This window comes from Lactuca serriola, chromosome 5 (genome assembly GCF_051521515.1).
Source record: "Lactuca serriola cultivar US96UC23 chromosome 5, Lser_US96UC23_V15, whole genome shotgun sequence".
NCBI lineage: Eukaryota > Viridiplantae > Streptophyta > Magnoliopsida > Asterales > Asteraceae > Lactuca > Lactuca serriola.
In genome coordinates, this window is record NC_136412.1 from 351,344,868 (window position 1) to 351,416,956 (window position 72,089).

General features: G+C 36.4%; 3 long non-coding RNA genes and 1 other non-coding gene across 5 annotated transcripts; 1 reads left to right on the plus strand and 3 right to left on the minus strand.

Moving 5' to 3' along the window:
- Positions 1-16,313: 16,313 nt before the first annotated feature.
- On the minus strand, positions 16,314-24,129 carry LOC145055567 (uncharacterized). Of its 2 annotated transcripts, none has more exons than XR_013685229.1 (4): positions 24,082-24,129; positions 19,301-19,374; positions 16,938-19,153; positions 16,314-16,719 (listed from the first exon to the last, which is right to left on the minus strand). It is a non-coding gene; the product is annotated as an uncharacterized LOC145055567 (long non-coding RNA). The 2 variants fall into 2 exon arrangements; XR_013685230.1 differs by having other exon boundaries at positions 19,316-19,374; positions 24,082-24,096.
- Positions 24,130-24,298: 169 nt separating this feature from the next.
- On the minus strand, positions 24,299-24,625 carry LOC145052133 (uncharacterized). Its single transcript, XR_013683985.1, has 3 exons — positions 24,600-24,625; positions 24,478-24,521; positions 24,299-24,384 (listed from the first exon to the last, which is right to left on the minus strand). It is a non-coding gene; the product is annotated as an uncharacterized LOC145052133 (long non-coding RNA).
- Positions 24,626-24,845: 220 nt separating this feature from the next.
- LOC145055568 (uncharacterized) lies at positions 24,846-35,201 on the minus strand. Its single transcript, XR_013685231.1, has 11 exons — positions 34,638-35,201; positions 32,500-34,505; positions 32,036-32,109; positions 31,813-31,882; positions 31,656-31,713; positions 31,147-31,287; positions 28,921-28,972; positions 28,760-28,830; positions 25,525-25,582; positions 25,404-25,459; positions 24,846-25,331 (listed from the first exon to the last, which is right to left on the minus strand). It is a non-coding gene; the product is annotated as an uncharacterized LOC145055568 (long non-coding RNA).
- A 35,332-nt stretch (positions 35,202-70,533) lies between these two features.
- Positions 70,534-70,640, plus strand: LOC145055934 (small nucleolar RNA R71). The gene has a single exon (XR_013685478.1). It is a non-coding gene; the product is annotated as a small nucleolar RNA R71 (small nucleolar RNA).
- The last annotated feature ends 1,449 nt before the right edge of the window (positions 70,641-72,089 follow it).

Consider the following 72,089-nt stretch of genomic DNA (forward strand, 5'->3'; position numbering starts at 1 on the left):
CATTTTCGATTTAACAATTCATAAAACAAATCATAGAAAACATCATCGAGTTATCTCATTTCATAAAAACCATAGATCATGTGTCTCAAAAGCATGTCATAAGATAATAATAATGTCAGAGTACAAATCCCAAGAATCTCGTATGCGGAAAATCGGGTGTGTAATGTGCTGCTACCGTACCGACTCATTTCCCTTCGAAGAAGAAGGACCTGAAACAAAACTGAAAACTGTAAAGCTTAGTGAGTTCCCTCATCATACCACATACCATACAATAAACATATTGTCTAACATATTCGTGTACTGGACTACCCCTTCGGTCTCTTTCAACCGGTAACTGCCTAGCATATCAGGGTGCTGGCCTACCCCTTCGGTCCTATCGACCGGTACCTCGCCTAGCATATCAGGGTGATGGCCTACCCCTTCGGTCCTTTCGACTGGTACCTTGCCTAGCATATCAGGGTGCCGGCCTACCCCTTCGGTCCTTTCAACTGGTATCGGGGACTATTTCACCCCTACTTCTACCACATAACATCCTAGTACATAAACACATAAGTCATATACTGACTAGCCTATTAGAGTGTTGGCATACCCCTTCAGCCCTTTCGACCGGTACTGGGGCCTATCCTAACCATCCAACCACTATCACATAACATCATAGCATACTAGCACATAAAGCATAACAGATAGTGACATACCAGATAATTATCACAAAGACAATCATCTCTACTATAGCTCTTATTAGTGGGTCGGCATTGGTGCCTTCGACCCACTTCTAGTGGAAGGCAACTCACCTCAATGTCGTGAAGCAGCTGAACTGTCCTCGGCTTAAGAATCAACTCCTCTCAAATTCCTACACATAATGATCTCCTTTAATTACCCTTTTAATACTCATAACCCCTCCATGGGTCAACTCTTGTCAAAGTCCAAGCCAAAGTCAACCTTCTAGTCAAAGTCAACATCCTGGTTGACTCAACTCGTCGAGTTCCATGATCCATAAACCCTGGAAATCTCGATCCAACTCCTCGAGTTCTTTCATGAAATCGTCGAGTTCCTCCTCATAACATAGCCGAGACATTTCACTTACAACTCGCCGAGATCCTCCTTAAACTTGTCGAGTTCCTCAATCTTCATAACCCAAAACCATGGCCAACTCGCTGAGTCGTCTCCTAGACTCAACGAGTTTGCTAAGTAACAGAAAAGGTTGGGGGACCATGACCCAACTCGCTGAGTTGCATGAACAACTCATCGAGTTCCCCATAGTCTAAATCCAATCAGTCACTTCCAGTTGAGTTCAATGCTTTCAAATCATAGATCTGGTCCCCTAGGACTAAGTTACCACATAAAGTTGTTAACTTTACGTCCATGCATGGTGTCATGAGCTAGAAACACCAAAACTAAGCTATATAAGAGATCTAGGGCATGGGGGAAGGGCCAAGTCTTGATAAAGCTGGCAACTTTAAGCCTCATAAGCTCATGAGTGCCTAGACCTAAAGTCAAAACCTCATGATACACTCAAATCCCGAAAATGACTTCAATATGGACCAAAAGTAACAAAATACAACCCTAAATGAAGATCTAAGAAATAGAAAGCCAAGGTATAAACTTTATATCTCAAGTGAGTAAGAAATTCAGCTCAACCTCCGGATCTACTAGCTTCCTCTTGAATCCTTGAGCTTCTCCTTCCTTCTCAAGCTTCAAAATCACAAAGAACACACAACAATGGACCAAGAACACTCAAAAGTGGATTAGGGTTTCGCGGCTAGGGTTTGGGGTGATGGAGGCTGCAAATGAGACCAACCTTTGGAGGTTAAGGTGCTTAAATATGGTGAAAAACCCTGAAATTAGAGTTTCGCTTTGGCAGCCCTACTCGTCGAGTTGAGGCTCTCAACTCGTCGAGTAGACTTCAAGTCCCGCGTCCAAATTTCATTCCTACTCGACGAGTTTGGGGTGTCCAACTCGTCGATTCCCTTTGCAAAAATGAATAATTTGGTTTAAAATGTATTCCAGGATACGGGCGTTACAAATCTCCCCCACTTATTTTATACTTCGTCCTCGAAGTCTGCTGCATCTGGGAATAGCTCGGGGTAGTGCTCCCTCATCTCGTCCTCCGGCTCCCAAGTCTATTCTGAGCCCTTTATAGTGTTGTCATTCCACCTTCACCAACTCAACCCTTTTGTTTCTCAGATCCTTCGTCTTCCTATCGAGGATTGCTACCGGTCGCTCGATGTAGTTCGGGCTATCATCCACCTGAATATCCTCTAGAGGCACTACTGTAGAGTCATCTACCAAGCACTTCTGCATCTAGGAGACATTAAAGGTGTTGTGGATCTAACTAAGCTCAGATGGCAGATCCAGCCTATACACCACCTTTCCCACCCGGGCTATAACCCTGAAAGGACCAATTTACCTGGGGACTAACTTGCCCCGCTTCCTGAACCGAATGACACCTTTCCAAGGTGACACCTTCAGGAGAACCATATCTCCTACCTGAAACTTCATGTCTGAACGGTGCTTGTCGGCGTAACTTGTCTGCCAACTCTGAGCAGTCTGAAGCCTGCTCCGGACCTGCTGGATCCTCTCCATCGTCTTGAATACCACTTCGGTACTCCTCATAACCCTCTGCCCAACCTCACCCCCAACATATCGGGATTCTGCACTTCCTCCCATATAACATCTCGAAGGGAGGACGGTCGATGCTGCATGGTAGCTATTATTATAGGAAAACTCTGCCAAGGGAAGGTAGGCATCCCAACTAGCATCGAAGTCTAGTACACATGCCCGCAACATGTCCTCCAAGGTCTGGATGGTCCGCTCACTCTGACCATCCGTCTGCGGTGAAAAGTTGTGCTAAAATGTAGACGAGTACCCAATTCGTCATGAAATTTCTTCCAGAATTTGGAAGTAAATCGCACGTCTTGTTCAGAAATCACGGAAACTGGCACTCTGTGTCGAGCTACTACCTCTCTGATGTAGATGTCGGCCAGCTTCTCGGCCGAAATGCTCTCCTGGATTGGGATGAAATGGGCACTCTTCGTTAAGCAATCCACGATGACCCAAATCGAATCCACTCCCCATTAGGTCCTGGGAAGCTTTGTGATGAAATCCGTAGTGATATCCTCCCATTTCCACACAGGGATATCCAACGGTTGCATCTTGCCATGAGGTATCTGGTGCTCGGCCTTGACCTTCCTACAGGTCAAGCACCTCTCAATGTACCAGTCTACATCCTCCTCATGCAGGGCCACCGATAATCAAGACAAAGATCTATATACATCTTCTTCACCCTGTGATGAATGGAAAACCTAGACTTATGCGCCTCCTCTATCAGGATTTGGCGCACACCACCTGCGTACGAAACCCACACTTTGTGGTGTAGTGTCAACAACTCGCAGCCATCATAGTAGAAGGAGGAGATATGGCTCACTATACGCTCACTCTTTCGGTGTTCCTCCTTCATAGCTCCTGTTGGGCCTCCCGGACCTTCTCCAGAAGCGGAGTCACCACCGTCACCTTAAGCAAATGTCTCTGATTGGGGCTGCCTTGCGGCTAAGTGCATCGGCCACAACATTCTCCTTCCCCTGGTGGTAGAGGATCTCACAATCATAATCCTTTACCACATCTAGCCAGTGACACTGCCTCATGTTCAGATTTGGCTGATCCATGAGGTACCTCAAGCTCTTGTGGTCCGTGTAAATGGTACATCAGACCCCGTAGAAGGTAGTGTTGCCAAATTTAGAGGACGAAAATAACTGCCCCCAACTCCAAGTCGTGTGTTGGGTAGTTCGCCTCGTGAGGCTTCAACTGCCTTGAGGCGTAGGCGATGACGTGCCCCCTCTGCATCAATATCGCGCCCAAACCCGAGATGGGATCATCACAATACACTATAAAATCCTCCACGCCCTGTGGCAGGGCTAAGACCGGCGCCTCGCACAACCTCTGCCTCAAGGTCTCGAACACTGCCTGCTGCTCAGGCTCCCAACGAAATACAACGACATTCTTCGTCAGTCGTGTCAAGGGTACTGCTATTTTGGAGAAGTCCTGTATGAATCTCCGGTAATAGCCTGCTAACCCGAGGAAACTCCGAATCTTAGATGGAGACTTCGGGACCTCCCATCTCATAACGGCCTCCACTTTGGCCGGGTCAACCAAAATACTGTTCTGGTTGACAAGGTGCCCCAGAAACTGCACCTCGCGCAACCAGAACTCGCACTTGGAGAACTTGGTGTACAAGCTCTCCCTCCTCAAGGTATCCAACACCTCCCGCAAGTGCTCCTCGTGTTGTTCCTGTGTCTTGGAGTAAACCAAGATGTCATCAATAAAGACTATCATAGACCGATCCAACATCGGTCTGCATACACGGTTCATGAGGTCCATGAACACGGCAGGGGCATTGGTGAGCCCAAAGGGCATCACCGCGAACTCGTAATGGCCATAGCGAGTCCGAAAAGTAGTCTTTTGCACATCCTCATCTCTGACTCGCATCTGGTGGTAGCCTGAATGCAAATCTATATTGGAAAACTAAGATGACCTTGTAGCTGGTCGAAGAGATCATCAATACTTGGGAGTAGGTAACGGTTCTTCACTGTTACCTTTTTCAGCTCCCGATAATCTGTACACATCCGATGCGACCCGTCCTTCTTCTTTACAAACAGGATCGGGGCTCCCCAAGGCGAACTGCTCGGCCAAATGAATCCCTTGCCTAACAGCTCATGTAGTTGTGTAAACAACTTCTGCATCTCCGGATGAGCCAAACGATATGGTGCCTTGGCTATCGGAGCCACACCAGGGACTAGGTCGGTCCTGAACTCCACCTATCTCTCTAGAGGTATCCCAAGCAACTCCTCTGGGAATACGTCCGAGTAGTCTCGCACCAATGGCACATTTCTCACGGTCAATATAACCCGCGCAACCTTGCTAAAGGTAGCACCTAGCCCTTGCTGCCGAACACAAAGTCGGTCTATGTTACGGCCTCTTGCCTTGAATAATCAGATCTCCTCCACTTAGGGTCCTGACACATACCAACTTCTGCGCACAGTCGGTCACCTCCCCATTAGGGCTAAGCCAATCCATGTCGATGATAACTTTGTTCCCACACAATGGGATAGGAACCAAATCCACGAGGTAACGCTTGTCATATAACCTCAAAACGCAATCTCTGAAAACCTCTGATGCCCAAACAGATTGGTCATCATCAATCTCGACCTCTAAGGGACAATCCAACAACCCCGAAGACTCAGAAAAACTCTTGCTAAGTGCAAGTGATACAAATGATCGAGTAGCCCCCGAGTCTAATAACCCTTGTGTTGGGTTATGAGCATTCTAACACTCCTATGGTGTACATGCAACCCTATAAACCTTGGATCTATGTTTTCTCTATTATACATGCAAATATTAAATATTCCAAGGTTTCATCCTAACTAGCATATTATGAAGCACCTATACTACAAAGTTCTAGTTAGATGACATACCTTTTGATGTAGCTTGATGTCTTCAAGCTTTAAGAGCTTAGCCCTAATAGTGTGGAAGCCTCAAGTGGAATCACAAATCACCAAAACACCTTGGAAGACGTTAGAGAATATGGATACTTGACTCACACTTATGAAATCGGTTATTGCCCTCTTTAGTGTATCCACACTAGCCACTAGCCTCATTTCATGAACCATAAGACCCTTTATATAGTGTGGAGGATTAGGGTTAAACCCTAATACCCATGACCTTTCATTTCCTAAGATCCATGGGTTAAAGCTCTATGGACTATCCATGAAGACTTAGCCCAACCTAAATGAATTTGGCCCACTACACACACACACACACATATATATATATATATATATATATATATATATATATATATATCTAAGAGTCCATATTGTAAGTGTTCAAGTTCATCTCAAAAGGTTTTTAATGATTCTGTACTTTAAGTATAACTTATGTTTAACTTCATTATCGTTATTATGAACCTATAATGTAACATCTCAAAAATACGAGCCAAAAATTTCATTTTTAAAACATGTACTTAGCAAAACATTAGGAATAAAACGTTCAATGATCATATCATTTCACAAAAGATATTGCATGTCTGGAAACATTTTTATAAAACATAAAAGTGTCAGAGTACAAATCCCCAGGTGATATCATAATGCGGAATGCAAAGCATGTGTGTGATGTACCGCTACCGCGCTAGCTCCTTCCCCTTCGAAGAAGAGGTACCTGAAACCAAAACTAAAAATTGTAAGCACGAAGCTTAGTGAGTTCCCCCACTGTACCACATAACAAACACATACTGTCGGGCATATCTGGGTGCCCGACCTACCCCTTCGGTTCTCTCGACCGAATACTGACTAGCATATTTGGGTGCTAGTCTCCCCTTCAGTCCTTACGACCAGACACTGCCGGGCATATCTGGGTGCCCGACCTACCCCTTCGGTCCATACGACCGGATACTGCCGGGCATATCTGGGTGCTCGACCTACCCCTTCGGTCCTTACGACCGGATACTAGGGACTATTTCACCCCCTATTGCTACCACATAACACATATCACATAACATCATATCATACTAGCACATAAACATAACACAGGTAGTAGCAACCCTAGATGAATATCACAGAGACCATCATCTATCATACAACTCCTACTGGTGGGCCGACATTGTGGTCGTAGACCCACCGCTACTGGAAGGTAACTCACCTCAAAGTAACTACTGATCTGCGCGGGAACTGACTGTCTGCTGTTGCTGTTGCCCCAGAAATCCTCCGGCTATAATCCCCATAAAACACTCAGTCAAATACTGCTAACCGACCTCAGGGTAAAATAACCTTTTACCCCTAATCAACCAAGAGTCCAAGTCAAAGTCAACTGCCAATTGACCTGACTCGCCGAGTTGGCTTGCCAACTCGCCGAGTCCCTATCCCTTAGTCTGACCATAAATCCGTCTCTACTCGTCGAGTTAGGAGTTAACTCGATGAGTTTTCCTTCTATACCCAAGGCCAATAGTCCTTCATCCTACTCGCCGAGTTGTATGAACAACTCGCCGAGTTCATCTTCGTCCGAAGAACACTCTATGTTGTGACTTGACGAGTTGTATGAACAACTCGCCGAGTTGTTCTTGAGGCAAGAAGATTGCCTTGAACTCGCTGAGTCATGGAATTGACTCGTCGAGTTACTTCACGAGTGAGTCTAGCTTCCGACCCACTGAGTCCTATCCCACGACTCACCACTCCACCCCGCAAACACGAAAAGGGGAAAACTCGGGGGCTCGCGACTCGACTCGCCGAGTCAAATGAACGACTCGCCGAGTCGGCCACATGCAAATACTATACACATGATTCTGCTTGAATCCAGCTCATGCTATTCATAGATCTGGGTTTCTAGGGCATGAATAACACGTAAAGTTTCCAACTTTATGTGTAAATAATCACCAATGAAGGTTTTAGGGCTCAAAATGCACCAAAAGAGTATATCTAGGGCTTTCATGCAATATGGCTCCATAAAGGCAGTAGATCTAAGCTCCTGGAGCTCAATCACACCTAGATCTAGAGGCTAACAACTTATTACAAACCATAAGGCACAATCAAGCTTGGGGAAAAACTCAAGAAGGACTTCCATGGAGCTAAAAGGGACTATAAGCATGAAAACAGAGGGAAATCGAGTTATACCTTAAGGAAATCACTGAGATAACACAAAGATGTCTGGCCTCCTCCTCTTCTTCTTGATCTACTCTCCTTCCCTCTCCAAATCTTCAAGAAAACACACCAAAAAGCTTCAAACTCACAAGGAACAAGGCTTGAACGAAGTATAGAGCTCTGAGGGTGAAGGGGGCGAGCTTGGGGGCGGATAAGAGGGTTTAAATAGGGTGCAAGCCCTTGAATTTTAGGGTTTCAACAGACAGCGGGGACTCGCCGAGTCCAGAATATGGACTCGCCGAGTCGCCAACTTAAACGTGTTCCGGATCCCGTCTCTACTCGGCGAGTCGGACCTACAACTCGCCGAGTCCAAGGCGAAAAATGAAAAACACTAAGATAAATTTTACGTACCAGGAACCAGGTGCTACATATAAACAAAATTTATCAATGATTCAAAGTTGTTATATTGATTGATCTACTTACGGGAGAGGTGTCTAAGAATAGTCACGTTGGCTTGGTTGTTGGATTTTAGAAAAACTATATGCCGAAATGGTCATGCCTCCCAACTGTCTTGCCTGGTTGATCCTTACTTTATAGATCTTGAAGTAGACTTTGAGTTAATGATGAATCTAGACTAATAATTAGTCGCAATAAATAGTAGACCAAAACTTAGCGATAATAATACTAGGTTAAGTCAAAGGAAAAGACAATTGCTAGAAGCGAAGCGTTGTCCAAATTTCGAATTGTTAAGTGAGTACATAATTACTTTCATCTTACACATAAATATGAAGTATTTAATATTAATACATGCTATATGTGATTATATCTGTGTTCCTAATATCTATGCTAGATAAACGATTTATACATGTTTTACGTGATTTAAACTATATATGTATTTTTTACCTATAAGTATATGGGGGTAAAGATGGGTAGATGAATGATGAGAGATGAAAGATGATATAGATGATGAGATGTGTAAGATGATGAAAATCCTTGACTTTAAAGTTGATCCAATCATCTAGCAGAGTATAGATGATGACCACAGACTATTGTAGACAGTCTAGTGGAATGCTAGCAGGCTTGCAACCTGTAGGTGTTTGTGAACGACGTGTTCGCCATATGTACTCTAAAAACCTTGGCAGCTATGGACTTAGTGCCTTACAAATGAACATTGGCAGTTGTGCCTAATAGATAATATCGACAGCTATGGACTTAGTGTCGGTTGGATAAACCCTGGCAGAGATGGACTTCGTGCCGATTCCTTAGGAATAAATAAATGAAGAATAAATGATTCTTAGGGTAGATCCTTAATAATAAAGAAGATAATGGGGATGGGAAATTGGGTTAATTGTTTGATGATTAAACATAATAATGATATTGTTGTGGGTTCAAAACCCTATGTACTCACCAGGTTTCCCAACCTAACTCACTCAGTTTATTGTATCACAAGTAGCAATATGAAAGATACATTTTGTTGGGAGATTCAAGGAGTTTTAAGTCATTAGTTTAATTACTGTAAGGTTTGTAATATTCCGTTATGCTTATGTTTCTGTATTGACGATGACATCCCAAATGTTTTAATATAAATAAAATACATTTATCCGGAAATGCTTTGATAATAACATTATCATGTTTTTAGGAAGAAATTCAACAATATTATTCTTCAAAAGGATACTCTGATTTTTAAACAAGCATAAACAAATCAGTCTTTTCTGGCCGTGAAAATGGGGATGTCACAAAATCCTTCAAACTAAGGCTCTAATATCAGCTTGTAATATCCCAAAAATACTAAATAAAAATTTTAGTTTTAAACACCCAGATCACATAAACATTTGTTCAAAAACCAATCATAGTAAAATGTATCTCTCAAACATCTAAGTAAAATCATAATAATTAATGCGGAAAAAGCCTTCAGGGGATGCAGTGTGATCAAGTCGGACCTTTCCCATTAGAATTGGAAGTACCTAAAAACATTTAAAACATAGACTGTAAATACAAAACTTAGTGAGTTCCCCAAAATATCACATACCATACATATATGTGCGCTCAGTCCTAAGGGTGTGTTTCAACCCATATGAATGCTATGATCCAAACATAGTCTTACAGTCACTTCCAGAATACAGTCCAACCGTAGCCTTTCTGCCATGATCCAACCATGGTCTTCCATGAAAGTCACAAAGACAAACAAGTGTTGTGATCCAACCATAGTCTTTCATACAAGTGTTGTGATCCAACCACAATTTTTCATGCAAGAGTCATAGGGACAATCTAACAACCTACATAGTATAGTGAGAAGACCTAATCTCTCACGAAGTCAGATAAACCATAACGCTACGCCACAAAATAGGTGTTACAACCCACTTATCGAATCACACAATGTCACACCTTAATTTACACTCTAGAACTAACGATTTGACTAAAACTCAACCGGGTCAAAAACTCAACGGTCAAAGACAACATCAGTTAACTTCCACGTCGTGATTAATCCATGGTCATGTCGTGGAGAGCGAACTCAGGCTCGATTAAAATCTCGGTCACGAACCAAATTGGTCACAGTCAAAGCTACCATCACGTCGTGATGGTCATGCCATCACATCATGATAGAGTCTGCCTAAAACAGCTAGGAACCCCCAATCGCCATGTCGTAGCGAGCAGGATGCCATGTCGTAGGAACTGGGCTTTCTCAGCTAAATGTATTCAGCTCTCAATCTATTAATCCATCCACCCATTCCTTCCAGAAGGCTTCCTAACATCTAATACAATCTAAAGGTTGATGTTTTTCAGCCATGAATGCTCAATGCAACTCTAGAGCTTAAGCTAGGTCAAAAATGAAGAATCAACACAAATAATCTCATGAATGGAGCTCAATACACTAACAAAAATTATATATACCTTATGTTCATTAAAGGACCTCAAGGACCCATAAATTTGCCAACTTTATGGAATCCCACCATTCTAACTAGCTTATACTTGAAGAAAAGGGACAAAAACCTAGATTTAGCAACATAGGACAATAAAGGTTGGAACTTGAACACTTACAAAGGTCTAGAATATGAGATAGAAGATGATCATGAGACTTCTCATCATTTCATATAGGTAGGAGGATATTTAATTCCTCTTATAACAATTTCATTGAAATAAAATTTGATTTTCGCTGCTATAAGTGGGTAAAATTTTCAAAGTTTAATGTACTAGCTAATTAAAAAAAGTAGTGGTATAATTGGCTAGGTTTTTTTCAAAGTACAACACCTTATTAAGAAAAAAAAGTAGAATGTTGCAAGTAGAAAAACAAAGAATATAGGCATATAGCAGTAAGAAGGTTACCTAGCAAGTAGCAACAGAGGAAAACACAGTAGTTTGAGTTTCAACCACATCTTGTGCCTCAATAAACACCTTTTTACATAGTAGCATAAGTTGAAGCCAGTAAGCTCACTCAAAACAAATATGTTTCATACTTTTTTCCACCTTAAAGATCCAACTGTTGTTGACTCTATATAACCAAACAATTTCATCAGGAACTACTCACAACATCTCCAACAAAAGCCTCTCATAGTTTCTTTCAATTCCAGGGTCACTTTCAATATCAAACTACAATCTACATGCTAATTGAAACAAAATTATATTCATTTTTAGAGAAGATTAATTTTGCATATGAATGTAACAGTTAAAAAATAGAAATGGGGAGAATAAGAATGGACATTTTTCTCCATTATAGAAACGGTAGAGAAAACAAGAAGACATTAAGTTAAATACACTGTTGCCTTTTGGTTTTGCTTCAACAACAAATTAAACAACCTAAAAAGCTCTATTATCACAAAAAGATTGTTATCAACATAGTTGAAATTCTTGATTACAATAATAGATTAAAAAGAAAGAAATAAGTTCCAAGAAAGTAAACCCGGTGAATAAATAAGAACCAGAAGAATCTAAGAATACCTCTGTTGTAAATAAAAGAAGATGATAAAAAGAAGAAACTTATGATTTTCAAATAAGAAAATTATTTGTATAAAGCACCTTTGCCTTTCAAAGATAAAAAAACCAAAATTAACTGTTTGTGCCCCTACCTAAAATGCTATCATTTGAAAAAAAAAACAGTAGCAAATGTTCACAAAAGTCAGAAACAAATAAGACACCTTATATTATAATCCCTTTATTTTGAAAACCACAACAAAATACATTAAACAAAATAAAAAGAAATAAAACAACTTCTAGCTCAAAATTTAAATTACATAACAAGAAACTAAAGTTAGAATAGTTTAAGCAAGATCATATTAATGCATAACTCGTGTACAAAACATAAGACAAAGGACATCAATCTGTAGGTCTTTTTTTTAAACATTATTATTAAAGATTATATAACTAAAAGAAAAAAAAATAATATATACTAAGTACCATGGAATCTTAAAATAAATTTATAATCAAGACAGTTATAAAAATTTTCATTATTTTAAAGAGTAAAAAGAAACTTTTTTTAGGATGAAAGATGTAAAAAGGACAGATCTTTTTGTACAACAATACCATCAGAAAACTTGGCTAAGAGCATCTATAATGGGAGTTATATGCATTGGAAGGTGATGAGGTGGAGTTGTAAGTTTTTTTTGTAAGGTTGTATGCATTGGAGAATTGAAAGATGAAGTTGTATAAGAGTGGAATGATGACATGGCAATCTTTACAACTCTTATAAACTTGTATGCATTGGAGATGCTTATCTGTATAGCAAAAAGAATCATGTTATAGAATTGGGATTTGATCCATTTGATAAAGATAATATGATCCCATGATGGACATGTTTAATGATTAAAATAAACATCACAAAGAGGCCTGTGTTATACACATCATGAATCATGCCAACTAAGAAATAACCATCGCATCATGATCAAAATGAAAACAAAGAACAGAACATTTGTTCACATAAGACATGAAATAACCAAGGCATAAAAAGGAAGAGAAGATTAAAAAAATGTAACTTAAACTATCACATAAAGACCATTATAGAAAGGAAGATACTTCAATAAAGAGCATGATCAATCAAATATAAAAAACAATTACAAATAAATCGACTATGAAGAATATGATGAAAAACAAAAAACTGAGAACCAAGAAACTCAAAGACACAAATTTTCAAGTAAGAAAGAATTATATAAGGAACCTCTGCCATTCAAAAATCAAAACCCTTTTGAAAAATTCAATCAAAGAAGAATCGAGAACAAGACAATATATATATATATATATATATATATATATATATATATATATATATAACATAGATATGGTTGAAGAGACATTTCTTGGGCTAGCTTCCTAATGAACAAATCCAAAAAGTTATTAAACAAATGAAAATATATTAATATGGGATAGACAAGCCATTTAAAGAGATTAATTTTGCGAAAAAAGGGTAAAAGCTATAAAATAGAAAGGATGCACATGAATATAAATAAAGGGGGTAAATAAGAATGGAGAAACCAGAGAAACTGCAATTTACCAGCATGCATTGGTTGACAAGAACTAAATTTCAGTATGCATATATGTATTTCCTCCACTATAGCAACTGTATAGATAAAAATTAGATGTTATTAATGAAAAAGTTACTAATGGTAACATAGATATTTGCAAGTTAAAATTAATTAATAACTAGGTTTTGTAAGAAAAACACTATTGGATATTTCAAATCGTAATGACTAATCAAGGATTTGTAAGAAAAAATATATTAATTTATAAAGATAGAAATTTTGTCTATAAAGTTATACTTTCAGATTTGATAACTGTTTTAATAACACATTTTCCCAAAAATAACATCGGTAGTCTACTGCCATTACATAAGTAATTTGTCAGATCAATGTTACACTTTAAGACCATTTTAAAACTTATGTGAGTGATAATGTTTTGTCATTAAAAAGGTTAAACACACAAAATGCCAATGTACTTTTCTTTTATACTGCGATCATCAAAAATGTTAAAACGCAAGAAATTTATTATGGGGATTAGTACATTATAAAACAAAGAAACAATTAAGTATTTTAAAAAATATATATGGCAGCTTTAAGTATCAAAACAATTAACAAAATCATAAAAAAAACTAAATCATAATGCATGAAGCATGTAAGTATGAAATCAAACAGACAAGTACCTATTAATTAATTAACTACAACCACCTCCCTGGTTTTAATTGATATCAACAAGAATACATCCCTAAAATTGCAAGTTTCATTTTTCATTTCTTGTCCATAATTTATCACAAATTAATGCAAATCTAGTAATAATAATAATATTTTTATCTACACAAGTAATGACAATAACTTATTGAAGAATGAATCCGAATTCATTTCGTTAACTTTATACACCCTCATAAAACGATAACCGCATTTGTTGAACCTAAAAAGCATAATAAAGTAAATTATAAAAAAAATCATGTTTCCATCCAAGATAAATTACATCAGTAACCAAACTCTATAAGCAAGCAATGATTTAAAGATGACTATGTTTTTTTACACATACACCTCACTGTTTATGCATCATTGGTAGCAGCAACAATACATTCAAACCTCATAAGCTTGATGGTCAAGATGAAATGTGAAAAAATTGCTCATGAAATTCAATACACATTGGCCGTTCTTGTAATTTACTAAAAGACCGGTTATTAAGCTTTTTAATTCTAACACATCTTAAATTTTATTTAATCCTGTACGTCTGATCAGCCAGTTGGAATCATGGATGTTTAGTTCCTTCACATCTTCTATGGCTTGCATAGTTAGTCTTCGATATGGACATACTTTTATTAATGTTATTTGTCTTGGTCAGATCTTGGTTGACTGCTCTCATTGTTATACTTTTAGTTTTAGACTATCTTTTTAATTTGCAAATAATATTTTTAATATACTATTAATTATTTACCTTTTTTTTAGATATTCCTTTAATATATGTATGACGTGGCTGTTTGACTATATAATTACTTTTTATATGTAATTTTCCTATGTGTTACATGAGGAATATTTTTGTAACATTGAAAAGGCTTCCCAATTCTAGTTGTGTACTTTAAAACTACAATGTTGTAATTTGGAAGCCGTGATCTACGTGTATGTAAAAAAAATATTCCCAATTGTAGCAATGTACTTTCAAAGTACAATGCTATAATCGGGAACCCATTATTTGCCAACGTAAAAAGGGATTAAAAAGAATAATATGGACACAAAAGAGTTGTTTTATGTTTAAAAGAAAAAAAAAATATTTTCAAAACGTGTGTGGTTGTAAAACAATAATTGAGATGATTGTAGAACCTATCTTCTAATAAATATGCCTAACTCCTACCATGATCTTACCTTAATTTCACAGGTCCAAAAACAATAGTTAAGATGATTCAGCAGCTTGTGCCTTAGCTTCTAATATCCAATGCAAACATACACATTAACAATTCACCAAATTGCATCAATAAATATAACCAATCATCAAATAAATTTATTTAACTAAGCTCTCGATGTCTTGAATTCGCAACTTCAAGTGGATATATATTTCAAGTATACATTTTTGCGTTCTCAATGTGGGCAATTAATGAGTTTCCTGGTTAAATACGTAATATCCAACATTTAGTTTCCTAAATGAACAATAATATCCAACATTTACCTCATGTGGCACCTCAACAAAAAACAAATATACATTTTGATATTCTTGAGTGGACCATATAAATGAGTAAATGTTTTAGAAATATCCGCTAAATATAATACATCATGCTTTGCCTGGTTAACCTTTTTCTCACAGATTTTGAGTAATAGAAGACACTTGTCCACAAATAAGCTATAGTCCAAAATGACGTTTCAATGTGACACTAATCCTAACTATATGGAAATGTAAATGGAGTTACCACATGGGTAAGAAAACATCTTAAGGAATTTTAGGTTGCTTTGTGTTTCTAAGAGCTCCAAACACAAATTACTCTTTAATTCTCATAATCAAGTGACATTTTTTGATTTTTTTTTCATTACTTATTTCCATCTTTGTTTTTAAATAAACATGTTACCAGAAAAACAATTACTACAGATTTGCACCAAAATTTTCCACCATTATAGTCTTTCTTTGTTTCCAAATGCGCATGGATAAGGATAGAGTGAAGACCGAAAATACTGTAATTTATGAAAGATGAAACAGAAGAGACAACATACCCTTTTTTGTACGGTGTGGTTTTCTGTTACAGAGAAAAAAAACTAAAGCCCCATTTGATAATTGCTGACTGAGAAATAGCTGACTGAGAAATGTCTGTCTAGGTAAGAAATCTTGACTGAGTAAGAAACCATGTTGTTTGATTATACATCTGACTCAATGTGCTGATTGATAAAAAATGACCATTTTCCTAATAGCTTTTGAATATAAGCATGACAACATTTTATTACTTTTTATATGCATGTTCCAATAACTCAAAACAAATGATATTTAATAATCATATAACATTCAGATGATACAAAATTATACACACATACAAATGGTATCACAATAAAAAAAACAATCGAAGCCATAACATTAGATGAAATAAAAACCGACAACTATTCTGCCGTAAATACATTCTATAACCACTCCACCAATCAGAAGTGAAAATCAATATAAATTCAGCCCTTCAAACATTCAATTATATAGAAGATATATCCATCGATAATCACATAGCCATCCAACCATTCATATGACACAAACGACACATAAATATGATATAAAAATCACATGAGATAACAATCGAAAAAAAAATATTTAAAAGCCAAAAACATTAGATCATTTCAACAAAAATAAATAAATAAATACATAGTAGAAGCAATAACATTAGATAAAAACTATAACATGGAAATCGAGTGCAAAAAAGTGTCGGAAGAATGAAAAATCAAGTTGAAGGCTTTATTTCTTGACTCTTGAGACTTGATTTGGAAACATTGAGCTTCTTGCGACTTGAATCTTGAGGATTTGAAGTTTGTATAGCACAAGGTTGGCTAGAAGACTGAAGAGACGAGAACCCCTGACTAATTTTTAATCTTGGAGAAATAAACATGATTGTAGATTTAAGGCTTAGGATGATTGTAAAAGGTGAAGGGTGAAGAGTAAAGAATCGAAGAGTCGTGCTCTGTGAAATCAGCAAAATCAGTAAACATAACCATGAATTCGAAAATTCAAAACAGCAAAAGTTGAACTTTCAACAACATTCACCAAAAATCAAAACAACAATTGAAACGAGGAAGCAAAAATCGAAACAACAACTATTGCGGAAATCGATGTTGCTGGTCGATAATGGCTAAAATCGAAAGTATTATGAGACGAGGAAGTAGAAATCGAAAGTATTACCTGATGAGAAACATTCGATCGGTGCTTGCGGGTGACGTCGCTTGCTGGAAGAAAATAGTTGAAAGGGAGACGCTTCGTTAGGGCAAAGGCTATGTGTGGAATGTTTTCTTCCTTTCCCAGTCACTCGAATTTCATTTCCTTTCCCAATCAGATGTATCCTTTTGAGTCAGGACCTAAGAATAAAACTAAAACCTGAAATTGAAGATGAAATTGTAGAAAATGAAGGGGATATAGTGTGGTTTTCCGTTTCAGAGAGAAAACCTTAAGAATAAAAATAAAACCTGAAGTTCGAGAGTATAAAGACTTGTGTGGGATTTTTTGACACTGATTTCCAATTAAGCAACATAAAAAATCAGTGATGATTAGTTTCTCATCAATTTCTTGTTGATTTAGAAGCATACTAAGAAAAATCAATGACCAAATTTCATGAAACCAAATCAAAATATATAGAACAATCATTTAATTTGATGCCTCCATTAACGCCAAGCAAAAAATGGTGATAACGGGGCTGAAGAACGATCCGACTTTGAGACCAGCGTTTTTAGTTTTCTTGGTTTCCTCGCAAAAACAAAAACAACTGATATTATTATAGAGAAAAGAAGAGGCGACATTGATGGAATCAGAAGGTGACAATACCTGCAAATCAGAACCTAACGACGAATAGGGTAGGTTTTCGTTTTAGGGTTTGATCATTCTCTTAGGAGGATTAAACCTTGGTTATTTAAAATTTGAAGTATGATTTGATTTCCTACGGACCAAGCTAAGATGCAGTCAACTCCATTTGCATCTCTGATTCAACTTCTCCTTCTTAGTCGTTGCTGCTAGGATTATAGAGAGAAACAGGGGAGATAAAGAAAGAATGAATATACTGATTTTTGTTGATTATATATTACCGATGTAGGGAGATTTGGGTCTGAATTTTGAATTTGATATGAAGGTGGAGCAGAGGAAATATAGGCGAGATTGAAGGTTCGAGATAGATTTCAAAGGTTAAATACGTAATTTAACTTTTATGTGAAATGGATGTAGGAGAAGCCGTATGGCATAAAGTTCTCTTTTATTAAGAGAGGTAGATTAAGGAGCTCTAACTGCCTCATTGTTTTTTTAAATTCATCTTTATCTTTATCAATCCTCCAAACCTCTTCACAAAGATCATAGATGATGCTCCATTGAAGCCTTAAGTGCTTTGAGAAAGAGGACTCTTGTGCAATTAAAAACAGTTGATAAGTTACTTTTTTTTTTTGTAAGAAGAAACTAAAAACTATTGAAATAAAAAGGCATACAGTCACATTTTGGTGCAAGTGATGTCCAACACAAAACCTCTTCCAACCACAAGAGGACCAGAATGAGTGCTCAAGATCCAACACAAAAGTAAAAGGTGAAATTATTAATTTATTGATTTTGTATAAGGAAGAAACAATTGATGTCTAAAAACTATAGAAATTACCACATTTTTAAGAGAGCATTCGAAGTTATTTCCTGAGGATGAAGGATTTCATATATCCATTCCAAATCAAATGCCTTAATTTGATCTCAAGTGTCAAGAACAATGGAGGGTAGACAACTACTTGAATGTTGACTTTTCAAACTTTGTGATAACAAATATATAGAAAAAGAAAAACATATTCAAAAAGGTAAAAGATAAATACAAAGTTAAGGGCTGTTTCTCTTTTACATACAGAGGTTAACAAGTTAAGCACTTAATCTGGAAAGCTATAGATTGTAGTTGTTGTTTCTTTTTTACTTATATTGGACAGGATGACTAAATGGGTCCTATTTGTACTTATTTTTCCTCCCAACTCCTCTCACATTCAAATTGATAAATATTGTTGAAATTAATGAATATTGTGATTTGCTTTTAGAAATGTAGGGTAAAATGGTCATTTAGTCTCATTCTTTGTGAGTATTCACAAAAAAATATATACGAAACATTTTTTTATGATGTTTTACTTGTGTATGATCTGGGTGGAGATAATACAATAGGACCATAATCTATATTCTTTTTGTACCTGAAAATGAAGAAAACAAGAACATATAAGAGGTTCAAACAGTTCACAGTTGCTAATTTTGTTAAAAACCTTTCAGATACAACTTGACTTGAGCTGTTGAGCACTATGTCCCATTGGTTGCTTTTCAGGTTTTGACCTATATAGTGAAATCACTGGTTTCATCTATGACTCCTTTCAATCTGTATTTTGGAGCTCACTCCACTTCCCCTATATATCATCAATAATCCAAATGAATACAACATACCATGATTCAACTTACTGTTCATCTAACAAAATGAAGTATTACAAGAATTATATTTTATGCTTAAACAAATAATGATAATCTGAGTATTAACAAAAAGATGAGATGATTACATCGGTAATATTCACCTTCTGAAGTTCATCACTATTCACTAGAGCCAAAATCAACATTAAAGAGTTGTATTGCCCTACAGAAATTGATAGCATCAAAATAATATATAAAAGGAAAAAGGCTCTTATTTCTTAACATGAATGGAAAAAATAATCAAAACATTAATAGTCTTAGACTTCAAGAACAGAATCATTACACTGCTATGAATACAGTGTCCGAAAAAGAGTTGAGAATTAAAAGTTTGTTATCAAATAATTTTAGGAAATCATGATGAGAGAGAGAGAGAGAGAGCTGACATCAGACACCAACTTGAACATCCAAATTGAAAAAATGTTTCATCAAATAGGAATGTGCTTCCCAAATTTCAACCAGAAACTCAAAAAAGGAAAAATTTCCAAGTGAATAAATCCAAAATGTTATAAAAAAAATGAAATTGTGTGAATATGGGATAGATAAGCATAAAAAAATTTAAAAAGAAAATATGATACCATGATGGACATGTTTAATGTTAAAGAAAGAAACATCACGAAGAGGGATCATGATCAAAAAGAAAAAAGAGAACAGAACATTTGTTCACATAAGACATGAAATAACTAAGGCATCAAAAGGAAGAGAAGATTAAAAAAAACATAACTTGATCAATCGACATGCTATTACTGATATTCAACAAATATTTATGAAAAACAGAGAATTGACACAATCACCCACTTGAACATCTCAACATTGAGCAAACATTTCATCAAAGTGGAAGGGGAGTCACGTGTTTGTGTTGTGCTCTCCATTGTTCAACAAGAAAGCCAAAAAAGGAAACACATATTAATGAATAAATCCAAAGTTTTATCAAACAAATGAAATTATATTAAATATGGGATAGATAAGCCATTTAAAGAAGATTAAGTTTGCATATAAATGTAAAAGCTGTAAAAATAGAAAGGGGGCGAACAAAGGACAAACCAGATAAACTGCAGATTAACACCAAGCATCGGTTGACAAGAACTTAAATATATGTGTATTTTTCTCCATTATAGCAACAGTAGAAAAACAAGATGATATTAAGATTCATACAAGAAAGTTAATAAAGTAAAAAGTTCATTCCACTGCTATCTTTTGTTTTTGTTTCAACAACCTATACAAATAAGGTTCCATTGTCACCAACAGATTGGTATCAACAGAGTTGAAGTTGTTGATTACAATAGCCGATTTAAAGGAAAGAAATAACTTCCAAGAAAGTAAATTATGCGGACAGATAAGAATATCCCAAAAAGAAGGACATGTATAATAAAAAACATGAATAACGAGGCCTCATGGCATAAAATGTAGAAAAAGTTAAAAGGATTAAGCAATAACCCTCACAATTTAATAACATAAGAGGGAATAACTCAGAAAAACCCGTAACAGCTTCATTATCACAGGAAAGGAAGATTAAAAAAAAAAAGTTTAAATGAATAAAATCAAAAGATCACTATGATTCACTGTGTTATGTATCTTCTTAGTTCTGAACAGTTCACCAAGAAAAACTTAAGCAGGAGCAGGATCAAGAATCAAACACGAAACAAAATAAACGATGCTTAGAATCACTCGGTTGTATCTTAGCACTGAATATAATTGATATGAATTCCAAAAAGAATGTGCCAACTTTGACCCTTATACCCCCAAAATGGGTTGAGTTGTGTTACGTAATATCACTGAAGAGAAATAAATGTGATATTAAGTGATACCAATATCCCCTTACATAAAAGTAACTTAGAATTGCTCATTTAAATAAAAACACACGTGTAGATGAAAAACCAAAAGATTCTAAGATTATCTCTGTTTGAAAATCCTAATTTTCAAGTAGTAAAAAATTGTATATAGCAAATGTTCAAAGATGAAAACCCTAACTTACATGTTTGTGCCCCTTTCTATCATTTAAAACAAACATAATATAGCAAATGTTCACAAAAAGCAGAGAAATTAATAAGACACCATATATGATATATATATATATATATATATATATATATATATATATATATATATATATATATATGTGGGCATCGACATTCCTTTAGCTTGAAAACCACAGCAAAATACATTAAAACTTCAGCCAACAAAAAGAAAAGAATTATTTATAACAACTTCTAGCTTAAAATTTAAATTGCATAGCAAGAAACAAAAGTTAAAATAGTTTAAGCAAGATCAAGATCATATTAGTGTATAACTCGAATAAAAAACATAAACTGTATAGATCACATCAATATGTAGGTCTTACACATTCCTCTTTAAACTAAAATAGGCCTTGGTCATTCAAAAGAAAATAAGTAAAAAGTGTTGGATATAAAGAATAGACAGGAATATGAAAATAAGTAAAATGGTAAGGGTATAAGCTATAAAATAGAAAGGGCACGCATGAATATTAATAAGGGGTAAATAAGAGAATGGAGAAACCACAAAGCATTGGTTGACAAGAATTGACTTTTAGTAAACATATAAATTAGATGTTATTCGGATTCATTAGGAAAAGGCTAAGAATGGAAAAAGTCATTAACTAAAGAAACATACCACAAGCATCTCAAGGCGATAGAAGAGCAGAATCATTACATTGCAATAAAGAAAAACATTGAGAAAGCACCTCAAATGGAAGAGAAGTCTCATGCTTGTGATCCCAACTTTCAAAAAAAAAAAAATCTAGTGAATAAATCCAACAGATTTAAAAAAAAAAAAAATAGAAGAGCAGAACTGCAGAATCATTACACTGCAATAAAAGGATGGAAAATACATCATGTTAGAATATAGTGTTAGAAAAGAGTTAAGAATGGAAAAAAAATGTTATCAAATAATTTAAGGAAATCATGAGAGAGAGAGAGATGTTTTAAGGGTTAAAAAATGAAATAACATCATCAATCATGATAAAAAAAACACACACACACACACAACATAACATTTGTTCACATAATACATGAAATGAAGAAAACAAAAGGGAAGGAATCGGATCCCACTCAAGAGTGCTCCATTCCATTCCATCATGCAAAACAAACAGCTTCTTTGATTCCAGTGGAATTAACCATTACATTCCCTCCCCGATTCCTCAAACCAAACATTACCTTATTATTGATGCCTAACCTTTAGTGATACAAGAGAAATGGTTTAATAAAAAAAAAGGTTGATGGAAAATGTTGGGGGCATGATGATGACATCAATGGTTAAGAAACATGATGAAAAACAAAGAAACTCAAAGACACTAATTTTCAAGTAGGAAAGAATTATAGATTCACAGCAACAAACACTCAATAAGATAGCAATCCATTCATTCAAGAGGAATAGTCTCTCCAAAGAAGAACAAAGTTCTCTCATAAAAGTAATTAATTCTTAGCTACCTAAACAATAACCTCAAAATGGAAATAAATAAAAAAGACCTGGGACAAAGATAGTGCTCCTAACATAACAAAACGGCCATAATACCAAAAGACCATTCTGCCCCTAAAGCCAAAAGATAATAGAATAACTCTAATAAAGCAAATCCTCACTACATGCAGCAGATGTAGAAATAAATTGAATGTTATTAAGATTCATAATTAACAAAAAAAGGTTACTGATGGACAAAGTCATTAACCAGAGGAAAAGATCCCAAGCATCACACGAGTTGACAACAACTGAAAAAGTCATTAACCAAAAGACCATTCTACCCCTAAAGCCAAAACATTTTGTTGCCACCATAGAAACTGTATGTAGAAAAAGAATGAGATGATCATAAGATTAATAATAATATACACTAGTATGAACCAAGAGTCTGAATAAACAGTTGCCAAGAACTAAATATGAGTAAACATAGAAAAAAAAACTGACATGATCATAAGAAGGATTGCATTATTCAAGATAAGTCGAATGTTTGTGCCCCCAAAATTTCATCAAAAGAAGGATTGCATTGTGATCAAAGGGGAGAGGAAAGAGCAAATATTTCTGAAGACTATATAGAAACGAAGACACTTATCAATATCATTAATTTAATATAAATAAATAAATAAATAATTGTCCCAATATTTCTGAAAAGATGTAAGGAGCTGTTTCGTTTTTTTCCCTAATAAGGTAAAGTGGCTAAATGGGTAAAGATATTTGCATACATAAGCTGTGTTTCTTGTTTAGACCAAATAAACCATCTAAAAAAAAGACTAAATGACTATTTTCCCTCATATTTCAAAAAATTAATACATATTCAACAATTGAACATTATTTTTCAATTTTAGCTTGGGAGGAGCTGAGAGGAAAAAAGAAAATATGTATAGTGTTGGTGTCTAATTAATACATTAAGTAATGGTTTGTGGATTTACCCTTTAAGTAATTTTGTCCAGATTAAGCTAAAAACATTAAGTAATGCTTAACCCATTAAGCTCATTAATTAAATAAAATAAAAAATTAGTAAATTATATAAGTGACTCTGGTGTCAGTTTATTTGTAACCCTAAATCAAAATACATGAAAACATTCATGCAATCAAATAAAATAAATTAAAACCTAAAAGTTGCAATCAATTTCTCAATGAATTAGCCTCAAAATCTCATATCATCAAAGACTATCCACATTGAGACTACTGATATTCAACAAACATTTATGAAAAAAAAGAGAGAAATGAAACAAGACACCAACTTAAACATTAAACAGTGAGCCAACATCTCATCAAAATAGAAGAGGAGTCACATGTTTGTGCTCCCCATCTTTCAACAAGAAAACATTTAAAGAAGATTAATTTTGCATATTAATGTAAAAGCTATAAAATAGAAAGGGGGTGAGAATAAGAATGTACAAACCACATAAACTTCATATTACCACCAATCATCTGTTGACAAGAAGTGAATTTCAGTAAACATATGTGTATTTTTCTCCAATATAACAACTGTAGAAAAAAAAAGAGAGAATATTAAAAAAGATCATGGATGATTCTAGATTGACAACTCGTTTTGAGAAAGAAGCCTGTTGTGCAATTAACAAAAGTTAATAAGTTACTTTTTTTGTAAAAAGAAACTAATACCTATTGAAAGAAAATTGATATACAGTGACATATTGGTGCAAGGATGTCCAACCACAAGACAAACAGGATCAGTGTTCAACATCTATTAAAAAAGTAAAGGTGAAGGTGACATTATTAGTTTATTGATTTTGTAAATGGAAGAAACAATTGATGTCTAAAATTATATATAAATTACCACACAGTCCTCCTCGGTTTTAAGCCAGCATTCCAAGTCATTTCCTGAAGATGAAGGAATTCATATATCAAATGCCTTAATTTGATCTTAAGTGTCAAGAACAATGGAGTATAGACAAATACTTGAATGCTGACTTTTATATCTTTCTATAGCAAAATATAGAAAAAGAAAAAATATATATATATATATATATATATATATATATATATATATATATATATATATATATATATGAAGTTAAGGGCTGTTTCTTTTTTACATAATGAGGTTAATGAGTTAAAACACTTAATCTGGAAAGCTATAGATTGTTATTTCTTTTTGACTTATTTTGGACAGAATGACTAAATGGGTTAAGCCATCTATTTGCACTTTTTTTTTCCTCCCAACTCCTCTCACGTTCAAATTGATAAATATTGTTGAAATTAATGAATATTGTGAAGTTTTCTTTTAGAAATGTAGGGTAAATGGTCATTGAGTCTCATTCTTAGTGACTATTCACAAAAAGTATAAGAAACATTTTTTATGATGTTTTTTTTTACCTGTGTCTGATCTAAGTGGAGATAACAAGAACATATAAGAGGTTTAAAGAGTTGACAGTTGCTAATTTTGTTAGAATACCTTTCAGACATGAGGGATATAAAAGAAATGGTTTAAAATATTTAATTAAAAAAGGTTGATGGAAAATGTCAAAAATACCTGCCCATTGGTTGCTTTTCAGGTTTTGAAACAAAACTATATAGAGGCATGATGAAATCACTGCAGGTTTCACTACCTTAAGAAGCAACTTTTACATGCAGAGATACATCTATATATGACTCCTTTCAACCTGAATTTTGGAGACCATGCCATTTTCCCTGTATCAATAATCTAAATGAATACAAAATATTATTCACAAAAAGAGAGATGACTACTTCGGTTATTTTGACCTTCTTAAGTCCACTAGAGCCAAAATCAACATTAGGAGTCATATATAGGTAGGGCCCTACAAAATATGAGCATAATCAGTACAAAACAAAATATAAGAAGCATTTTTTTGTGAAGTTCTACTTGTGTCTGATATGTGTGGAGATAATATAATAGACCATAATCTATATTCTTTTTGTACCTAAAAGGATGAAAACAAAGAAAAACATATAAGAGGTTCAAAGAGTCCACAGTTGTTAATTTTGTTAGAATATAGAACACCTTTCAGACATGAGAAGAGTCCACAGTTGTTAATAAAGAAAAGGTTGGTGGAAAATGTCAAAATTAAATACATATCCATTGGCTGCTTTTCCGGTTTTGAACTCTAAAGGCATGATGAAATTAGTGGTTTCATTACCTTAAGACATGCATTTTCAACCATCTAAATGAATACAGCATACACTGATTCAACTTACTATTCATCTAACAAAATGAAGTATTAGATGAATTGTATTTTTTATGCTTAAACAACTAACGATAATCTGAGTATTAACAAAAAGAGGAGATGATTACATCACCTTCTTAAGTCCATCAAATCAACATTAAAGAGTTGTATGGTCCTACAGAAATTGATAGCATCAAAATAATATATAAAAGGAAAAAGGCTCTTATTTCTTAACATGAATGGAAACAATAATCAAAACATTAATAGCTTTAGCTTTCAAGAACAGAATCATTACACTACATTAAAAGGATGGGATACCTTTAGTGCCATTACATTACTACGAATAAAGTGTCCGAAAAAAGAGTTGAGAATTAAAAAAATGTTATCAAATAATCTAAGGAAGTCATGATATATAGCACATTGAAAGAATGTTTCATCACACAGGAAGAGAAGTCAAAAAAGGAAAAACTTCCTGGTGAATAAATCCAAAATGTTATTAAAAAAAAAATCATGTGAATATGGGATAGATAAGCACAAACCATTTAAAAAAGAAAATATGATCCCTTGATGGACATGTTTAATGGTTAAAAGAAACATCACAAAGAGGCTTATCTTATACATACAATGATAGTCAGTCAATATACAAGCACATCATGATTCATGAATCATGCCAACTAAGAAATAAGCATCACATCATCATCAAAAAAAGAAAACAGAGAACAGAACATTTGATCAGATAAGACATGAAATAACCAAGGCATCAAAAGGAAGAGCATAAAAAAATCACATTAAGACCATTATAGAAAGGAAGATACTTCAATAAAGAACATGATCAATCAACAGGCCATTACTGATATTCAACAAATATTTATAAAAAAAAACAGAGGATTGACACAAATACACCCCCACTTGAACATCTTGATAAGGAAAAACTTAATGTTGTAACAAAAAGAAAACATAAAAGCACAATGCTATAAATGGATTGATTTTTCAAAGTTAAATGTGCTTGTAATAAGAAAATTGATAGTACAATGCAATAACTGGTATTTTTATTTATTTTTTCTATGTAAAATGCCTTGATTGGATAAAAAGTTGATTGATTTATTTTCAAAATGCCTTGATAAGAAAAAACTTGAAAGATACAATGTTGTAACAGAAATAAAGGTGAAAAGTGCAATGCTTATATGGGTTGATGTTTCAAAGTAAAAAAAGTTACAAATGCAGTAGAACAAAACATACCTGGATTAAGAACTGAAAGTATTTTGCTATTTTTCACTACATTTGGAATAACAGCAGAACATACCCAACACAGATTATAATTTCTCTGAATTCCAAAAAGAATGTGCCAAATTTGACCCATATACCCAAAACAGGTCGACTTGGGTTATGTTATATCATTGAAAAGAACTAAATGTGTTATTAAGTGATAGCAATATACCGTTACATGAAAAAAAACAAACAAAAAATTATATTTATATGGGACATATAATTATAATGAAATAAATGTGATAATGATACAAAAGAAAACACAGAACATAAAATTTGTTCACACAGTACATGAAAAATAAGCAAGTCATCATGATCAATAAAAGATAAAAACAAACTTAAACTACCACATAAAGACCATTATAGAAACAAAGATAAATTCAAAATCATCATCATTACTTTGAAAAATATACCTATTTATTTATAACAAGAGAAACTAAATATCCTCCTACCTTTTTGTTCTTACCCAAATAAAATGGTGACAAGTATTTTAAGATATTTGTCATCATTTCATATGGGTAGGAAGATAAGTAGGATGATGTTTAATTCCTTTTATAACAAACAATGTCATTGAAATACGAATCGTAAAATTTTCAAAGTTTAATGTGCTACCTAATAAGAAAAAATAAAAGTAGAGTGGTATGATTGGCTAGGTTTTTTCAAAGTACAACACCTTAAGAAGAAAAAAAAAAGAATAAAAGTAGAATGTTGCAAGTAGAAAAAAAAAGAATATAGGCATATAGCAGTAAGAAGGTCACCTAGCAAGTAGTTTGAGTTTGAACCACATCTTGTGTCTCAATAAACACCTTTTTTACATAGTAGCATAAGTTGAAGTCACACTCAAAACAAATATGTTTCATACTTTTTTCCACCTTAAAGATCCAACTGTTGTTGACTATATATAACCAAACAATTTCATCAGGAACTACTCACATCATCTCCAACAAAAGCAAGCCTTCCATAGTTTCTTTCAATATCAAACTACAATCTACATGCTAATTGAAACAAAATTATATTAAATTTTTTAAAGAAGATTAATTTTGCATATAAATGTAATAGCTATAGAATAGAAATGGGGTGAATAAGAATGGACATTTTTCTCCATTATAGAAACTGTAGATAAAACGAAAAGATTGTGATTGTTATCAACAGAGTTTAAATTCTTGATTAAAATAATAGATTAAAAAGAAAGAAAGAAGTTCCAAGAAAGTAAATCCGTTGGACAAATAAGAAAGCCAAAATAACTGCAATTTAATAAAAACCAGGAGAATCTAAAAAAAAAAAAAAACTAATTTAACTGTTTGTGCCCCCTAAAATGTTATCATTTGAAACAAACAGAATATAGCAAATGTTCACAAAAGTCAGAAAAACTAATAAAACACCTTACTTATAATCCCTTTATTTTGAAAACCACAACAAAATACATTAAACAAAATAAAAATAAATAAAACAACTTCTAGCTCAAAATTAAAAAATTGCATAACAAGAAACAAAAGTTAGAATAGTTTAAGCAAGATCATATTAATGCATAACTCGTGTACAAAACATAAGTAAGACAGAGGACATCAATCTGTAGGTCTTTTGTAAAAACATAATATATATTAAGTACCATGGAATCTTAAAATAAATTTATAATCAAGACAGTTATTTTCATGACTTTATACTAACCTTGCTGCATCAACCAAGGCCGTTCTTATGACTTTCAAAGGGTCAATGGTCCCATTTTTCACCATATTCACCTGCAAATAAATAAACTTCAGTAAAATTACTCAATTCCAACTATTTAGATGCATAAAGAGGAGCAACACTATTCCTTCTTCAACAGCTACCTTTTTGGCATTTAAAATCTTCCTTTTTGCCTAATTCAGTGTCACTACCAATCTGAAACATAGTTACAAAAATTTTCATTATTTTAAAGAGTAAAAAGAAACTTTTTTTTTAGGATGAAAGATGTCAAAAGGACAGACCTTTAGTACAGCAATACCATCAGAATATGAGGTTAAGGGGGGAGTGGTATGAGAGTTATATGCATTGGAAGGTGATGAGGTGGAGTTGTAAGTTTTTTTTGTAAGGTTGTATGCATTGGAGAATTGAAAGATGAAGTTGTATAAGAGTGGAATGATGACATGGAAATCTTTACAACTCTTATAAACTTGTATGCACTGGAGATGCTCATGTGTACAGCAAAAAGAATCATGTTATAGAATTGGGATTTGATACATGTGAAAAAGATAATCTGATCCCATGATGGACATGTTTAATGGTTAAAATAAACATCACAAAGAGGCCTATGTTATGTTATACACATCATGAATCATGCCAACTAAGAAATAACCACCGCATCACGATCAAAATGAAAACAGAGAACAGAACACATTTCTTCACAAAAGACATGAAATAACCAAGGCATCAAAAGGAAGAGAAGATTGAAAAAACGTAACTTAAACCATCACATAAAGGCCATTATAGAAAGTAAGATACCTCAATAAAGAGCATGATGAATCGAATATAAAAAACAATTACAAATAAATCGACTATGAAGAATATGATGAAAAACAAGAAACTCGAAGACCCTAATTTTCAAGTAGGAAATAATTATATAAGGAACCTCTGGCATTCAAAAATCAAAACCCTTTGAAAAATTCAATCAAAGAAGAATTGAGAACAAGATAATCGATAGATGATAAAACAAAATATGAAAAACACAGATATGGTTAAAGAGACATTTCTTGGGCTAGCTTCCTAATGAACAAATCCAAAAAGTTATTAAACAAATGAAAATATATTAATATGGGATAGACAAGCCATTTAAAGAAGATTAATTTTGCGGAAAAAAAGGGTAAAAGCTATAAAATAGAAAGGATGCACATGAATATGAATAAAGGGGGTAAATAAGAATGGAGAAACCAGAGAAACTGCAATTTACCAGCATGCATCGGTTGACAAGAACTGAATTTTAGTATGCATATATGTATTTCCTCCACTATAGCAACTGTATAGATAAAAATTAGATGTTATTAATGAAAAGGTTACTAATGGAAAAAGTCATTAACTAAAGAAACATACCACATGCATCTTGATCGAGAGAGAGAGAGAGAGAGAGAGAGAGAGAGAGAGAGAGAAAGACACTTGTTAGTGAATAAATCCAACACATTTTAAAAAATGAAAATATGTGACCATGGGATAGATAAGCCAATTTAAAAAATAATCTGATCCCATAATGGACATGTTTAAGGGTTAAAGGGGAATATCACAAAGAGACCGATAAATGATACTCAATATACAAACACATCTTGAATCATTCCATCTAGGAAATAACCATTGCATCATGATCAAAAAGAAAACACACAACATAATATTTATTCACATAATACATGAAATGAAGAAAATAAGACTGCTAACAAAGGGGAAGGAAAAGGAATCACATTCCCCTCAAGAGGGTTCCATTCCATTCCATCAGGCAAAACAAACAGCTTCTTTCCTTCCAATGGAACTAACCATTACATTCCCTCAAACCAAACACACACTACCTGACTATTGATACCTAACCTTTACTAAAATACCATCATATCGAGGAGCCTACAGATAATATACAACAACCTAAAAAGAATTTCAAGAATTTTTCATACTCACATCAACTCCTACATTATTGTACAAACAATAGAAACTCAGAACTTACACACTACATAGATATTTGCAAGTTAAAATTAATTAATAATTAAGGACCTCTAACTACCTCATTGCTTTTTAAAATTCATCTTTACAAAGATCATAGATGATGCTCCATTGAAGCCTTAAGTGCTTTGAGAAAGAGGACTGTTGTGCAATTAAAAACAGTTGATAAGTTACTTTTGTTTTTTTTTTTTTTTTTTTTTTTTTTGTAAAAAGAAACTAAAAACTATTGAAATAAAAAGGCATACAGCCACATTTTGGTGCAAGTGATGTCCAACACAAAAACTGTTCAAGATCTAACAAAAAAGTAAAAGGTGAAATTATTAATTTATTGATTTTGTATAAGGAGGAAACAGATGATGTCTAAAAATTATAGAAATTACCACATAGTCCCCGGTTTTAAGCGAGCATTCGAATTTATTTCCACATCAAATGACTTAATTTGATCTGAAGTGTCAAGAACAATGGAGGGTAGACAAGTACTTGAATGTTGACTTTTCAAACCTCGTGAGCCCCACATAAACCTAGAGATAGCAAAATATAGAAAAAGAAAAAACATATTCAAAAAGGAAAAAGATAAATATAAAGTTAAGGGCTGTTTCTCTTTCACATACAGAGGTTAACGAGTTAAGCACTTAATCTGGAAAGCTATAGATTGTAATTGTTGTTTCTTTTTGACTTATTTTGGACAGAATGACTAAATGGGTTAAGCCATCTATTTGCACTTTTTTTTCCTCCCAACTCTTCTCACATTCAAATTGATAAATATTGTTGAAATTAATGAATATTGTGAAGTTTTCTTTTAGAAATGTAGGGTGAATGGTCATTGAGTCTCATTCTTTGTGACTATTCACAAAAGTATAAGAAACATTTTTTATGATGTTTTTTTTACCTGTGTCTGATCTAAGTGGAGATAATACAATAGACCATAATCTATTTTCTTTTTGTACCTGAAAATGAAGAAAACAAGAACATAATCTATTTTCTTTATGTCCCATTGGTTGCTTTTCAGGTTTTGAACTATATGATGAAATCACTGGTTTCATTACCTTAAGAAGCAACTTTTACATGCAGAGATGACTCCTTTCAATCTGTATTTTGGAGCTCACTCCATTTCCCCTATATATCATCAATAATCCAAATGAATACAACATACCATGATTCAACTTACTATTCATCTAACAAAAAGATGAAGTATTAGATGAATTATATTTTATGCTTAAACAGCTTACGATAATCTGAGTATTATTCACAAAAAGATGAGTTGACTACCTTGGTTATTTTGACCTTCTGAAGTCCATCACTATTCACTAGAGCCAAAATCAACATTAAAGAGTTGTATGGCCCTACAGAAATTGATAGCATCAAAATAATATATAAAAGGAAAAAGGCTCTTATTTCAAGAACAGAACAATTGTTCACATAAGACATGAAATAACTAAGGCATCAAAAGGAAGAGAAGATTAAAAAAACATAATCATAGAAAGACCATTATAGAAAGGAAGATACTTCAATAAAGAGCATGATCAAACAACAGGCCATTACTGATATTCAACAAACATTTATGAAAAAACAGAGAATGGAGACAAATACCCACTCGAACATCAACATTCAGCAAACATCTCATCAAACAAATAAACTATATTAATATGGGATGGATAAACCCTTTAGAAAAGATTAATTTTGCATAGAAATGTAAAAGTTATAGAATAGAAAGGGGTGAACAAAGGACAAACCAGATAAACTGCAGATTAACACCAAGCATCTGTTTTTGCTTCAACAACCTAAAAAAGGCTCCATTGTCACCAAAAGATTGTTATCAACTCTTGATTACAATAATAGATTAAAAAGAAAGAAAATACGTTCCAAGAAAACCTAACTTTTATCTTCAAATAAGAAGGCAAAGTATACAAGCATGAATATACTAATTGCATATAGCTCATCCACAAAAACATAAATTAAGGGAAAAAAGAACAATTCCATCATTGTATTTGTGCCTATCATTCAAGAGAAGTAAAAGTAATGCTATAAACGGGTTGATTTTTCAAGGGGAAATGAGCTCATAATAAGAAAACTTAATTGGTAGATTTGTCAACATAAAATGCCTTGATGATAAAATTTTTTTTGAAACTTACAATGTTGTAACAAAAAGAAAACTTATAATGCAATGCTATAATTTGGTTGATTTTTAAAATGGTAATGTGCTTATAATAAGAAATCTGAGAGTATAATCCTATAACTTATAAACTTTTTAAAGTGAAATTCTTTGATAAGAAAAAACTAACACATCTTTCATTTTGTATCTTCTTTGTTCTAAATGACTGATGAAGATAATGAACTTAAGAGCAACAAAGAGCAGGATCAATCAACTATCAAAAACACTTGCAAATAAATAAAACCAAAAGATTTTAAAATTATCTATGTTTAAAATGAACATGATGAAAAATATGATATTGATAAGCAAGAAACTCAAAGACCCTAATTTTCAAATAGGAAAGAAACTATAGAAGGAACCACCCCTGTCATCAAAATTTTGAAAAAAAAAACATTCAAGAAGAATCAAGAACAAGATAAGGGACAAATGATAAAACAAAATATGAAAATCAGACATGGTTGAAGAGACATTTCTTGGACTTGCTTCCTGATAAACAAATCTAAAAAGTTATAAAACAGATGAAAATATATTTATATGGGATAGATAATCCATTTAGATAAAATTAATTTCATCAAGAAGAAAATGTAAATAATGTTGAAATTAATGAATATTTTGAAATTTTCTTATAGAAATGTAGGGTAAAATGGTCATTTAATCTGTTTGGAGATGATACAAATACAATGAACCATAATCTACATTCTTTTTGTACCTTCAAGGAAGAAGAGAAATGGTTTAAGATATTTAATAAAAAAATGTTGATGGAAAATGTCAAAAATATCTGCCCATTGGTTTTGAAGTCTAAAAAAGCATGATGAAATCACTAGCTAGTTTCATTACCTTACTTAAGAAGCAACTTACTTTTACATGCATCTATGACTCCGCCATTTCCCTAACAAAATGAAGTATTAGATTTAGATTAATTATAATTTATGATTAAACAACTAATTATAATCCGATTATTCACAAAAAGATGAGATGACAACCTCGGTTTATTTTCACCTTTTTAATAAGTCCATCATCACTAGGGCCAAAATCAACATTAGCAATTGATAGCATCAAAATATGAGCATAATCAGTACAAAATGTATAAAAGGGGATAAGTTAATCCAATTAAAGAAGATCAATTTTACGAAGAAAAAAAGGGTAAAAGCTATAAAATAGATAAGCCGTTTAAAAAAAATCGGATCCCATAGTGAACATGTTCTATGCACAATGATAGTCAGTCAATATACAGACACATCTTGAATAATGCCAAAGTAAGAAATAACAATCGCATCATGATCAAAAAGAGGACTGTTGTGCAATTAAAAACAAATGATAAGTAACTTTTTATTTCTTGTAAAAAGAAACTAAAAACAATTGAAATAAAGAGGCATACATTCCAACCACAAGATGAGCAGGATAAGTGGTCAAGATCTAACAAAAAGATAAAGGTTAGGTGAAATTATTAATTTATTGATTTTGTAAAAGGAAGAAACAATTGATGTCTGAAAATATATAAACCACCACATCAAATGCCTTATAATTTGATCTCAATCCTCAAGAAGAATATAAGGTAGACAAATACTTGAATGTTGACTTCACAACCTGAAGATAGCAAAATATAGAAAAAAGATAAAACATATTCAAAAAGGAAAAGATAAACATATATTTAGTCTCATTCTTTGTGAGTATTTAAATAAAAGGATAAGAGACATTTTTTTATGATGTTTTTTTTACCTGTGTCTGATCTAAGTGGAGATAATACAATAGACCATAATCTTCTATATTATTTTTGTAGCTAAAAGGAAAAAAAACAAGAAGAACATATAAGAGGTTCAAGGAGTTGACATACCATGATTCAACTTACTAATCATCTAACAAAATGAAGTATTGGATGAATTGCATTTTTTGCTTAAACAACTAATGATAATCTGAGTATTCACAAAAAGATGAGCTGACTACCTTGGTTATTTTCACCTTCTTAAGTCCAGTTAAAAAATTAAATCTGATCCCTTGATGACATGTTTAATGGTTAAAAGAAATATCACAAAGAGGCCTATCTTATACATACAATGATAGTCAGTCAATATACAAGCACATCATTATTCATGAATCATGCCAACTAAGAAATAAGCATCACATCATCATCATCATCAAAAAGAAAACAGAGAACATAACATTTGATCACATAAGACATGAAATAATAACCAAGGCATCAAAAGGAAGAGAAGATTAAAAAAAAAAACATAATCATAAAGACCATTACAGAAAGGAAGATACTTCAATAAAGACCATGATCAATCAACATACCATTACTGATATTCAACAAATATTTATGAAAAAACAGAGGATTGACACAAATACACCCCCACTTGAACATCAACATTGAGCAAACATCTCATCAAAATGAAATTATATTAATGAATAAATCCAAAAATTTATCAAACAAATGAAATTATATTAATATAGGATAGATAAGCCATTTAAAGAATATTAATTTTGCATATAAATGCACAAACCAGATAGACTGCATATTACCACCAAGCATCTGTTGACATGAACTGAACTTCAGTAAACGTGTGTGTATTTTCCTCCATTAAAGCAACTGTAAAAAAGCGAATGACATTAAGATTCATACAAGAAAGTTAATAAAGAAAAAAGTTCATTACACTGCTATCTTTGGTTTTTACTTCAGCAACCTAAAAAAGGTCCATTGTCACCAAAAGATTGTTATAAACAGAGTTGAAATTCTTGATTACGATAACAGATTGATTAAAAAAGAAAGAAAGAAGTTCCAAGAAAGTAAATAATATGGACAGATAAGAAAACTGAACTTTAATATCCAAATAAGAAGGCGATGAGGCCTTATTGCATAAAACGTAGAAAAAGTTATAGGGATAAACCCAAAAAAATTTAATAACATAAGAAGGAATAACTCAGAAAAACCCGTAAAGTAAACAGCTTCATTATCACAGGAAAGGAACATAAAAAAAGAAGTTTGAATGAATAAAATCAAAAGTCTGTATCTTCATAGTTCAAAATAAATAGTTGAACAAGAAAGTCGAGCAATAAACTTAAGCAGGATCAAGAACGTGATTAATGGACTAGCCAAAATAACTGCAATTTGATAAAACCAAAAGATTCGAAGGTTATCTCTGTTCTAAAAGAAGAACAGGATGAAAAACAAGAAACTTATAATCAAGAATTCGAAAACCCTAATTTTGAAGTAGTAAACTTTTGTATAAGGAACCTTTGCCTTTCAAAACTGAAAACCAAGAAACTCAAAAACCCTAATTTTAAAGTAGAAAAAAAATGAAAAGCGTTCGAAAAGATCTATCAAAGAAGAATCAAGAAGAAGACAAGTGACAGAGGAAAAACCAAAATATGGAAAACACAGACGTGGGTTGAAGAGACGTTTCATGTTGTTGGAGAAGAAGGAAGGGAGTGCAGATTGATGTGGTGGTCGTGATATTTGTAGGTTTCTGAGGACGGTTTACGTGGGCAACGCAACGGTAACATATTTTATTTCCTTAATTATTCCGTCTATAGATTCTTTTTTAAAGGTTTTTTAAGCTGCTTTTTATATTTTTAGACTGATAAAGAAAATAACATTGTTATTTTTTGGTTTAATCGTTTAAGTTTAAATTGTATTAAAAAACTATTTATTTTTTAATCAAATTTTTATCAGGATTTGTAAATTCAAGTCAAATATGTTAATTTTAAAAACCGGTGGTTAAATCAAATTATTGTCAAAATATAGTATGTTCAAATTAAAAAAAATGTTGTCGAAGATAGCATTTTTGTTGATTTTTTTGAATGGCGTATTTGTTCTCACGGTTTTTTCTTTTTAATTTGTCTGCTTTGAGAAGGTGAGTTTTACGAATGATTTTTAGTTTTTGAAAAACTGAAGTTTTACGTTTTACGGGTGGTTTTGTTTTTATGGAAAAATCAACAGAAAACGGAACCAAAGTGATCCCTTTAAAAGTTTAATATTTTTTAGACTAAATTATCAAAATGATCCATATATTTGTATGAACGTTACATTCCTAAAAAAAATAGTTGGGTTTTTCAACACAAACAGAAAACAAAATTGAATAGTTTCAAACCAAATAAACTAAAACTAAACCACAAAAAACTAAACCGAATGGTTTGCCAACCCAAAAAAACTTAAACTAAATCATAAAAACTGAAATCAGAACCGACCAGACATCGGAACCCAGAATCGACCGCAACGGGTCAACAATCCCCGACTATCCTACACAAATTGGGTGATCTCGCCTCTAATCCTCTCAAGCTTCCAGTTCTCCTGCCGTACGCCCTCAGCCTGAGCTTCCCTGATCAAGCTCACAAGTGGAGAATCCAATGATATCCTCATACATGTCGCTGGAGTAGAAGATCCAACAGTCTTGCGGCTCATGGCGTCTGCCACTACATTCGCTTTACCCGGATGGTACAGGATCTCGCAGTCGTAATTCTTGACTACGTCCAGCCACCTGCACTGCCTCATGTTCAAGTTCAGTTGATCCATGATGTGTCTCAAACTCTTGTGGTCTGTGTATATGGTACAACGGACCCCGTACAAATAATGTCTCCAAATCTTGAGAGCGAATACCACCGCTCCCAACTCCAAATCGTTCTTAGGGTATCTCGTCTCATGCGGCTTCAACTGCCGCGATGCGTAGGCTATCACTCGTCCTCTCTGCTTGAGGATCACTCCCAGTCCCGTGATGGATGCATCACAGAACACTTCAAAATCATCAACTCCTTCCGGGAGAGTCAAGATTGAAGCCTCGCAAAGTCACTATCTGAGGGTCTCAAATGCGGTCTGCTGCTCAGGGCCCCACCGAAAATCCACTCCCTTCCTTGTCAGACGAGTGAGAGGTACCGTAATCTTGGAGAAATCCTGTATGAATCTTCGGTAGTACCCTGCCAATCCCAAGAAGCTCTTGATATCCGAGGGAGATTTCGGAACCTCCCACTGCATAACCGCCTCGATCTTCGCCGGATCGACAAAATCCCTTCCTGGTTAACGAGATGTCCAAGGAACTGAACCTCTCGTAACCAAAACTCACATTTCAAGAACTTGGCATACAACTGCTCTCGTCTCAGAACTCCCAGTAGCTCCTGAAGATGCTCCTCGTGCTGCTCTCTGGTCTTGGAATACACCAAGATATCATCTATAAACACAATGATTGAGCAATCGAGCATCGATCTGCACACCTGATTCATCAGGTCCATAAATATAGTTGGCACGTTGGTGAGAAACGGCATCACCATGAACTCGTAGTGCCCATAATGAGTCTGGAACGCGGTCTTCTCCACATGCTCCTCTCGTACCCTGACCTGATGGTACCCAGACCTCAAATCTATCTTGAAGAACCAAGATACTCCCTGCAACTGATCGAAAAGATCGTCTATCCTCGGGAGTGGGTAACGATTCTTCACCATACTCATCTGACCAATGACCTCAGGTGGTACTGATCCATCCTGATCACCCTCTCCTGATCCCGATCCCGAATCGGATCCTGCCCCGAGACGTCTAGTAATCGCCATACTGAAAATACACCACAAGAATATTAGGCATTCCTCATAATAATCCCGAGAACTAGCTCCCAACAAACCCTAGGGGTTGTGACTTCCCTGATACGCGTATGGGTCTTGTGCTTTCAGTAGTACGGGCCCATACTACCTTCCACTCCTACCCATATTTGCATCGAGTATCACCACAACACCCTAACAATAACATATACATAACGAACACTCGATCCCCACTCCTAGAGGAGCACCACTACCCCATAACCGACCTACCGGTCTCACGCAACCCTCCCATCCATGAAACTTCCACCAACCCTGCAACACTAGTGTATGCTAGTCATACATAACGTTGGACCCTATAGACTTTCGAATATCCAATCCTACCCTAAGCTCCCAATCATACAAGAACAAAACATAAGGCCAAATCAAATATTCTCAGGCTATAAGATCTTAATTATGTATAACCATGATGCATACACTAAATAACTACAATAATGATGTCAATTTCATACAAAGGAAACCCTAGGCTAGCAGGCATCATATAATCAAGCAATTCTATCATGCAATTCCTGAAGATCCCTAGCCTAGTACTAGCATGTTATTCTAACATATCACATAATCAAACAACTTGTATGGTATTTTGGGGTCTACTTACTGATACCAACTTGTAACGACCATAAAATTCGAGCCAAATTAAAACTTTTTAATTCATTCAAAAACCATTAAGTTCATACATTTATTTTCAAAATGGTTTAAACATCAGAGTATTCCCCATAATCATATCACATAAATCATAAAACATGAGGAGCGGTACGATCACGCATTCGCCTTGCCACGATCTCCTGAAGTACCTGAAACAAAACACTGAACTGTAAGCCCGAAAGCTTAGTGAGTTACCCCCCAAAATACCAACCACATATAACCATACTCATATCATATCACAATACAGAACAACCATGCACATCGGGTCTACTGTGTGACTGGTCCGCCCGTACCGGGCCTTCAGTCCACCCGGTCCACCCTCTAAGTCTAGCCATGTACATCGAGTCTACAGTATAACTGGTCCGCCCACACTGGGCCTTCAGTCGGCCTGGTCCACTCTCCGAGCCTCGGCACGTCTAGTCCGCCCTTTTGGGGCCTTTAGCTTATCCGGACCGCTCGTTGGGCCTTCGTATTATCCGGTCCGCCCTGGGTATGTTGGCCTACAACACAAAGCAGGACTCGCCTCAACCCAACCCCCATCAATCAACCATGTGCACATAAAACAATTAATCACATAACAAATCCTTAACCAGACAAACAGTCTAACAGGTCACATAACATATCAACATCCTAACCAGGAATCCGACCTAACCGATCACTAGCATAACTTTACCCTGTATATCGGGTACTGACCTTATCCAGGTCACTAACATAGCATTACCCTAAATATCGGGTACCGACCTTAACCAGGTCACTAACATAACATTACCCTAAATATCGGGTACCGACCTTAACCAAGTCACTAACATAACACCATCCTAAATACCAGGATGCAGATCTAGCAAAGCAATAACATAACAAACAATACCAGATTTCCATCCGATAAAGGGCCGACCTTGGTGCCGTAGACCCTATTGATATAGTAAGGATAACTCACCTGCAATTGCCGAATGAAGAGATAAGACCAAGCTGCTCCGACCATCGACACGAACTTCACCACAGAACACTACCAAAGAACCAGTTCCATAAATACTAGAATTACCAAAATATCCTTGGAAGTCAAACTGGTCAACTCTTGGTCAAAGTCAGAGTCCTCAGTCAAAGTCAACCTTCCTGGTTGATTCTACTCGCCGAGTTCCCATTCCCAGAAAACTTTCATAACACAACTCAACTCGCCGAGTCGCCCCAAGACTCGTCGAGTTGAACAATCTCAGAATCCTATCCTGTCCAACTCATAGAGTCGCCAATCGACTCACTAATCCAAAGCTTTAACCAAAAGAAGTTCGGTTCTGCGACCAGACTCGTCGAGTCCAAGAACAGACTCGCCGAGTCAAAGGAAATCTTCAACAGACTCGCCGAGTTGTTCTTCCAACTCGCCGAGTCCATGCACATGTTCATACAACTCGTCGAGTACACCCATGTGACTCGCCGATTCCCTTTATTTCTCAATCCATAAAGAGGATTTTCGAGCCATGCAGGATCTTCAATCCATAGATCCGCTCTTCTACAACCTAACCCTCACATAAAGTTGCAAACTTTACGTGAAACCAAGGAGATATAAGCCCAAAACACTATAGGGCTTGGGTTTATGACAAAGGGGTTTCACCAATAACTCTTAGACAGAAGCTTTATGACATTATGGACCATCACAAGCCTAGATCTGAAGTAGCAACCTCAGATCTAAGCCTCTAACTCGAAATAGCTCTTAATCATACCAAAAATGCCCCAAATCTCACATGATAAAAAATCTAAATGCAAAAGAGCCCAAGCAACAGATTATTACCTCCAATATAAGCTCCAACTGAAGTAGATCCCGGATCTACACCCCTCCTTTGCAGCAAACCTCTTGATCTTCAAGCCCCTTTCCACCAAAATCACTTATCAAGGCTCCAAATTGCTTCCAAGGGCTCTCACTCACGATTTAAGGTTTCTGGATCTCAAAAGGGTAGCAAAGAGGCTGAGGGTGAGTTATAATGTGCTTTATATATGGCACAACCCCCAGGATTAGGGTTTTCTCTCTTCAGCACCAACTCGCCAAGTCCAAGCCGCCGACTCGGCGAGTTGGCCACTTAAACCACGACAGAATCCCGCTCCGACTCGGCGAGTAAGCGGACCTACTTTTTGTTGAGTCCCTTTCCTAAATTTACACTTTTGGCCCTTCATTGAACATTAGAAATTTGGGGTGTTACAACTCTCCCCCACTTAAATTAGGCTTCATCCTCGAAGCCTACTGCAGTATACGCCCCAGAACAAAACCTTTGCACTGCAGGCTCCGACTTCTCAACCAACTCATGCTCTTACAACCCTACTTTTGCATCTCTCTTAAAATGGCTTATTCTCACATGGCATCCTTGCCACTATTCCAAGCCGATCATCGGCCTTTCAGCTCAATAGCACCACGAATCACCCAATAATACTAACCCTTCATATCAGGGACATGCTTTCGTTCCCTGCAACGCTAGATTCCACAAACACCCACTGAGCTCCGCCAAGACATTAATCCATCTTCCTTTGCCCAAGATTGGCGATAATCCTGATAACTTGCAACTTGGAATGAATCATGTTCCACCCTCTGGTTCGATCCCTTACGCGCTGACCTGATACCGCATCCCTCGGCTCCCATAACCCATCGACCAACATATCACGTAATTACTTGTACCTGGCCCAAACAGCCACAGGCTGGAATACCAACACACCAGGTCCAATCAATCATAGGGTCCGGTCGTCCTCATGATGGAATACCTCAACTTGGAATACTTCCACATACATAACTCAAGTCTACAACCATACTCGGAACTAAGGACCTTGTCCTTGCGTCACCCTCGAACCCTTCGGTTCGATACAACGGAGTGTGATATGTGTATTTTTATATATATTTTTATACATTATATCTTAATATTTTGGCCTCTATTAGAACTAAAAAGTACTTATAATGCTTTAAATTATGTTTTGCAGCTATTCGTTGATGATAAAGCACAAAAGAAAAGACTGAAGCGGAAATCGGACTTAGAGGCTAAAAGAAAGGAAAAATGCTGGAGCAGCAATTTACGCCCCGCGTAATGAACTTGTACGCCAAGCGTAATGGCTAAGTCAAGTTACGCCCAACGTAATATAAGGCTACGCCCCGCGTAACGGCTGGAATCAGATAACTCCAATCGCGTAATAATCTTCACTATGCCTAGCGTAATACGACTTACGCCCAGCGTACGTAAGTCGGTTACAAGGGTTATAAAAGGCGATTATCAGCTAACCAGAGAGGGGGATTCGACTTCTAACCTAATTTAGTCGATAATTAACTTCTGTTAAGCCGCTTTGAGGGTCTAGAAGGCGGTCGGAAGGCCGTTAAGCTAACGGGAGTGGAGATCGGAAGGATTGGAGAGCGGATACATGTCGGTAATCATATGGGTTATTAACGTGACCATGTTTAGCATTCCATTGTGTTACTATTATGTATTTAGTTTCTGATTTGGGTGTAAAAACCTTTTACTTTGCGTTTATGATTGAATGAATTTTTGATTATTAGACTAATTGCTGTACTGAATTGTTTGTTTATGTTTAATTTATCTTGCCAAGCTTGTTAAAAGATCCTTACGTGTTAATGATAATTATTTGCTATTAATTATTAAGTAAATTGAGTTGTATGAACATCTGCTTGATTGCTTGTCTCTTATGATTTTGATGACCATCAAGATTATATGTCTAGGAATAACGAATGTGAAACTAGGATTAACTTGAGAATAAGTAAGTTAATGTGTGAGCCTTGTCTGATGACCATCAACAAGAGGTTAATTGAACGACCAATTTGATTAACTATATTTACAAGTCTTGCTTGATACGAGCTGAACACTAGGAAGCATGTTAGTTTAATCAACTGATCACTGTTTGAATTGACTTGTTTGCTAAAGGATTAGTTATAGTGAATGCGAATCTAATCATTTTAGGAATCGGTGAACATGAATAAATGAATTTGTGTATGCAATTGTCTATGTTTCTAAGGTGTAATTTATCTAAACCAAAGTACCTGAAGAGATTTGCTTTCCTGTTAGTTTATCGAGAGTTTTCAGTTAATTGTTCGTTTGAGATTTATTAAACTACTTCATTATTCTTTTCGTGTGACCTGTAACCTATAATCAAATATTTTAAATTAATTCACCACCGTTCCCTATGATCGACACCCGACTTACATAAGCTATACTGTAATCTGACTAGGTACACTTCCTATAAGTGCATAGTTAGTCTAAGTTTGTTAGGTTATAAATATTAAAATTAGTGGGTACTTTTGTGCACATCAGAGTGCAGCCCACTCACACTTCCCTATCACGATCTCTAGGTCATTGACCTCCGACTGTAATATCCTTATACAGTCCTCAGCACCGGTCCAGACTACTCCCGAGTCTGTTAACCTGTTGTCTCATTTTCCTCTGTCTAAATCTCCAATCTGGAACCACTATCATCCTCCTCTTCCAAGGAGACTGAAAACATGTTTGCGCATCATTCAACATTGCCACCACCTTAACGAGCAGCCAACTCGTACGTGCTTCCAAATATCTGGTATAATCCTAGTGCTTACTACCAATAACTGAAGCACTTTGATCATCCATTTACTCCACTGCCTCCCTCGCGGAGGACCCACACTCCTTCCGGAGCTACATAACGTTCCTTTCCAGGAAGTCTACTCAACAACCCTTACCGCATCTATAAGTTCCACTGAGCCAAACTCCACTCTACACTATCCATGTAGAGCAACTGCCATTCTCGAACTCCCATATACTCCGAATCTGATCTCATAGCTAACCATGCCCATGCACGGCCTCTAGCCAACTCCATCATCATGATCGATACTTGGGGCCAGACCATATCGATTACCATTTCCTGGCGACATAATCACCCATTCTCCGCATACAAATCCACTACACACATACAGAGTCTTCATCATGACTGGACCACCTTTCCAGGCCTTCAACCTATCTGGACCACTCTCAGAACCTTCAGCATGTCTGGACCACCCTCTTGGGCCTTCAGCCTGTCTGGACCGTTCCCCGAGCCTTCGGCCTGACTGGTACGCCCTCTGGCCTTCAGTCTATCCAGGCCGCTCGAAACTGCCGTACATCGCCCCGAACCATTCTTCCCAGGAATCTCTCCCATGCAACCTATTCTAGCCCTCTTGGGGTTCCGAACTCCAGTTTCGTTCCCGTAATCCTTTCCATGGCCTAAACCCAGGCCTCACATCGACCAACTACCTTTTCTGAAACCATGGTCTGTTCCCTGCCCCACTTGACTATCACTTGCTCCAATCATGCCACACTCTCGGCTAACAGCACTAATAAATCCAAACAACTAACCAACCTTGGATGCTTGCTGTTTCACCGGAGAATTCTCCAATTCTCCCCACTTAGTGTACCCACTACTAACTTCCGCTGACAAACCAACATAACACGATCGACCTTACTTGATAAAGTTCCCCTTCTTTTCCCGAAACTAAATCCCTCCGGAGTGAGCAATCTCCACAGAACACTCTCCTGACATCGCACATCCCGAACTCCAAGGAATTTCGAATCTCAACTGAACAATTCTCGCAACGCAGTTGCTATTCCGAGCAACGAGATCATATACCTTATCTTCCGATCACCTATCCTATTGGATGTTAACCGACTACAACCCATAACTACTAAGATCCTCAATCATACCATGAATCATGCAAAAAGGCGAACAGATTTAAAATACCACATAATCAACAAGATAAAAGATATCAAATGGAAACATACCCGCAGTTGCATCTGCCTCTGCCCTGACCTCCTCTGCTGTAAGCTGGAAAACACGTCCCTAAGCCCTCGGAGGCTCCGCTCCACCCCGACCTCCACCTGTAATCCTCAAAGTGGTCGGTGCTGGAGCCTGCACCGGTCTTACAACAAGCTGTGGACAGTTGACCCTCAAGTGTCCAACCTGATGACAATGATAACAAATCCTCATATCCTGAGTCGGTACCGACTGACGGAAATCCCTCGCATAATGCCCCTCTTTCTCACACTTGCGACACGCACCACTGGACCTACAAACTCCGGCATGACCCTTCCCACCCTTCTCACAAGTGCGGCTGCTCTGACCTCCAACCCTAGAGTCAACGGTTTTGGACCGTTTCGGCGCCGGCTGCGACTGTACCGGGGCCTGCCTCTGCTCTCGTAACTGTAAATCCATCTCTAACTCCCGCCGCCTGGCGGCCTCCTGTAGCTCTAACAAGGTATCACACCTCTACGTGGACATAAACTGCCTGATGTCACTCTTGAGCAAACTCAGATATCGGGACATCTGAGCCTGCTCCGAAGCAAACTCCGGGCAAAACATCGTCCTCTCAGTGAACATCCTGGTGATCTCCGTCATCGACTCTGAATCCTGCTTCAGCTCTAGGAACTCCTGAGCCAACCTCTCTCTCTCTCAAACCCGTGGAACATAACGAGTGCTGAACATCTCCCGTAACTGATCCCAAGTAACCCCAGCCTGTTGCGCATCCGAATAAGATCTCGTAGTCAATCTCCACTAATCCTTCGCCCCGAGCCTCAAAAGGTTTAGAGCACACCTTACCCTCTGATTAGCAGGGCATGAACACGTGAATAAATAGCCTTCCACGTCTGAAAACCATCTCATAGAAACGATCGGTACACGCAGAGATCAAAAGTGTAGATAAATCATTCATATAATATTGTTACAGAATCATTGATCTTTGATAATGAAAATTATCTATTAAGTACTAATAGTAAAACAAAAATATATATTATATGATCCAGTAACAAAAATTGTCATATGATAAGTATGTTGTTATTTCCTGAATTTATCCTATAACAAATTAAAAACAAATATGTTAGGCTTAGGCAAGGCAACCTCTTCAATCTGAATAAACGCCAAAAATAATAATATCTTTGTCATGATAGGGTAACAATTATATGAATTATTTAATTTAGTACAAAAGTGGCTTTTCTTAATTTATTTTTTGATATGAATTACCTCAAGAGGGCGACAGGGTGAACTATGCAGGCATCATTTTGTGAGACTTTTTCCTCCTTTCATTTTGACCTTGACTTTGACTATAAGACTTACCTGAATGGAAAGATCTTGGGATGTAAAACTGCATTTGTGTCCCATTGAAATCAGTGTCTAAGGATTACACATACATTTGCTATAAATGCGTAAATTTTTTAAACTACAATGTCTTAATAAGAAAAAGTTAAAAGTACAATACTGTAACAAAAAGAAATGAAAATAGGATGCAGAATCTTGAAATATCAAACCCCATGCTTGTTTTAAAAACATTTAATTTTAAATGAAAGAAATCTACAATAATGAGATAGATTAAATACCCAGTTTCTTCAAGATCTCCATTTAATTTTGTTGGAGAAACTATGACATCAACTTTCTTCAAGATCTCCATATGATAGTACGTAGAATTTCTAGTTTTTAATTTTTTTAAAAATCTACTTTAACTTGTAATATGTAAAGTACATTGCTATTAAAAGAAAGAAACATAGTACATTAGAATACATTTCTAATCCCTATAAATTCCCCTTGATAAGGTTAAAACTACATTAATACACGTATATCATCATTGAAACAACATGGGTGCACTGTATTTTGAAAGAAGATCAAAGACATTAGTGAAAATTTTAAATATGACCCCTCATTAATCAACTTACCAGCTAACCTGAATAAGTACCTTCTCACAATAATTATTCTTCACAGTAGAGCTTATTCCTAACAAACGAAAAAACTATTTAATTAAATAATTTATAACTTTTGTAGAATTAGAGAGAAAAATAACAATCCCACTTGCCAATTCGTACTCTTTTGCCTTAGACATGGAATGATGGAATAGGTTTATTGTAATGTAAAGGTTATAACTACCTCTAATGGGGAAAGCCTTCTCTCCTTGACATTTTGCATAAATTTGTTCTTTTTTCTTTAAGTAAAAAAGAAACAACCTTACAGAATTATGTGTTGTTCAGTTGTCCTGATTAAGAACATTCAGTCAAAACTGATAAAGTGCAAAGTTAATCCAGAAGTCCAATGTGAGCTTCTCATCCATCCTATATAAGATAACATGAGACATTTATCAGTAACAAATACATATAGAATTTCACATATAAATTAGTTTTACACTTCCAAAAATCTCTCATTAGGATATAACCTGAGCCCTGTCCCACATCAGACAATCACATACACCAGATAATAAGGCTAAATGCAATACATAGAGACTTTGTTTTGTTAATTTGTTTACACTAGTCATCAATCATCAAAACATAAGCAAAACGGAGTGAAATTTACTAGAAAGTAGAAACCCCAACGAGTAGAGAGAAAATAAAATACGATAAAAAAATAGCAATTAACCTTCGGTTCTTTCTTATTCAAACAACTATTTTATATTTAAAAGGAAATCACAATATCTTAATCACAAAAAAGAAAACCCTAGAAAAAACTTACAATGATCTTGATAACTTTTTGGACTAGAGAGATGAATGAGAGTATCCTGCGAAGGTTAGGGGTGTTTACGTCTCCGGTAGTGTAGTTACATAGATCGCTATGGGTTTGGTTGTGTTTGGGTTTGTTGAGAGTGGAATGACGAATATAACGCTCGACTACAAACCAGTCCTTTCGAATTCCAAGGGTTTCTTAGATCTCCGGCGAAGGAAGGTTCCGGGGAGCGGAGATCGCTATGGGTCTCCCGGGTTGGGTATGTTATTAGAGTGGGATAGCTGAAGAACGTTTATATTGCGGGAATAAGAAGCCAACTCTTTCGACTTCCAACGGTTAAATATTATAAATGTTTTCCAAAATTAAAATTTTCTAAATTACACCCTCATCAAAGTAACATATTAAATCTTAAACTTATTAAAATGCTTAATTCTTGTTTCGTAAAGAATTGAAATTTATTAAAATGTATTGAACTATATTAGTAAAAAAAATTCATTATTAACTTTAAAAAAATGAAAAAACAATTCAAATGAACACTTCATCTTGTTTTCACTTAAATTAGTTGATGACCCAAGGCTAAAATATTAATTTCAATAAATATTCATATTTATATGTGAATATAAGTTGATTCATTTGATTTTTTTTACTGTCTCAACATTTTAATCATACATAAATGGATTTAGGGAGAGATTCACATGTGAATTTACTTAGATTCATATCTTAACTATATTAAAAACATATTTGACAAATCTTGAAATTTAAAAGGTAGACAATGTAATGCTTCATGTACAAACAAATGAAACATAGAGAAACAAGTAACATTTTATGGAATGTTGAAATCACCACTAATTCTTACCAAATTTGGATATAGTAGATTGAGTAGTTGATTATGAAATTTAAAATTGTCAAAAACATATCAATTTATTTATCTTTTCGTTGACGTTAAAAATTAAGATTTTGTAATTTGTTTTCTAAAGTGTTTGGTTGTGCGAGAATTGATAAATTGAATTCTATTGTGTATTATCAAATATTAGGATCTTTTTTCTCTCTAGCAATGTTTAGAAAGAACAACGATTGATCTTTTTGTGTTACAATATTACCATTAAATGTATATTACAATAAATATTAATTTTTAAATCATTTTTCTATTTATGATTATACACTTTTACTAACATCATACTTTCTTCTCCTTTTCCCACCTCTCACCGTTACCTCTTTTACTTCTTGTTCTTGAGTTCTACTTACCGAGGAATATGGAAGGATACGGAGGGAAAGTGAGGGATGTCGAAGGAAAATCGTGTTCCTAAGTTTCATTAATGGAAGGAAATTAAGGGGAGGGAAATGATTTTAGAGCCATATTTTCCTTCTAAATTTTCCACCCAGATTGGGCGGATTTAGGAAGAAAGCGAGGGGAAAAAAAAATTTAAGTTTTATTTTCTTTTTCCTCTTAACTTGGGAATAAAAAAAAACTTATAATTTTTCTTTCATTTCCTTGGAACTCGGGAACACGTAATAATGAATATTTTCCTTCCCTCCCTTTTTTTCTGTCAAAAATTTTCTTTCCTTTCCTTTATTAAATTTACAAAAAAAATTCGGGAACAATGCGTTAGATTAGAGGGAGTGATGGTGAGCTTAACATGTTGTCATCATATTTTTCGTTTTTAGAAGCCACATAGTATTTTTCCAAAAAAAAAAACATGTCCACCTTGTAAAACTATTCGCCGACCCAGAACGAAACGATTTAGCACTTTGATGTCCGCCACATTGCACGGGTAGACCACTAATGTGCATTTAGTTCAATTTTTTATATGTTAATGATCAAGAATTGTTGAAGAATATAGTACAATGTCATTTTCATGTGAATTAACATGTATAAAAGTAGATACAATGACATAAAAGTAGATACAATGATAAGCAAAAACAAATAATTTTATAAACTATATAAAGTTTATGTTTTCACAATGTAAATATGAATGAGCTGAAACTAAATTGTTTTTTCAGAAAAAATGTTTTTTATATATTAATATGAAAGAAATGTAAATATGAATGAGCTGAAACTAAATTGTTTTTTCAGAAAAAATGTTTTTTATATTAATATGAAAGCAATGTAAATATGAATGAGCTGAAACTAAATTGTTTTTTCAAAAAAAATGTTTTTTATATATTAATATGAAAGCCTGTAGCACAAAAAACTATAAATTTTTATATATTTGCTTTTTTCAATAAAAATAAGTCCACTTAATTAAAAAAAACTTTTTGTTATTTTCTTGTATGTGCATTATAACACCACATTCTATACGCTTTTAAAAATGGGGGTTGATTCCTCTACATCAATTTTTTATCCATCCACTAAAATGGTAAAATGGTCTTTTACCTTGAATATGGGTCAAGTAGCTTAGATTATTGATTATGGGTTGAGATCCAATTATTAACTGGATATTATTTTGATGATGTTAGCGCATGGATTTTCCGGACCAGTAGACCTGGAACATCCCAAAATTTAAGACCAAAAATTTCATTTTCGATTTAACAATTCATAAAACAAATCATAGAAAACATCATCAAGTTATCTCATTTCATAAAAACCATAGATCATGTGTCTCAAAAGCATGTCATAAGATAATAATAATGTCAGAGTACAAATCCTAAGAATCTCATATGCGGAAAATCGGGTGTGTAATGCGCTGCTACCGTACCGGCTCATTTCCCTTCGAAGAAGAAGGACCGGAAACAAAACTGAAAACTGTAAGCACAATAGCACAAAGCTTAGTGAGTTCCCTCATCATACCACATACCATACAATAAACATATTGTCTAACATATCCGTATACTGGACTACCCCTTCGGTCTCTTTCAACTGGTAACTGCCTAGCATATCAGGGTGCTGGCCTACCCCTTCGGTCTCTTTCAACCGGTAACTGCCTAGCATATCAGGGTGCTGGCCTACCCCTTCGGTCTCTTTCAACCGGTAACTGCCTAGCATATCAGGGTGCTGGCCTACCCCTTCGGTCCTGTCGACCGGTACCTCGCCTAGCATATCAGGGTGATGGCCTACCCCTTCAGTCCTTTCGACCGGTACCTCGCCTAGCATATCAGGGTGATGGCCTACCCCTTCGGTCCTTTCGACTGGTATCATGGACTATTTCACCCCTACTTCTACCACATAACATCCTAGTACATAAACACATAAGTCATATACTCACTAGCCTATTAGAGTGCTGGCATACCCCTTTGGCCCTTTCGACCGGTACTGGGGCCTATCCTACCCATCCTACCACTATCACATAACATCATATCATACTAGCACATAAAGCATAACAGATAGTGACATACCAGATAATTATCACAAAGACAATCATCTCTACTATAGCTCTTATCAGTGGGTCCACATTGGTGCCTTCAACCCACTTCTAGTGGAAGGTAACTCACCTCAATGTTGTGAAGCAGTTGAACTATCCTCGGCTCAGGAATCAACTCCTCTCAAATTCCTAAACATAAAAATCTCCTTTAATTACCCTTTAATACTCATAACCCCTCCATGGGTCAACTCTTGTCAAAGTCCAAGACACAGTCAACCTTCTAGTCAAAGTCAACGTACTGATCAAAGTTAACATCATGGTTGACTCAAGTCGTCGAGTTCCATGATCCATAAACCCTGGAAATCTTGATCCAACTCGTCAAGTTCTTTCATGAACTCGTCGAGTTCCTCCTCATAACATAGCCGGGACATTTCACTCACAACTCGTCGAGATCCTCCTTGAACTTGTTGAGTTCCTCAATCTTCAGAACCCAAAACCATGGCCAACTCGCTCATTCGTCTCCTAGACTCAATGAGTTTGCTCAGTAACATAAAAGGTTGGGGGACCACAACCCAAATTGCCGAGTTGCATGAACAACTCATCGAGTTCCCCATAGTCTAAATCCAATTAGTCACTTCCAGTTGAGTTCAATGCTTCCAAATCATAGATCTAGTCCCCTAGGACTAAGTTACCACGTAAAGTTGCTAACTTTACGTCCATGCATGGTGTCATGAGCTATAAACACCAAAACTAAGCTATATAAGAGATCTAGGGCATGGGGGAAGGGTCAAGGCTTGATAGAGCTGGCAACTTTAAGCCTCATAAGCTCATGAGTGCCTAGACCTGAAGTCAAAACTGTTGGATTAGTGTCTACGTTCATAACTATTTTGGTATGTACTTGACCCGATGGTGCATGGTCCTTTTGGGTTGCCTTCATCAAAGCAACTTGATAGGATGAATTATGGAGAGAGAGGAGTAACTATGATTTATTAATATATTATGAGAATAATATATTAAAGGAGAAATCATATTGTTTCATTAGTATTAGTCAATAATTAATAAGAATTAATTTTGTGGCTAAAAGAGATTAATTAAATAAAGGGGACTAGAACTGTCAATTGTGTGATAGTTGAATATTGGGCAAATGGACTCCATAGAGGATGGAGTGGACGAATTCTATGGGGAAACCCATTAGAAATCGTCCAAGGCCTATAAGGAGGGAGTCCATGGGTTGCTTAGGGCCTAAGCAGTCAAATTGGGGTTTCCTTGTTAGATAACCTTAATCGCCTCACTATTTAAGGATCCCTAGAGCACCAAAAACGGAGAGAAGAGTTTCCTTACGGTTTCTACGTTTTTGGGTGCCTCCTCTCTTATCATTATTCATCCTCTTGCTCTTGGTGTTTGTGAGCCATTAGAGGAGTGACACTTGTGACTCTAAGCTTTCTAAAGCCATTACAAGGAGGATTTGAGATTGTTATTACTACATAACAATCAAGGTAAGATCTAAACCCAATTCTTATGTTAATATGATTAATTGTATGCTAGAACTAGGGTTTATAGCTTTGGATATTCAATTGCATGTTCATTAGACAAACTAGATCCAAAAGCTATTAGGGTTTGCATGTACACCATAGGAATGATGTTTTGCTCATAACCCATCAGTGGTATCAGAGCCATGGCTGTTTGTTTGATGTATTTGATGCTATTGTGAATTATCCTTGCTTAAAGATCGAAATTTAGGGTTTCTGGGGGATGAACTCGTCGAGTCCATAGATGAACTCGCCGAGTTCATGGTGAACTCGCCGAGTCAGCTGGTCAGAAAGAGGGAAAATCGGGATTTTGTGCTATTTTGGCTTAGGATTATTACCAAAAACGTTTTTCATGAATAAAATCCGATTTTATTGATTTTGGGTGGATATCCTTACCAAAATAGAAGATAATTACCAATTAATCAAATATTTGTTACCTTATATGATTAGATTTATTTATTTGAATTATTTGGTGAATTATCTTGCATGAATTTGGACTAGGTCAAATTAGATAACCACCAATTAATTGTTAATTGCCTTATTTGAATTTTGTGATCTAGAATATTCTTGACAAAGTTTGGAAAAGTTTCAAATCAATCCCTTTAGGTTTTATAGTTTAAATTTGAACTTAAAAGATTTGTTTTTGAAATTTAAATAAGTTAAACCCTAATGTTTTGAAATGTTTCAAAACTTTCCCTCCAGTTTTGGAATTTAAAAGTTGATTAAAAGTTTAATCTAGAAATGTTAAATTCTAAAACCCTAGTATTGTTTTGAAAAGTTCAAATTACACCCTTATGGTTTTATTAATTAATTAAGGTGTATAATTAAAAGAGATTTAATAAATCCATAAAGTTTTGGTTTACATTTAATTAAATTAAAAGTCTATAAGGGGTGTTTAAGGAAATTGCCTATAAAATGGCGATTGAATGGGTATCCACTCTTACCCACCGCACTCTTGACTAGTGGAGGGTCGTTAGTCGAATGGGTAGGATAGGACAAAAACCCTCCATTATAAGTATAATGAAGTACAAAAGTAACTAAATGCTTTTACAGAATTCTCAATCTTAGTTACTTTAGGCAAAAGTGAATTGATGCAATTCCATGAAATTACACTCTGTGCCCTTGAGAAGACGTTAGTGGAGCGTGTGTGGTTAACCGGCACACTAAATGGTTCAAAGCAAAGGTAGCAAAGGGTGACTCATTGTTTGTCATAGTTCGGTGGAGCGTGTGTGGTTAACTGGCACATCGAATAGGTGACTGTAACATTGGGGGCACCATGTAAGTTTGCATGGTTATTCACACCCTGTTTTGTGATCCTCGGCATCCCAGTCACAAATCGAGGGGAATATCGAGATTTGAACATGTCATTGAAAGGTTCAATGAATCTCAAAGGATCTAGGAATTTTCAATAGATTTAAAACTTAAATTTGTTTTTCATTTTTCATGGTGGAAATTGGTAAATCGTCATTTACCTACCTTCAAATATTCTGCAACTAGATTACAACATCCCTCTTCTAGGTTGTAGAGTATTATGTTGGGTCCTAGCCTTAATATCTCATTTGGGTGATTTATTAAGGACTCAATCAACTAACTTGAATTTTTCTCCTGTTTTGTAGATGTCAAAGTATGACAACTATGGTCTTCCCAAATCACGTGGAACAAGCTTTTCACATGAAGATGATATTCCATGATTCGATCGAGGAACACGAGATCATGCTTCACTTCCTCCACCTCCTCCTATTGTTCTCCCTAACCCACAAGTTCAAAAGATTGAAAAGTTCAAACTCACTCAAGCCCTTTTGGCAAGTAAACATGAAGAAGGAAAGTCAGTGTGTGCACACGTCCTAGAGATGAAGTCACACATTGATAGGTTAAAAATGACGGAATCTATTGTCTGTGAGGAGTTGGCTGTTGACTGGGTTCTTCAGTCACTTCCTGACTCATATAGTGAGTTCGTAAGAGAGTACTATATGATGAACCATGACGTAACCCTCATCGATCTCACCTATATGCTTATTGCTGCTGAATCAACAATGATTTGGCGCACTAGAAAAGCAAAGTTGATTGGTGGATCTGCCTTCCAGACCTCTATGGATATAGGCAATGGCAACAAAAAGCATTCCATGATCGAAAAGTTTGATCATACGAGAAAGGCAAAGTCAGAAGTAGTTCCGTGTGTTGTTCCAAAAGAGTCAATTTGCTTTTATTGCCAAGAGAAAGGGCATTGGAGACGAAGCCGCCCTATTTACTTAAGAGATCTAAGAGATGGGAGAGTCAAAACGTATGGCTCTACTGTAGGTAAAATCCATTAACTAACTCTTTTAAGTTCCTATTCTAGATTCTTGATACATGATGTGATAAGATTACATTTCGATGTTTTGTAGGATCGAAGAAAAGAGAGGAAGCTTAAGGGAAGAAGTGAGCATAATCTAATTGGGAAGAAATGGATTTCATTCGCATTGCTTGAAGATTAGATTCTTAAGCTACTACTTGGAGTTAGAATAGATTGCTTAAGAATATGTAACAACATAGTTTTTAAGTTGAATTGCATTGTAAGGACAACTTTTTCTGCAATAAAATAAATTTTGATTTTATATTATTTATTTATCCTTGCAATGACGTGTATGAAAAATTAATGTTTGTAAGTTTCTATTATTAGCAATAATGGATTTGATTCTTAATTATGTTATTTGTGGAAAGGTCGAGAATTTACCAGATAGGGAAAGTTTCCCATTGCTCAAGTTTCAATTGGACAGAAACTTGGAATCATACAACTTGGTTGCATGATGAATGATAAATTTCATATTTGGAAATTAGACTAATTCGTTGACAAAGTGTCAAGTAAAGGACCAGGAGATCGAATACACAAGGTTGTGTGTTGATCAAGTCCACCACAAGAGTGAAAAAGATATTTGTCATGATTTACTAAAGGTTTAGTAAATTTGATTATACTTATAAAATTAAGTGTAATTCTGAGTTGATTGAAAGAGTTTAAATCAATAGCAGAACGAATAAGAAGAATCAAGTAGGCAGAAAGATAAAAGTTTCTCTATACTAAGAAGAAGGGAGAGTACTTTTATTATGTTTTATGATAGGTCTTAATGATTAAGAACCATATCTCAATTGATCCTCTAAGTGAGTCTTGGTGCAATTGTATGTCTGAGAAGAGGAATCAAGAATTGAAGAAATGGTTAAATCAAGAAGTCAATCATACTTCGTTCCAAAATCAAGTCTTAGAATCGTACTCCAAGATTGTGAATTGAGTGACACGCATTCATCAAATGTGAAGTAGAAAATTGTTTTCCTACTCTTACACATTTGAATTTGGTATGTTGTGATGTCATGAAGAAGCCAAAGACCAACTAAGACCAAATGTGTGTAATGTTTTGTCTTGATATAGACACACACTAACTCTTGGATATTTGTTTATCAAGAAATGCTCTTGATAAGAGAATCTAATATGTCAAGAGGTCAATGGGAGTCTGAAGATCTTGAAAGGATTCAAGAATTAATCAAGAGTAAACACTAGCGCACGACTTGAGGTTTGTAACCTATCGTGTTGACAAAATTCTATTTATGTGCCAATCCAGTTGAGTGATTATGCATATGAGTTCTACGAGTTCTCAGTAGACTGCATAAGGCAAACACCTTGTTCAATGAAAGTACATTGACTGGCATAGGTGAGGTGCTAGATAACTTGGAAGCAATGGTGGGACCCTTGATGGCAAGAAATGAAGAATGAACAAGTTCTGTCCATATGAGTTTGGATTTGTCGCAAACTTTGGTTTTGACAAATTCGCATGGATATGAACACATACACCATTAAAATCTAAGTGTCATAAGATTCCCTCCTTCATGAAAATGACTGTGAGGAAATGCTTTCGCTAAGAGAGATTTTAAGAAGATAGTGATTGTGAATATTGTATTCTCGAATTCGATTATGGCGGTATCCCTTTCCATAATTCGAATTGTGAGATTTGGCAATTAGTCTGAATTGTTTAAGACACACATATGAGCTATCTTAGGCAAAGGTGTATAAGTTTGAGAAACTTAGATAAAGGATTATCAAAGCATTAAGTATTAGAAATATGAACTTAAGAAATTCAATAGGTATTGTTTTCTGGAAGTTAAGTTGTTTTCTAAAACATGTCAAAGCTAGTGGGAGCATAAGTGTTATGCTTATATGATAATAATCATCATGATAGTGGGAGCATAAATGTTGTGCTTGTATGATTATTAAGGCAAGTATTCCAAGTTAGCAATATTAATTATAGAAAACAAGATTTATACTTTGCAAAGTTGTAAGGGTTGAAAAGTTGTTTTGCTATAATTAAGGGAGAGAATATTGTACTTCGTTTCAAAATCTAAAGCTTATATTGAGAAATTTTAATAAATTTAGTCAAAGGATACATAGTGTGCTCTTAAATTTCGATTATGATTACGGTATCCCTCTTCATAGTTCGAATTGTAAGAACGAGACACATAAAATATTATGGCAGAAGATTGATAAAGTATCATATCTTTATTGCCAGTGCTATTATATTTGACCATTCTAAAATTTTTCAAATGTCTAGCGCATTTAGAGGGAAAAAGGACTAGAATCGGTTTTGACTAAAATAATTAAACAACTATCAAAGGACGATCCAAAGCTCGCTGAGGATTGGTTGCTTGTAAGTAGTTGGAAGTATGGTATTGGATGACATTATTATGAATAGATACGATTCTATTAAGAATGATATGTCATATGGCAAATATGGAAATGTTTCCATATTGGGAGTTGGATATTGAGAATCTATATCAAGATTAGAAACTTTTATGCAAGAAGGATGTTCAAAGGAATGTACTTTGAGTGAGAGACATCATATCTATAGAATTGTTTCTGATAGAGATTGGCCAAGTCTTGATGATTTTGAGCTATGACTTTACGAAAGGATCATTGCATAAAATGTTAGAATCTAGCATATTCTATAAGTGGCAAGAATTTGATATTCTTATGCTTATGATAAGGATTGAGAGTTGTGAAATGAGTATGATTGGAAATGTGTTCATTTGATCTATTTCACAAAGTAAGGACCATAAGTAAACATTGTGTGCATGCTAAGAGCATGGGACAATTGTTGTTATAATTCAAGTAAGAAGTTGATTACCCGAAACAACAAATAATGAGTAATCAATATGGTGATTAAATAAAATGTTTTATTTATACCCAGAGTTTGGGGCCATATGGGATTAGTATTGTTCTTGTGTTTCACTTTGCATGTTTTGACTTCCTGAATAATTAAATTGGTTCAGAACAATCAAATTATTCGAACGGACCACAGACGTTCATATGTTCGAAGTAGGTATGAATGAAGACTGTCGTGAATTGGTGTGTGGATTGTCTAAAGTGTATTAGACATAAGCAAATGTTTGCTGCAACGTTCATGAGTGCTTATGAATATGATTTGATCATTGGATTAAACCCACGCTCACTTGGATCACTTCATGGATTTTATCACGAGTGATTGGTGAGACGATAATATTTTATATTTTTGAAACCGAGATGTGTGAGTTGTATCTTGCAAGTCGATTACACATTGATAATATGTAAACGCACCAGTAACTTGGTGTCATAAAACATATTGTTGTGTGTGATTCGGTGAGTGAGTGCAAGCAAGAATTGAATCAAAGTTTATCCGTTCCTTTTATCCAAAGTAGGATGAAAGCGATATCTTTGGGCCCCTCGATGATTTATTGATGGCACCTAAGCGCTTGGCCAAGCCCGGACTAATTTGATGTGTTCAATTGTAGTCTGTTGTCAGTCGTCATAAATCGGAAATCGGGAAACAACACATAGACAGAGAGAATGATTTAAATCCATGTCTCAAGTCTATACGATATCTAGAATGGAGGAATATATGACCCCTTATCTAAAGGACACGCTTCTGAGAGGATCAGAGTTGACAGCGGTTTTTGAAAGCTACGATTGCAGATCAGGATCTGAAGTCATATGCAGAATAGTTATTAGACTTATCCAAGTGGGAGACTATTGGATTAGTGTCTAAGTCCATAACTATTTTGGTATGTACTTGACCCGATGGTGCATGGTCCTTTTGGGTTGCCTTCATCAAAGCAACTTGATAGGATGAATTATGGAGAGAGAGGAGTAACTATGATTTATTAATATATTATGAGAATAATATATTAAAGGAGAAATCATATTGTTTCATTAGTATTAGTCAATAATTAATAAGAATTAATTTTGTGGCTAAAAGAGATTAATTAAATAAAGGGGACTAGAACTGTCAATTGTGTGATAGTTGAATATTGGGCAAATGGACTCCATAGAGGATGGAGTGGACGAATTCTATGGGGAAACCCATTAGAAATCGTCCAAGGCCTATAAGGAGGGAGTCCATGGGTTGCTTAGGGCCTAAGCAGTCAAATTGGGGTTTCCTTGTTAGATAACCTTAATCGCCTCACTATTTAAGGATCCCTAGAGCACCAAAAACGGAGAGAAGAGTTTCCTTAGGGTTTCTACGTTTTGGGTGCCTCCTCTCTTATCATTATTCATCCTCTTGCTCTTGGTGTTTGTGAGCCATTAGAGGAGTGACACTTGTGACTCTAAGCTTTTTAAATCCATTACAAGGAGGATTTGAGATTGTTATTACTACATAACAATCAAGGTAATATCTAAACCCAATTCTTATGTTAATATGATTAATTGTATGCTAGAACTAGGGTTTATAGCTTTGGATATTCAATTGCATGTTCATTAGACAAACTAGATCCAAAAGCTATTAGGGTTTGCATGTACACCATCGGAATGATGTTTTGCTCATAACCCATCAAAAACCTCATGATACACTCAAATCCTGAAAATGACTTCAATATGGCCCAAAAGTAACAAAATACAACCCTAAATGAAGATCTAAGCAATAGAAAGCCAAGGTATAAACTTTATATATCAAGTGAGTAAGAAATTTAGCTCAACCTCCGGATCTACTGGCTTCCTCTTGAATCCTTGAGCTTCTCCTTCCTTCTCAAACTTCAAAACCACAAAAAACACACAACAATGGATCAAGAACACTCAAAAGTGGATTAAGGTTTTGTGGCTAGGGTTTGGGGTGATGGAGGCTGCAAATGAGACCAACCTTTGGAGGTTAAGGTGCTTAAATATGGTGAAAAACCCTGAAATTAGGGTTTCACTTTGGCAGCCCTACTCGTCGAGTTGAGGCTCTCAACTCGTCGAGTAGACTTCAAGTCCCGCGTCCAAATTTCATTCCTACTCGACGAGTTTGGGGCGTCCAACTCGTCGATTCCCTTTGCAAAAATGAATAATTTGGTTTAAAATGTATTCCAGGATACGGGCGTTACAAGTCTCCCCCACTTATTTTACACTTCGTCCTCGAAGTCTGCTGCATCTGGGAATAGCTCGGGGTAGTGCTCCCTCATCTCGTCCTCCGGCTCCCAAGTCTATTCTGAGCCCTTACAGTGTTGTCATTCCACCTTCACCAACTCAACCCTTTTGTTTCTCAGATCCTTCGTCTTCCTATCGAGAATTGCTACCGGTCGCTCGATGTAGTTCAGGCTATCATCCACCTGAATATCCTCTAGAGGCACCACTGTAGAGTCATCTACCAAGAACTTCCGCATCTAGGAGACATAAAAGGTGTTGTGGATCTAACTAAGCTCGGATAGCAGATCCAGCCTATACACCACCTTTCCCTCCCGGGCTATAACCCTGAAAGGAACAATGTACCTCGGGCCTAACTTGCCCCGCTTCCTGAACCGGATGAAACCTTTCCAAGGTGACACCTTCAGGAGAACCATATCTCCTACCTGAAACTTCATGTCTGAACGGTGCTTGTCGGCATAACTTTTTGACAACTTTGAGCAGTTTGAAGCCTGCTCCAGACCTGCCGGATCCTCTTCATCGTCTTGAATACCACTTCGGTACTCCCCATGACCCTCTGCCTAACCTCACCCCCAACATATCGGGTTCTGCACTTCCTCCCATATAACATCTCGAAGGGAGGACGGTCAATGCTGCATGGTAGCTATTATTATAGGAAAACTCTGCCAGGAAGGTAGGTGTTCCAACTAGCACCGAAGTCTAATACACATGCCCGCAACATGTCCTCCAAGGTATGGATGGTCCACTCACTCTGACCATCCACCTGGGGTGAAAAGTCGTGCTAAAATGTAGACGAGTACCCAACTCGTCATGAAATTTCTTCCAGAATTTGGAAGTAAATCGCACGTCTTGGTCAGAAATCACGGAAACTGGCAGTCTATGTCGAGCTACTACCTCTCTGATGTAGATGTCAGTCAGCTTCTCGGCCGAAATGCTCTCTTGGATCGGGATGAAATGGTCACTCTTGGTTAAGCAATCCACGATGACCCAAATCGAATCCACTCCCCGTGAGGTCCTGGGAAGCTTTGTGATGAAATCCATAGTGATATCCTCCCATTTCCACACAGGGATATCCAACAGTTGCGTCTTGCCATGAGGTATCTGGTGCTCGGCCTTGACCTTCCTACAGGTCAAGTACCTCTCAACGTACCAGTCTACATCCCGCTCATGCAGGGCCACCAATAATCAGGACGAATATCTCTATACATCTTCTTCGCCATGGGATGAATGGGAAACCTAGAATTGTGCGCCTCCTCTATCAGGATTTGGCGCACACCACCTGCGTACGAAACCCACACTTTGTGGTGTAGTGTCAATAGCCTGTAGCTATCATAGTAGAAGAAGGAGATATGGCTCACTATACGCTCACTCTTCCGGTGTTCCTCCTTCATAGCCTCCTGCTGGGCCTCCCGGACCTTCTCCAGAAGCGGAGTCACCACCGTCACCTCAAACAAATGTCTCTGATTGGGGCTGCCTTGTGGCTAAGTGCATCGGCCACAACATTCTCCTTCCCCGGGTGGTAGAGGATCTCACAGTCATAATCCTTCACCACATCTAGCCACCGACGCTGCCTCATGTTCAGATTTGGTTGATCCATGAGGTACCTCAAGCTCTTGTGGTCCATGTAAATGGTACATCAGACCCCATAGAGGTAGTGTCGCCAAATTTAGAGGACGAAAATAATTGCCCCCAACTCCAAGTCGTGTGTTGGGTAGTTCGCCTCGTGAGGCTTCAGCTGCCTCGAGGTGTAGGCGATGACGTGCCCCCTCTACATCAATATCGCGCCCAAACCCGAGATGGGATCATCACAATACACTATAAAATCCTCCACGCCCTATGGCAGGGCTAAGACCGGCGCCTCGCACAACCTCTGCCTCAAGGTCTCGAACGTTGCTTGCTGCTCAGGCTCCCAACGAAATACAACGACATTCTTCGTCAGTCGTGTCAAGGGTACTGCTATTTTGGAGAAGTCATGTATGAATCTTCGGTAATAGCCTGCTAACCCAAGGAAACTCTGAATCTCATATGGAGACTTCGGGACCTCCCATCTCATCACGGCCTCCACTCTGGCCAGGTCAACCAAAATACCGTTATGGTTGACAAGGTGCCCCAGAAACTGCACCTCGCGCAACCAGAACTCGCACTTGAAGAACTTGGCGTACAAGCTCTCCATCCTCAAGGTATCCAACACCTCCCCGCAAGTGCTCCTCGTGTTGTTCCTGTGTCTTGGAGTAAACCAAGATGTCATCAATAAAGACTATCATATACCGATCCAACATCAGTCTGCATACGCGGTTCATGAGGTCCATGAACACGGAAGGGGCATTGGTGAGCCCAAAGGGCATCACCGCGAACTCGTAATGGCCATAGCGAGTCCGGAATGCAGTCTTCTGTACATCCTCATCTCTGACTCGCATCTGGTGGTAGCTTTAATGCAAATCTATATTGGAAAACCAAGATGACCCTGTAGCTGGTCGAAGAGATCATCATTCCTTGGGATTAGGTAACGGTTCTTCACCGTTACCTTGTTCAGCTCCCGGTAATCTGTACACATCCGATGCGACCCATCCTTCTTCTTCACAAACAGGATCGGGGCTCCCCAAGGCGAACTGCTCGGCCAAATGAATCCCTTGCCTAACAGCTCCTGCAGTTGTGTAAACAACTTCTGCATCTCCGGAGGAGCCAAACGATATGGTGCCTTGGCTATCGGAGCCGCACCAGGGACTAGGTCGGTCCTGAACTCCACCTGTCTCTCTAGAGGTATCTCTGAAAACCTCTGATGCCCAAACAGATCGGTCGTCAGCAATCTCGACCTCTAAGGGACAATCCAACATCCCCGACGACTTAGAAAACCTCTTGCTAAGTGCAAGTGAGACAAATGATCGAGTAGCCCCCGAGTCTAATAACACTTTACTAGGATACCGTTCACATGGAACGATCCTAAGAATAACACATAAAACATAGAACATAAATATCATAACTAACATGCAATAAGAGTTATGGAGAAGAAAACATATTCGTCACCACATCCGTTGCGGCATGCGCCTCCTCGGCGGTCAACTTGAAGGCTTGGCTCCTCACCAGTGGAGCATCTATCTTGCCCTGTCGGCCATCTGTGATCCGCAAGGTCGGTGGAGCTGTCGCCGCTACTGGTTCTCCTGATGTCAATCTCGGGCAGTTGGCCTTTTTTATGGCCCTTCTGATTGCAATGAAAGGAAATCAGGTGTGATGTCTGTAGGGTGGGGTGGGGCAGTACAATCCCTGCTAAAATGTCCAAGCTTGCCACACTTATAGTAGCCCGATGACCCTAGTCTACAAACTCCCTCATGCGTCTTGCCGCATGATGTTCACGAAAGTACCCACTAATTTTAATATTTATAACCTAACAAACTTAGACTAACTATGCACTTATAGGCAGTGTACCTAGTCAGATTACAATATGGCTTGGGTAAGTTGGGTGTCGATCACAGGGAACAGTGTTGTTAATTTACTTATTCACTACTAAATTAATCTAATTATTAATAGGCTAAAAGGGTTTGTATCTAATTTTTCAAGTTTAGATAAACTTAATTCTTTAACAAAACTCAATCAATAAACAAAATACTTCTGTTAGTTCGAATCCACTTTCACTCAATGGTTATACATAGTCAAGACTATTACCTTTGGTTACCAATTTAAGAAGTATTAGCAGTTTAGTTCTAAACCTACTAATTATTAATCAATTCATGTAAATCTATGTATAATCACACAATAGTTAACACAGAATCAATTATTAAGTAAGATTGGAGCTATGAAGATTGATTAATCAAAACACAATTACAGTCATAATATGAGTTCTCTAACACAGCTTAATTCAATGATTCAATTACTTATCTAAGATTGGTTTGATCTTAGCTCTAATAAACTAGTGTTCACTTTGTTATTAGGTATTCATATTCATGCAAATTTGTGTTCACTAACTACACAGAACAAGAATTTAAAGCAATTAAATCATTAACTAAACATGCTAGGTAAAATCAATCAACACAAGCATATAACCAACAAATAAAGTCTAATCTAATGCATTCAAACCATGAGTTCCAGCTTCATCTAGCTAACAGAAGCAGCTAGATTTAGCTGGACATATTAACAGCTAAACAATCAAAAGATATAATCAAACACATGATAAGTGTACCAAGTTTATAAAGCAATTTATGAACTTTCTCTTCTTTGGTGTTGAAAACCACTTCCAGATCTCTTTTTCCTCTGAAATTCGCCTTCTGGAATCTCTTTCTTCTGCCAAAAGTCTCCTCAATTTGTAATGGTCAAGGATATATATATAGTTTCCTGATTTTAATAATTCACGTCGTGAACAATAAAATATTCACGTCGTGAATATTTAAGATAACCGTGCTCGGCAAGGATTCCTTCACCCGCGTACATATCTTCTAGAACTTAAACTCACGTCGTGAATCGTCCAGTTCTCACGATGTGAGAACGTGTTTTCCTAATTTTCTTCTCCTTTAATCTTTTAACTCCCAAAGTTTCTTCCTTTAACATTTTTAGTCCCTTTTCTTCAAAATGTCTTCTTTTTGGCTGCAAATAACATTTAAACTCATAAGTACCTTTATTCTAATCAAATTACCAACTTATATACAAAAATGTACTTAAATATTGCCTAAAAATAGGTATAAATACGACAATATCAAAATACCCCACACTTGGGCTTTGCTTGCCCTCAAGCAAATCTAAACTTAACCCTTTATTCACATCACATAGAACAATCCGATTCCAGCTCAGCCATTATGCCAAGACCTCAACGCATGCATTTGTGTCTAAAATTTTCCTAAAGTACCCCCATACTTTAAATACTCATAATCTTCATAAACACTCGCCCACTTCTTTCGAACAATGCTCATTTTATGCAACCCTCCGAATCCATCCGCAGAAAGCTTACTTAACCTCAAAGTATTTTTGTAAAGCTACCCAAGCATACATGAACTAGAGAATTACAACTTTAAGATACCAATACTTGGAACTCTTGAATTATTCACTTCTTTGATAGTTTAATCTTGATTTCTTTGAATTCACTTCTTTCATGATTTCTGGCATCTTCAACTTTTGATTCCTTAGAACTTTGATCTTTGATCTTCATACTTTGATAGCTCCAAAATTCTTACTTTTCAGTAATTTCTCTCTTTTTTTTCTTTATATGTATAACTTACTTTTTCCTCTCAAAACCTACATGCTTAAGCAGGGGCGCTTAACTTCAACCTTTATTGGTTAAGACATAGCTTTCCTGGATACATTTCAGGTTTAGGCTGCTAAACATATTGCATCCCTCAAACCAAGCGGGGTTATGTTTTTGTTCCATGATTTCACTAAAATAAGGGAGACCACAAATGCATTATAACGTGTATTGGCTCAACTAAACATTTGAACTCTTATCGGATCATCCCATATGACACTAACAATTCCAATTCAAATTATTATTACTAGTTCTGATTATAAAAAATTTCGAATTTCCAAATTTTAAATTTTACCATTATCTAGAAATTTACTTTTTCTACCCCCTACCCCACACTTATTTCATATAATGCCCTCATTGTATGCCTAGGATAAATCAAAATTAAGAAAAGGGAGAAAAAGGAACAGACTCCCCTGGGATAGCGGCGTAAACATCTCCAAAAGTGTGGAAAACGTGCATCTTGAATATGGACTCTGAGAAATAGAAACTTGGATCTTGAACACGCTAGATAAGGAATGTACCGGCAAAACATGAAATCGAGCCTTCAATCTTCTACAAATGTGGTGGAAATCTCCAAAATAGAACGAACAATGTGGGAAAGCATACGCCACATTGTATGCTAGTAAAATGAACAATAATAATCTTCCGAATAATAACAAGAAGAATGGTATCAACCCATCGAATAATAATATGTCAAGGGTCTTGAACTTGTGAAGAACACCGATTCATGACGTGAGATAAGAAAAGTCACGACGTGAAGTCGCAATCACGCGAATTCTGGAATTCCTGAGAACTGACTCACGATGTGAGTAACAAGAGTTCACGTCGTGAAAACTAGGCAGACAGAAAAACATTTAGCCAAATCTTCTTTTAATGTGCACAATTCAACCCAATGTCTTAATGTATTAAGACTCTTCTAAATTCACCAGTTTTTGACTCTTTCGCTGACTATCTACTCTCTTGACTCACCCCACACTTATTTTAAAATATGGGTCTCAACTTTTGACTTTAAACACTCCCGGCTAAACACGTACGCACTTATATCTCGATATCCTTTTTATGAGCTCCTAGCAATTCTGATAAATAACAACCAAAGAAGAATAAAAGTAACATAATGTCTTAAAAGTTCTTACAATCTCTAACAAAATAAAACCAAACAAAACAAACCAAAACAAATCGAACAAAATAAAAATAAACAAACACTCAATCATCCTCCTCATCATCGTTCGCTCCGCTAGTCCCGGCTCCGTCGCCTCCACGTCCGCCATACTCTGTCCATCTCGGGCAAATCAGGTAATGATACCCCAAATGAGGTGGCTGCTCCACCCCAAGGTGTCGAACAACGTTCTCCATAGTACCTCCAATCCAATTGACACTCAAAGATAACTGGTCAAAATAACCAGCCATGTCACTCCCAAAAGGTGCTCCCACCATGGATGCGGGTGGATGCATTGGCTGTCCTCTTTCTCCTCTTCCTCTCACGTTCCTGCGCCTTGGCCTCGGTTGTGGTTCATGTTGGTCGGTCGGCTGGTCATCACCCTCACCATCTGAAGGTACTATGCCCCAATACGACCCGAAGTTTCTGACAACCCGCATAGTCTCCAAATACCCCATGCCAAACTCATGCTCATCCACACAAGTCATGGAACGAATAATATCAGGAACAATCAAATGATACGAGCGGGCCAAACGCGTAATAAATTGTCCTCCACAAATGGGGCTCCCAGGGCGCGAACTAGCTGCAGACCCAGCCAGAAAACGTGCCAGAAAATAAGGAATATTGCAACACACGTCGGGCTGTAAGATACACCATAAGAAGAATAAATTTTGTTTTGTATCTTTATTTTCATGCCTCCTATGATTGATGGAGAATGTGATGAAACGGTGGAGTACGCGATGGATCGAGGATCGAATACTGCTCTCGGGAGACACTCCGGAATTAAACATTCTGGACGCAATATTATGCCAGAAAGTATACCCAGTGACACCCTCCATATATCTTCTAGCAGCCGCGCTCAAAAACATACCAAATTTGGGAGTCATTGCCTCTTGTCGATCATATAGTCCAACTCTCCAAGCAAATTCAACGAGGTTGCACTCCCGGTACTCACCCCCCAAACGGAATACCAAAGCTTGTGGCCAATATGGGTCTTGGACAGTTTCCTGAAATGTCACTGTTGAGAAAAACTCAACACAAAATTCCTTATATACCCGCTCTTGGACCCGGAACAGGTTACGCCATCCAGAACAAGTTAACGAATACCCATTTCCAATAAATACTTTTGTCAAAAATAGGCACATCCGGTCTACGAGCCCGACTTCATTCAACCGTGTCCAATTAATTGTTGGAGCAACTGCAATTTCTCTGTTGTAAAGCCACCCTAACTTGTTGTCCCATCGGGTTAAGATGTCGCGGGACATTGTTGCGGGAAAATTGTAAAACGGGTGTAAACTTGCCACCCCAATGGGAGTCTCTCTTCAGGGAGCCATTACTGCAAAAACAACAACAAACATATCTATAAGAAATAATCCAACAAATTAGAAATTAAGGAAACTGAAAACTGCTCAGCCCAGGATTCACGTCATGAATCCTTTAAGATTCACGTCGTGAATTCGTACCCAACAACTATAATCGGGAAAATCAGGGTACAAATCAAACCACAAGAATAATGGGGTTTACTTCCATATCATTTACAAGCATAAAGCATCAACATTTCAAGGCTATTACAGGACTTTTAAGAAGTAAATTCGATTTTTCATCTAATGAACAAACCCTAACCCTAAGTTCAACCATTGAAGAAAAAATAAACTTAAGAATTAAGAATCATTACCTTAGATCGTAGTATTACGTAAGCACAAAGGAAAATAGAGGAATTGTCGGCCAAATTTGAAACAAGGGGGACTAGATCGTGTGTTTCACTTCGTGGGGAATAAAGAAATGAGGTCAAACTGATTCTTATCCATTTAATCAGTGGTCCCGAATAAGTGACAACTCACGTCGTGAGTTCTTAAAGATTCACGTCGTGAGTCATGTTCCGGGCTTAAAATTGGGCCAATTCAATTAAAAATATGGGCTAAGTCTTGGCCTATTTATTTAATAGAAAATGGGCTGAAATGCATCATTTTTATATTATCCCGCTTAATCAGAATTCACGTCGTGAATTAGTAACTATTCACGTCGTGAATCCTGCACGAAATGTAGTTATTATCAAATAAAGTATGTCTAACAGCTATCTTCCTAATTATCACCACTTCATTTTTAGGGACCCCACATTCAGTGTTTAATTATGTTATAAGCGAGTTGGATGATATGATCTATGTTTTTAAGACTAAAACGCAAAAAGAAAAGAAAAAAATTGCAAACCAAACTCGGGTTGCCTCCCGAGAAGCGCTTCTTTTTCTTGGAGTCTTGAGCTGGACTCCGTGCATCCTACGTTGAATCGTCTGAAGAGTCTACCACTAGGATCTTCTGTTCCTTGAAACGCCTCTTGTAAGCTTGAACTTGTCTTTTGTACGCCTTTTTCGAATTTTCCTTTTTAGCTTTGACCTCTTCTTCCTCAAGTTTGCGTTTGGTCCCTTTAGTTTCCCCTTACACTCCATAGCATCCTTCTCCTCTTTCACTACTGGCTTTGTCACCTTTGAAGTAACCTCCTCTTCATCACTTGTCAACTCATCATCTTCCTTGCTTACCCAAGAAGGTGGACTCTTGTAAGCAATGACTTCAACCAAATATGGAACACATGCTCTTGGTTTTGTTCTTTTGACTTGATGAACTCTCTTGATCTCTTCTTCCATAAGCTTTTCTAATTCTTCTAATTCATTGTCTTCATTAATTGTGAACACCTCTTCTTGAACATGATTCCTTTGAAATCCACCTTCTATCCCAAAAATTTCTTTTTCATCACCAACCCTCAAGGTGAGCTTAGACTCACGAATATCAACAAGAGTTCCAGCAGTGTTAAGCAATGGATGACCAAGGATAATTGGAACATCGGGGTCTTCCTTCATATCCAACACTACAAAATCTATTGGAAAAACAAATTTTCCACTTTTTACTAAAATATCCTACACAATGCCCCGGGGCTGTGTCACTGAACGGTTCAGCTTGTGAATAGTCATTCTTGTACCCTTCAACTTCTGAATATCTAACTTCTGATAAAACGAATAAGGCATCAAGTTAATGCTAGCCCCATAATCGGATAAAACATCCACTTTCATGTTGTTACCAAACTCACACGGAAGAGTGAGGCATCCAAGATCTCCCATCTTCTTAGGTGTCTCTCCCAACACAGCTTTTGAGCTTTGCTCACTTAGAATCACCTTAGAATGCTTCTTTAATTTCTTTCGAGTGTCTATCAAGTCTTGCAGTAATTTTTGATACTCGGGAATTTTGGATAAGGACTCGACAAAGGGAGTATTAATCGGGATACCCTTCACGTGCTTAACAAACTCTAGATGCTCTCTTTCCAGTGGACTAAGGGTAGCTCGGGAAGGAAAAGGCAAAGGCAGCTGATAAACTGAACCAGCTACAAAAATTTTCTGTTCATGACGAGCCCACGTCCTGAGCTTATATGGCTCACGTCGTGAGTTCGTCAATTCAGCAACATCTTGATTCTCGAGCTTGGGCTTCTTTAACTTTGGATCGGGCTGCTGTTGTTCAACTTCTAAGGCTTCTAGGAACTCAGATATGGCCTCTTCTTCAATATCTATGGCCATTACATGATATTGGGCCTTCATTTCGGGATTTTTCGGGGGCAGCTTCTCATGAACCAGAGTGGCTAGTTGAACAAGTTGTACTTCAAGGTTATTGATGGAAGCTTGCTGATTCTTTATTAAAGTTTGTTATTCTACCATCAATGCATGATGATTCTTAACCAAGGTTCTTTGTTCATTAAGAACAGAATCAGTAGCCTCATGTCTCTTTTCCGAAGCTTCCATAAACTTCATCAACATGGTCTCTAGATCGGGTTTCTTCTCAGCTGGTGGCTGCTCCTTTTGATAGAAGCCTTGACCTGTCTGCCTATACTTCTCTTCTTTTTGCTTCTTATACTCTTCATATGGCATCCACTCCTTCTTTGGTTTCCTCCAGTCTTCATCACACTTGTCCCAACTCGAGTAGCACACTTGAGCTTTTCTGTTCCCAAACTCATCTAAATTGCAGTCCTTGGTCAAGTGTGGACCACTACACCTCTCGCAGCCCACTCTTATGGCATGAATTGAGTGGTCCATTTGTGTCAACCTCCGGTCCATATTATTTATCAACATAGCCATCATGGCTGCTATTTCTTCAGTTTGTGCACCTCCACCACATTTGATTCCATCTTGCCTAGGGTTGTGGTACTCACGAGAGTGCTTCGCGAATTCTTCAATCAGCTCCTTGACCTCCCTTGGATTTTTCTTTGTCAAAGGGCCTTGAGAGTCAAGGAGTTGTCTTGTCATAACGTTGACCCCATCATAAAAAATCGACATCTCTTGTTGCACATTAAGATCATGCTGAGGGCAATTTCTGAGCAAGCCCTTGTACCACTCCTATGCTTCGTACAATGACTCCCCCGGCTGTTACTCAAAGTTGGCTATTGCCTTCTTGAGTTTAGCTATCTTGGATGGCGGGCAAAACTGGTCTAGAAATTGCTCACGCATTTGAGCTCAAGTGGTGATCGTACCCGGTGGAAGTGATTTTAACCACTCTTTAGCAGCTCCCTTGAAAGTAATGGGAAGCATCCTGAGCAGGACGATGTTTCTATTGACATTTGGGACATTGAAGTAATCCGCAATGTCATTTAATTCATCTAGATGCTTGAAAGCATCCTCATGATCTTTCCCATAAAATGGGATATCCTTCAGTGCAGTCAAGATGTGCCCCTTCAGCTCGAATGTGGCAGTGGCAGGTATTGCGGGTTGGACTAAACCGGGACCCACATCTTCTCGGATCCGCTTCTTGTAAGCTCCCATGGACATCTCCTCAATGTCTGTCATCTCGTTCCTTGGCTCATTCTCGAGTTCGCTCATATGTTCTTCAAATTCAGGCTCGGTATTGTATTCGGATTCGGTTTGGACGGGTATTTGATCCAAGTGTTCAAGCTTGCTCTTGTTTTTTGAGGATGAACTTGACTCTCCTGTCTTCTTTCCCGACTTCCTTGAAAATGCTGACTTTAGTTCTTGCAATGGCGTCTTCTTATCAGTCTTCTTGTGAAGTACAACTTCTTGATCTTCAATCGGTGGCACCAAAGGTGTGGTAGAACCTCTGGTCATGAACTCCTGCAACTTGACAAAATAAAAACGTAAAACTGAACTACAAAAAATAAACTAAAAAAAAACTAAAACTCACAGTTCTCACGTCGTGAGTATTTGTAACTCACGTCGTGAGTTCTGTGACAGAAAATGAAATCAAAATATTTGCTGGATAATTAAAATGCTAATTAACTCAAAACTAATTAACTTTTTGTAGGTTTTATCCCACAAAAAAAGGGTCAATTAATCTAATGCAAATAAATAAACTAATAAACTGGTCGTTCCCCGGCAACGGCGCCAAAAACTTGATGTGCACGAAAGTACCCACTAATTTTAATATTTATAACCTAACAAAATTAGACTAACTATGCACTTATAGGCAGTGTACCTAGTCAGATTATAGTATAGCTTGGGTAAGTCGGGTGTCGATCACACGGAACGATGTTGTTAATTTATTTATTCACTACTAAATTAATCTAATTATTAATAGGCTAAAAGGGTTTGTATCTAATTTTTCAAGTTTAGATAAACTTAATTCTTTAACAAAACTCAATCAATAAACAAAATACTTCTGTTAGTTCGAATCCACTTTCACTTAATGGTTATACATTAGTCAAGACTATTACCGTTGGTTACCAATTTAAGAAGTATTAGCAGTTTAGTTCTAAACCTAATAATTATTAATCAATTCATGTAAATCTATGTATAGTCACACAATAGTTAACACAGAATCAATTATTAAGTAAGATTGGAGCTATGAAGATTGATTAATCAAAACACAATTACAGTCATAATATGAGTTCTCTAACA